Here is a 72,089-nt window from a genome sequence, read left to right as displayed (position 1 = left end):
AGAATTAGATCCTGCATGGAATTTGTATACAAATTTGAGACAAATTCTTGCTATTATCATTTCAACATCAATACAAAAAGACTCTCATTTACTTTTGAAAGGACTTATTCAACAGCATCACTCTATAGCAAGAAATATATTGAATAGATCTTTAAAAGCAACTGATCACCATTTAACACACTATCCATCAGTGATGGATTTATGTGGTCCTATAATAAATTTTTGGAGTATGCGATATGAGGCTAAGCATCGAGAACCAAAAAACACTGCTATTTCATCAAGTTCAAGCAAAAATTTATGTTATACAATTGCTGTTGGTAATCAATTAAAATTAGCATGCATGCTTTATTTTAACACACTTTTCTCAGAAGAGATAAAAGTTGGTCCATCAAAATTTATTGAGTTAAATAAAACATCAAACTCATTTGACAGCTCTCTAAACAATTATAAATTACGTCCTAACACGAACATGAAAATATGCTATTGGGTTGAAAAAAAAAAAATGAACTACAAAACAGGTATGGTTGTTTGTATCAATGAAGTAGACAGTTTTCTTCAGTTTGGAGTTATTGAATTTTTTTGTATTGACAAAGACTGTATATTCATTGTGTACAAAGCACTAACAACTGCATTCTCTTCTCATTATGGTGCTTATAAAACATTTAATACGTCTGAAATTTGTAGTATTATTAAGTTAGATGATTTGCGTCATTTTAATCCTATCAGTATCACCAAAAAAAATAATGAGGAATATATAGTATTAAGGTCAAATATATAATTTAATAAAATTATGGAAAAAATATCCCGCCAATATCCCGCCAAATATCCCGTAATTGACCCATTGGCGGGTTACATATCCCGCCAATATCTCACCAATATCCCGCCACAATATATGGTCACCGCCAATGCTTTCTTGGTGGGTTACATATCCCGCCACAATATATTGTAACCGCCAATGCTTTCTTTATATGTTTACAATTGCTTTATCGTCATTAACATTATCGGGCACAGCATGACCTGGTTCAACTTCTGCACAACAGGAAACTGAAACGAATTAAATTTTACTCATCTGCACAATTATAGATGGAAAAACGAAAACCGATTTTTATTTTTATGTGTAATTTTAAGTGATACTTCATTTCCGCTTTTTCTATAAGATGATACATTGTTTGATTTGTTAACCTCTGAAATGCAATGAAAATAAATGATAAGAAGCTATAAATGAAATATTATCGAGTTTATGAAAGATTCATACCTACAGGTAATTGTTCAAAAAGATATATTACCTTTTATGATCAGTTCCTTCTGTGAGAGGTGTAACCGATTTTCTGACCTGCACGGCGAGAACTATCGGCCAAGGTTAACAACGAGGATTTCTCACCATCCTCCTCAAAATCACCGGGGGGAGCCATGTTGGTTATCTCGGAAGCCAACAGCCGTAGGAGTAACGAGAACAAAATACGAGAACCTAACTCAGTCTTAGAAATGGTAGAGGGGCGCGGTCCACCTGATCGGACTATGAAATACGTAACCAAACCTAAGGGAACTATCGTGAACCAAGTATAGTGTGTCACATACGCCTATATTACATTGCGACTATACTATAGCAAAATACTGACGTCACAAGTATCATAAGTGTGAGAGCAAATATTCTACATGTGAGATATGTATTTTGTATAGGGAACCATACAGCGATCCATCCGTGACCAGGTCTTACACATATGTTGCCATTGCAATAATAATATATCTCAATATTATTATTATTGTTATTATTTACAGCGATCCATTCGTGAACTCACACATACACATTTATGTGTAATGATGGTCTAACCATCACATACATATTATGTAGCGAGAATATAATAATAATTATTATTATAATAAGAGAACCATATAGCGTGATCATTAGTATTAGTCCGTCATTGGAAATTCGGACAGAGTTTCACCAGGACTTAACGTCTGATACCTAGGGAACCTTTACGAGAGATCCAAACGATGTCGAGAGAACCAGTAGTGAACCAAGAGAGCCAGTCAAGAGAAGAGAAGTGATCAGTTCGAGAGCCAGACAAGTTGTGTCGTCTAACGACGACGTTCAGTGCTCAGCTGCTGTGAGCTTTAACCCCACTCAGGTAGCACTCTCCTACCTATCGCCCCCGGACATGCGCAGCACGCTTTCCTGGCCCGCAGTTCGATAGGTTTACGATCAGGCTTCGTACGCAGCCTTCGGTGAGTTCGTCTCTTCGACGGAGGAGTGGAAGCCATCGCCAAGAGGTTTACGTACCAAGTCACGTTATAAACATCGAATAGGCGCCCCACTCGACGTCTTGTATAACTGAGTTGGCCCTCCACAGAGCCCCTAGCAGAACTCCTATTAGTTATTAACAATGCAGGCGATAACAAATAAATAATAAGAACTCATTACTTTATAACAAGCTCTTTTAATAATTATTTATTTCGAGAACCCACGAAATAATAAATTTCGTTACACCCCTTCCCGTGAGGGAAGTTTCGACCCGAAACTGACAGAACCCATTCCCTTCTACTGACCTATGGACATTTCTAGCTTGTCCAATCCGTTTGACGTCGTATGTCATCATCTGTACCGTTTCAAGTCTTTCCTTGAAGCCTTGCCGTTATCCTTTCCAGAGAGATCCTTCAACCGATACACTGTTGGTGATAATTTTTCTACAATAATATAGGGACCCATAAATGGTTTGTCCAGTGATATTGTTCGGTTTGCTGATACCTTGGGCAGTTCACGATCTCTAACGATCTAAATAGTAAACAAAAATAAATAGTAACTAAAAAATAGTAAAATGGATAATTTATTAAAAATAATTATACTATTTTCTCCACCATCGATCCCATGCCAGAGTAATTTCTCCGCCATCAATCTCATGACGTGATGTCGACATGCTCCTATGGAGGAGGATCGTTGATGAAGCTGGCATGACTCCTTGGTGGAGTTAGCCGACTTAGACGATGACGTTGACTGGGTCCTAGGCTGGAACTAGTTGATGTCACTGATGAGTCCAACCAAGCTCCCGATGCGTGGTGCATGCTCTCGGGGGTGATTTACGATGTCGCTATGCTGTATAGGTAGGACGTTGTATATCACTCGCTCTCTCGCTCTAGTGTGGTTACTTACTGTCAGGGTAACCTATAATCGAGTAGCCAAATGCATAGAGTGGTCCGGCGTAAGACCAGCGTGGCTGCGGATGGACTTTATGTTCGACTACTTGGTGCACTAGAGTGAGTAGGCAATAGGAGGATATTCGGTGAAGCCTGTGAGGTACGAATATCCTCGTTCTCGTATTGACTTAGGTTGTGCGAGTGAGTTAAACCAAAGTTAATGTTCACGGTAATAACCGCCGCCGCGGGGTGAGGTCATTACGCTCCCGGCCAATACTAAAAATCATATACATTTTAGTAATGGTGCCAGAGTGACGTTTTGGAACTAATATGGTGGACCGCGCCCCTCTACCATTTCTTACTGAACTAGTCGCTACCGAAATGGCCGTCGGCGGCCATTGCTCCCGAAACTACCCCACGGTCCGTTAGTTGCCGTTATACACCAGCTGGCTCCCTCCTGGCGGTAAGAGAGGAGGATGGTGAGAAATCCTCGTTGATCCCATAGTAACTGAGGCTTCTACTTTATCGGTGGAAAAATCAGTTACAATATATATAATATTGCATTATCGAATTTTGTTTTAAATATTCTCAAATAGATACCTACGGAATATTATAAAGTATCTATTTTGTTAATTAATTTAAGGTGTTAAGTTCAATTTCGGTTACAATAATGAAATGTCAACAAGTGTTGCCCATTCTCTTGAGGTTAGCCTTCAAAAGTGACAGTGAAAATCAACATTTGTTGTAAGTATTGATAAATAATAAAATATGATAAAATGTATGTAATTACATATAAATATAATATAATAATTTATGTTAATATGTAATAATTAAATTTATAAGTATAAGCACATGTACGCATACTTTTATACATACATGCACATATGTTTGTATACCTCTCCATATATAATATATATAAAATAATAATATAAATATAATAATTAATTGAAAAACCACATGCATAAGTACATGAATGTATGTGTGTATGTTTCCATTCATGTATAAATACCTATACATATTTATATTATTATGGGTACATATATATATTATTTATTTATTTATTTATTTATTTATTTATTTATTTATTTATTTTCAGCAATCTGGAAAAGTACCAGTTTGAATCGCGAGATTAAATATGCAGTGTTATGGGTAAATCCCGAAGACAAGCAGAAGAAGAAGAAGAAGAAGAACAAGAAAAAGAAGAAGGCTGTAAAGAAATAAATAAATAGTCTTTTTTATTTTTTTAATCACCTGACTTTTGCGTTTTTATTCCCCTTCATCTTTTCAGGCTAGTTTTAAGTTGCTCCCGAAGTGGTTCTGTCCACTTGTTCTCGTTTGCAATCGGAAATTCTCGTTTTTTTTCGTTGCCCGGAATAACTTTGGTTATTCGTTCTCGTGATAACTCATTGGTCGTTTGTGCTCCAAGGGTTGTTGGTTCCCGGTTGTTGGACTCGGTAGTTCTCGGACACGGTCGTAACTGTTTGGTACAGTATGCGATAGTCTAAAGAACTACGTTCTCGGTAGTCCTCGGATAGTCTTAGTCGTTAAAAAACTAAGACAATCTAAAGGGCTACGATCACGGTAGTTTCAAGAGATAGTCTTGGCTGCTTAACGCAGGCTGAAGACAGTCAAAAGAAACTACGCTCTCGGTAGTTCTCGGACACGGTCGTAACCGTTTGGTACGGATTCGACAGTCTTAAAATCTACGATCTCGGTAGTCTCTGAAGACGATCTCGGCTGTCCTCATACAGGCTGAGATATTTCAGAAATCTACGCTCTCGGCTATTTCCGCTAGTGTTCGGTAGATCCCCAACTACGGACATTAACAGATGGCGCTGGCATCATTCCCCTTCCAGGGAAAGATGCGCTCACGGGCTTTGCGCAGGAGTAAAGAGGAGGGATGCAAGACTCCAACCACTCAAAACTGGGTATATAAGGCCGATCTCGAGTAAAGAGAAATCACTTCTGGCTTCAACGAGCTGGAGGAAGGTTCTCTGAACGCTCTCGATATGGCTGATGACCAAAAACCAGGTGCTTCTGGCGAAAAACCAGGGGAGGCTCCCGAGGTAGAAGTAGTGAATCCACCATTAATAGGAGGCAGCTCCGAAAATGTTGGGAACACTCTACTGTTGAAGACAGTGCAGGCTCTCCTAGATGGAATGCGCAGTATAGAAACTCGTCTTGAAGCTTTGGAGCCTCGTGGTAGAGGCAGACCGAAGAAAGACGGGAGTCGTGCGCCTTCTCCTGGAAGGCTAACACCAGAGCTTCGAGTGGAAGAACCCCTACAACCGAATGGTCGTGTGGTTGACCACGTGTACATTCCGGAGTTGGAGATTCCGAGACTCGACTTGGAGCGTCAAGGGAGAAACCATACTCATGGGGAACCTCGAACGATGTCACCAACGAAAGTCTTCGAGTTACTAAGTCGCTGGAACGTACAGTTCTCGGGTCAACGAGGCGAAGACGTGGAATATTTCCTGTCTCGTATCGAAGACGCTCTCGAAAGTTTCCCTATACGGGAAGAAGACCTTTTAGGAGTATTGCGTGGGTGTCTACGCGATACAGCCCTATTGTGGTTTAGAGAGAAACGATTCGGTAGCTGGCGTGCTGCTCGCACGGCTTTTAGGACTCGTTTCTCTGATCTCGATTTTCAAGCCACCCTCGAGATGGAGATATTATCCCGAACCCAGGGGAGGTATGAAAATGTCTGCGAATACATTTCTTAAATGAAAGCGCTATTCGCAAAGACGCTCCCGCCATGGCCTGAGACTCGTAGAGTACAAGTACTCTATCGAAATCTGTTGCCCAAATTCCGATTGGGTTTATAGTTCGATGAATGTTTATCTCTAGACGTACTAGAGCATAGACTGCGAAGACAGGAGAAGAACATGGGATGCTCCCGTAGTTGGCAACCTCCGCGTAAACCGGAGGAATCCATGTGTCCAAGCTTGGCTTATCGAGAACCTCCTCGACTGGCCAAAGATGTACGACACAATGCCCACGCTCTCAAGAAAGATGGAATCCTCTATGACGAGGAAGCTATCAATCCTGATCTCGAAATGTTGGATGCTTTGGGTCGTCCAAGGTTCCAGGGACCAAGGCATTGCTATAATTGCAAAAGCACTGAACACCAGTTCAGAGTTTGCCCAGAACCACCAACATTGTTCTGTTACCGGTGTAGAAAACCGGGGCTCACGTTTAAAGAATGCTCCCGTTGCAACCCGGGAAACGCCAAAGCGGTCGTGTAAAGCACCCTGTCGTATCGATCGTTAGTATTACCCCAAGACCGTTAGTATTACATTGGAATTGGCTACCCCGGAACTATCTGGGATAGGTTGCAAAACACTCTCGGTCCTGGTTGAAAGATTACTTTCTACCTAACGATTAAAATCGGAGGACGTTCGATCAAAGCGTTAATGGATTCTGGCGTGACTCGTACCTTTGCAGGTTGCAGAGGCATCGAGTTGCTCAGGAAATCAGACATTGAGCCGATCGATTGTCCAGGTAGAAAGGTTCTGGTTGCCAACAGACAGATAGAAATCATTCGACAAATATCGATGACACCTATCTCGTTGGGCGGCAAGACCATTCTCGTGGAAACTCTATGGATGCCATCTTTATAGGAAGATTTTATCATAGGGATCGATTTTCTACGAGAAGCAGGAATCGTGGTCGATTTCTTTGGGCAAGTCTGGTATTTTCGAGACCAGCCTACGGAAATGTTCTCGTCTGCTCCCGTTGAAACCTTCCATCACTTAACAGTGTGTAATGGTCTCAAGCTCCCGAAAGAAGATGAGCAGTGTCGTCTACAGGAACTGTTAGACAAGTACATTACTCCGCCTCCTTCTTTGCTCCCGTTGTCAAAGCTCCCGGCTCATGTTATTAATGTGGGCGCTCACGATCCTATCAAACAGAGGATCCGTCCTATGTCTCACCACAAGAAAATGGCGATATGGGCGGAGACTGATAGTATGCTCTCGAATAGAATCATAGAACCATCCACTAGCGACTGGGCCAGCCCAGTTGTCATGGTAAAGAAAAAGGATGGTACGCTAAGATTCTGCGTTGACTTTAGACAAGTCAATGCGATCACGAAAAAGGATGCCTATCCCTTACCGAATATGGCGGTCTTGCTGGATGAGTTGCGCCATGCGAACTATATCTCTACGCTTGACCTTAGTAAAGCATATTGGCAGGTAGGGCTAGCTCCTGAAAGTCGTGAAATCACGGCTTTTATTGTTCCCGGCAGAGGGCTCTTTCACTTTCGAAGGATGCCATTCGGCCTGTCGAACGCTCCCGCGGCGATGCAGCGATCTCTCGACAGATTGCTGGGTCCGGAATTCTATCCTCATGTCTTTGTCTATCTAGACGATATCATCATCGTAACGAAGACATTTGAGGAACACATAGAATGGCTCACGAAAGTTCTCGTCAAATTGCGTGACGCGAATCTCACGATCAATAAAGAGAAAAGTGAGTTTTGCCGATCGCAGGTAAAGTATCTGGGGTTCCAGATCAATAGCGAAGGACTCCAGGTAGACCCCGAGAGAACCTCGGCTGTGCGCAACTTTCCTGCGCCGCAGTCAACTAAGGAGGTACGGAGGTTTCTGGGTATGGCGTCTTGGTATCGTCGGTTTATTCCATACTTTGCTTCGATAGCCTCGCCAATATCCAAGCTAGTGAGAAAGCAATGCAAGTGGCATTGGAATTCCGAACAGCAAGAGGCGTTCGAGATCCTGAAGTCAAAACTGACTGCAGCCCCAACACTAGCTTGTCCAGACTTTACGATCCCGTTCACACTGCAAACTGATGCGAGCAGTGTAGGTCTTGGCGCTGTACTTGGCCAGGTACAAGATGGCCAAGAAAGAGTTATCGCCTACGCAAGTAGAGGGTTAACTGCTCCCGAAACAAAGTATACCGTCACGGAGCAAGAATGCTTGGCAGTCGTGTGGGCTATCAAGAAATTTCGTGCATACGTGGAGGGATACAAGTTCACGGTCATTACCGATCACAGCAGTTTACGCTGACTTCATAATTTGAAGGACCCTGGTGGTCGACTTGGTAGATGGGCTCTCGGACTGATGGAATATGATTTTGAGATAGTACACAGGAAAGGTGCACTACATCATGTTCCAGATGCGCTCTCGCGTGCTCCCGAAGGCGGCGCTGTTCTCGCGACGATAACCACGATCACGTCTACGAAAGATCGCTGGTATATCAGACAGAGAAAGGCAATACGTCTTGCTCCCGGTAAATACCCCAATTGTACTATTGATCATGGGCAGCTGTATTTTCATCGTAGAGGACATTTAGCCTCTGCAGAGAATATAGATTTTGATGCATGGAAATTAGTCCTACCAAGGGAATTACGATCTCGTGCTTTGAGAGAATGCCACGATGACCCTCAGGCGGGACATCAAGGCGTACTCCGAACTTATGAACGATTGGCAGTAAGATACTTTTGGCCAATGATGTATAAAACCGTGGTAAAATACGTCAGCCAATGTATCACCTGTCAGCGTTGTAAAGTGGAACAAAGGGCTCCCGCGGGTTACATGAATCCCAGAAAATTCATGGGGCCTTGGTCTCGTATAACGGCGGACATTATGGGTCCGTATACGAAGAGCCAAGCCGGTCACGGATATATCTTGGTAATACAAGATACGCTCACAAAATGGGTAGAAATAGCTCCCTTGAAAAATGCGACAGGTAAGGCTATCTGTCAAGTTTTACAAGAAAGAGTTATACACCGTTGGGGTGTTCCCCATGAATTGCTCACGGACAATGGGACCGAGTTCAGAAACAAGGACCTGTTGTCGCTCTCGAAAGAAACGCAGATGAAGTTATCGACGACTCCGCCGTATCATCCTCAGGCTAACCCCACCGAACGTGTTAATCGGAGTATCAAGATGATGGTGCGTGCGTTTCTTGATCTCGACCATAGAGAGTGGGATAAGTATATGAGCGAAATACAATTCGCTTATAATACTTCGTACCACAGTTCTCTTATGGCGACCCCGGCAGCAAAATCTTGGGCGAGAATTAGAATTGAAAGGTTCTCTCCAACGAGATTTGACGAAGGATCTCGAAACTGTTGAAATCGGGTCTGAGGAGTGGATTGAACACATGAAGTGTCATGACGCACTAAGACTAGCTTTCCGGTTTGCTCTCGATGAGGCTAGTGATCGACAAGCTGAACAGTACAACCGAAAACATCGAAATGTCGAATTCGAAGTTGGTCAGTTAGTACTGGTGCGAAATCGAGAACTATCCAAAGCCCAAGCGTATCGAACGGCCGCCTTGAACAAGCCATTCATGGGGCCGTGGGTTATAACGCAGAAGTTATCGAGGACAGTCTTTCGATTGTCCGATCTCGGCGGTAAGGATAGAGGTAAACTATCAATAGTTGACCTCAAACTTTATCGTGACCCAGGAGGAGACGAGGAGATGAGGAGAGAGGAGCGACCTGAGAATTGACGATTGTTAAGTTTCGGGTCGAAACTTCCGCGGGAAAGGTGGTGTAACGAGATTTGGCAGATCTCGCGCTCCCGAAAATAATTAGAGGTCTGGTCTGAGGGGTTTTATCGACTAAGACGCTAATTAATACCACCGGTTTGTGAGTGGCCTCGGTAGTGACATCCATTTTCGCCTGAATGTCAGTGTTGACTTGGTGGACATCCACCACGAGTGGATAATCCGGATTCCCACCCTGGCTACGACAGATTCGTATCCCCTACTTCGACACTCCCACCGGAGAGTCGCATCGAGGTGTGCGCACAGATGGTCGTATGGAGTGGGTCAAACGGGAGTGGGGATAGAGAGTCCATAAAACTGGTGATCGCTGGCATCTCACGGCCAGTCGTCGGCCGGCTCTCGGAGCTGGCTGATGGCACCGGGACTGGTGACAGTCCGTGGTTGGCTTCCGATGAAGCTAGCCGACTCCTTGGCTGGTGACTTGGTGATGTCGACATGCTCCTATGGAGGAGCTAGTTAATATCATTGGTGAAGCTGGCATGACTCCTTGGTGGAGTTAGCCGACTTAGACGATGACGTCGACTGGGTTCTAGGCTGGAACTAGTTGATGTCACTGATGAGTCCAACCAAGCTCCCGATGCGTGGTGCATGCTCTCGGGGGTGATTTACGATGTCGCTACGCTGTATAGGTAGGACGTTGTATATCACTCGCTCTCTCGCTCTAGTGTGGTTACTTACTGTCAGGGTAACCTATAATCGAGTAGCCAAATGCATAGAGTGGTCCGGCGTAAGACCAGCGTGGCTGCGGATGGACTTTATGTTCGACTACTTGGTGCACTAGAGTGAGTAGGCAATAAGAGGATATTCGGTGAAGCCTGTGAGGTACGAGTATCCTCGTTCTCGTATTGACTTAGGTTGTGCGAGTGAGTTGAACCAAAGTTAATGTTCACGGTAATAACCGCCGCCGCGGGGTGAGGTCATTACGCTCTCGGCCAATACTAAAAATCATATACATTTTAGTAATGGTGCCAGAGTGACGTTTTGGAACTAATATGGTGGACCGCGCCCCTCTACCATTTCTTACTGAACTAGTCGCTACCGAAATGGCCGTCGGCGGCCATTGCTCCCGAAACTACCCCACGGTCCGTTGGTTGCCGTTATACACCAGCTGGCTCCCTCCTGGCGGTAAGAGAGGAGGATGGTGAGAAATCCTCGTTGATCCCATAGTAACTGAGGCTTCTACTTTATCGGTGGAAAAATCAGTTACAATATATATAATATTGCATTATCGAATTTTGTTTTAAATATTCTTAAATAGATACCTACGGAATATTATAAAGTATCTATTTTGTTAATTAATTTAAGGTTCAATTTCGGTTACAATAATGAAATGTCAACAAGTGTTGCCCATTCTCTTGAGGTTAGCCTTCAAAAGTGACAGTGAAAATCAACATTTGTTGTAAGTATTGATAAATAATAAAATATGATAAAATGTATGTAATTACATATAAATATAATATAATAATTTATGTTAATATGTAATAATTAAATTTATAAGTATAAGCACATGTACGCATACATTTATACATACATGCACATATGTTTGTATACCTCTCCATATATAATATATATAAAATAATAATATAAATATAATAATTAATTGAAAAACAACATGCATAAGTACATGAATGTATGTGCGTATGTTTCCATTCATGTATAAATACCTATACATATTTATATTATTATGGGTACATATATATATTATTTATTTATTTATTTATTTATTTATTTATTTATTTCCAGCAATCTGGAAAAGTACCAGTTTGAATCGCGACATTAAATATGCAGTGTTATGGGTAAATCAGTGCATCAGGACAAAGTTTGATTATTGAGGCAGATAGGTTGTCAAGACCTACTGTGTTTCTGTCAGGTAACGCTAGTAGAGCCTTGGCTATCTCCTCAGTGGTAATTACAACCAATATATCATTTGTGTGATTAAGTTTATTATTATTTATTAAATTGTCAATCTCTGATTTAATATTCTTGGAATGCGTATTAAACACACTAGAAAAATGTTTGGCAAATAAATCAGAGATTGATTTATCCTCCAAAACAGGAATACCATCATTCAATAAACAATTAATTTTAGTACTAGAATTTTTTAATTTATTAATATGGCCCCAAAATATGCCCGGTGAATTTTTCAGACTATTTTCAACATTGGTATTATGATTTTTAAAGTCAGTTTTTATAGTTTGTTTAATTTGTTGTGATATATGTTTAATTCTTTGTAAATTGATTGGTGACTTATGTTTTTTATTAATTAAAATAAGTTTATTTTTTAATATAATTTTATGAATTAAGCTTTTTGAAAACCATCTTGGAAATTTATTATTTGTTGCAGATGTATACGTAGTTTTATGAAAGTTAGCATCAAGTATTTCGAATATTTTTTGGTATAGCAAGTCCGTAATACTATTAACATTAGTTAAGCCAGTGAAACGATTGTTTATATTAAATAAATTATCCCAGTTAGTTGATCTTAGTTGTAATTTATAGTTTGCTATATTAATATTCTTGGATGTATATTTTTTAGGTCTACTGGATTACTTTGTATGCCTGAATTATGAGACTGTGTGTTAACGTGTAAAAGTAGTGGTGGGTGATACTTGTCTATTGATACCAACGAATCAGTATCAGTAACATAACACGTAAAATTATTCACAAAGATAAGGTCAAGAATATTACCACAATAATTTTTTATCGAATTAATTTGCCTGAGTCCAAGTGATGCAATGAGACTAGCCATGACACTGCATATTTTGAAATTTTTTTTGTTATTATCAGACATTAGTGTAGGCAAGTTGAAGTCACCTGCAATGATGATATTACCTTTAACCTTGAGTAAATAGTTTTGAACTAACTTTATAAATTTAATAAACAACATATTATTATTATTGATAATGTCTGGTGGAACATATAAAATATACAATTTGTAGTTAACATTACAATATTCAAAAAATATGCCAATAAAATCAAGCTCTTTAATGCCACTTATATCATTTGGTAATTTAATTAAATGTTGCTTTGTAAATATAGTATTTTTTAAGGCAGCTAGAACACCACCACCTCTTGATTTATTATCCATTATTCTATCTTTCCTGTAGACTGTATATATTGAATTGTCAAAGTAATGACTTGACGAGATGGTATTATCTAGCCATGTTTCAGTGACAATTATTATGTCATATTGTGTTCTGACTAAATGGTCATATGTCACTGTGGCCATCTACTGACAATCAATGGAAGATTGATTGTCAACCATTTTTTTACTAATATTATTTCTCTCTTATATTTTTCTCTCTCTCTAGCTCTTATTATTATTATTAGTAGTCTACAACAGCTCATCGACTCTCATCGACTCAACATATATTTTCAAGTGTAATTAATCCAACTCAATTTAGGTATTAAATAAATTAGTTATTAAATAATAAATGATTAGTGTTATTATTTATTTATATGACTATTTAATCTAATGTGCTCAATAACTCCAAAGTAAGCTCTCTACTCTCAACCTCCAACTCAAACCAATTACCACCTAACCTGATTAATACCTTCACACTATCCTGATTCAACATCCCCTACAATAAAATTATAGTCCACCTGCTCCAGCTCAAAACATTAGTCCTTCGAGCCGGATAGTGTGTTCGATTAATTTAGTGGTGGTGAAATAAAACAAAAAAAAGAATCGGTGCATTGCTGAGCGCTCATGAACATTGTGCTGCATTGATTCACACTAAAGAACAATAATTTATTTAGTGTAAAAAAAAAAAAAAACAACATTAACTACTCAATTAAATAGTGAAGTGTGTGCATAATATTGTGGAATAATTAGTTCGAATAAGAAGTGTTATTTCAAGATATACGATTCACGTGGCAAACGGGGTTCACACAACTCGTTCAACGGCAAACGGGGTTCACACAACTCAGTCAAGGGAACCATAGAAAATTCTTGTTGACACATACACATTCACAACAAACATTTTTTCTTGTATATCGTCTGGTGACATATATATATATGTATATATACAGCCATTTATATATTTTTTTGTTTTTTGCAACTCATGGACTACAACATCCTCATTTATATGACAGTTAATTGAAAATTTATTATTTTTTCTGTTTACTTATTATTTTCAATATATTCACAGATTGCGAGCTCAATATCAGTGTCAGTGATAAACATATATACATATTTAAACACTCACACAAACAACAACTCCAACTCAATCTATTGTGTGTTGACTGAGACAATACAATGGATTATCGTGTAGCTGATAATGTGCCATCATTGTTGACTATCCAAATGATGCTCTATGCTGAACTAGAGAATGCTCTGGTGGAGTTTAACACAGCTCATGGAGAAGCGAAACCTCCACATGGACTCATCAAAGCTCATATTTCTATGCTCAAAGAAGAGTGGGCAGAATTCAACTTCAATGAAAAATATATACAATTTCATTTATGTCAAAAAGATAAGTCAGTAATTAAAATCATTGAAGAACATGATTATATTAAACTTGATATACATTATAATGCACGATCATCCTACATGCATGATCTTGGCATCATGATGGGAGAATTGGTTCAATATGAAACACCTGAAATACCTCAATCAACTCCAACAACAAATTTAGAAAAATTAAATATCACTCCATTTTCAGGTGATTTTAATCAATGGATCACGTTTAGAGACACATTCGACTCAAGAATAATTCAAGCAAACATCTCTGATACTGACAAACATGCTTATTTAGTCCAATATACTACTGGACCAGCTCAAGAACACATTAAATCCATCAAGGTATCAAAAGATGGATTTGCAAAAGCATGGAAAGCATTAGATGACCATTATAATAATAAGAGGTTCATCATACAATCTCATATAGCTGAATTTTATAATTTACCAACAATACAAAAGAACTCAGCCAATGACTTAGAAAAATTAGTCACAACAACATCTCAAGCTTTGAGTTCCCTACAAGTAATGGATTGTCCACTTGGTGATGGATTGGATAATCACTTATTGGTGTTCATCCTTGAATCAAAATTGGATAAGTCTACATTACATTATTGGGAACAACATCAAGGCGAAACCACCAACCCATCCACATGGGATCAGCTCAAAAAGTTCGCTACAACTCGAGTTAGAACTTTACGTGGCAACTCAGCACATTCACAAAACGTGAAACCAACTCCAACGTCATCAACATCACCAAGTAAAATTCATCACACATCAGTGTTTACACCATCAGTGTCTAACTCGTCAAACTCTGGTGCAAAGCAACGACCTTCAATGGCTATGTCGCAAAAGACACCCAAATCTAGTGCATACCCATGTGCTTTGTGTGAACAACTCCATTTCATCTCAGATTGTCCAGAATATTTAAATTTATCTGACTGTGAGAAATTAAAATATGTTGATCAAAGAAAACCAAGACCTTTGTGTCGTAATTGTCTTGGCAAACACAACTCAGATGAATGTCGTAATTCACGACGTTGCATTAAATGTCATCAAGCTCATCATACCTCATTGCATAATGCAATAATTGGTACAAGTAATTCAACTCAGCAACAACAACAATGACATCAACTCATGCCTATGATGAAGGCTCAAACTTTACGTTCTTCATCAATGGCCAAAAATCAAGCAATATCGATCAATCACATTATGAAGACATCAACTCCACCAATAAGACCAAGTGTTTTATTAGCAACAGCTTTGGTGAATGTCAAAGATAACCTTGATAATTTGATCCAAGTGCGAGCCTTATTGGATCAAGGTTCTGAGATCTCCATATGCTCAGAAGACTTGGTAACTCAATTAAATTTAAAACGTTACAACTCAAATACACCAATCATTGGGATTGGCGCAGGTCAATCACAACAATCACGTGGATGTGTATTTTTAACAATAAAATCACGCTACAATAATTACACATGCTCAGTATATGCCTACATACTACCAAAGTTGACTGGTTTATTACCATCAATTAACATACAAATTCAAGATGAAAATAAACTCCAAGGCATCAATCTGGCAGATCCAGCGTATTATCAGCAAGCAAAAGTAGACGTACTATTGGGTGCTGATGTATATGGTTCTCTGTTACAAGATGGTGTTGTACAACAAATTGGTAATAATAACCATTTGACAGCTCAACAAACACAACTTGGTTGGATCCTTTCAGGACGAACTGATCCAAGCTGCTCACCAACTTATCAACCAACTCGCCATTGTTTCACGATGTCAAGTGACAATGAATTATTTCAACTCGTAAAATCATTCTGGATGCAAGAAGAAGCATTCCACGACTCATCAGCTGATCTAACTACGTCAAATATTCATTCACGAAGACGACCAAGAAAAACAAAGAATTCTGTGGCGTCCAACTCCAACTGAACAAATCAAAAGTTACACATTAAAGACTGTAACATATGGCTTGAAATCAGCTCCATTTTTAGCATTGGCAACTCTTCGACAGCTCGAAAAGGATGAAGGTATAAATTATCCTTTAACCAGCTCAGTGATATCACAAGAATCATACGTTGATGATATTTTTTCTGGTGCCAATACACCATTAGAGTGTATGGAAAAAATTGAACAGTTACGTGCACTGTTCAAGGCCGGAGGATTTCCATTAAAAAAGTGGTTATCAAATAATGATACTATTCTCAATGTAGTACCACCTGAGGATAGAGAGCAATCGTCAACATTGAATATACAAGATGTTGAAGTATTCAAACAACTCGGTGTACAATGGCATCGTAAAGATGATACATTTACATTCAGCTCACCATCAGTCTCGAATAATACACGTCTCAATGCAACAAAGCGAGAAGTGTTGTCAAAAGTTGCACAACTGTTTGATCCATTAGGTTGGATCACGCCAGTCATTGTTACTGGAAAAATATTCCTTCAAAAATTATGGAATAAACGTGTTGACTGGGATGAGCAGCTTGACAATGAATTACAACTCGAATGGCAGACATACTGCAAACACTTACAAGACGTTAATTGTCTAAAAATACCAAGATGGTTACACACAGCTCCAGATAACTTATCAGTAGAAATTCATGGTTTCTCTGATGCCTCCAATGTCGCTCTTGGTGCAGCTGTTTATTTAAGAGTTAAACAACATAACAACATAATAATGTCAACACTCGTGTTAGCCAAATCCAAGGTAGCACCATTACAACACCAAAACAACTCAAAGAACAAAAAGATTCGAATTACAACTCCACGTCTTGAATTATCTGCAGCTGTCTTATTGGTACAGAGTATAAAACAAATCCAGCTCAGTCTTCAACTCAATAATATACCAGTACACCTGTGGACAGATTCAACAATTGTTTATTATTGGATACAAAATGATCCTGATAAATTTAAACAATTTGTCAGCAATCGACTCAAATTAATCAAGAACTCATTCAACTCTGAAACAACTCCTGTTAAATGGCATCATGTACCTGGTCATGATAACCCAGCAGATCTGGCATCAAGAGGTTTGCAGCCAAAACAATTATCAACCAATTTATTATGGTGGCATGGTCCACAGTGGCTTTGTCAAGAACAAGACATGTGGCCTACACTACAAGCAACTCACTGTGATAAAACAATCGACATCGAAATTAAACCTGTGCTAACAGCATCAGTCACGACTCAGCAAGATACAGACAACATCCTTGAACAACTCCTTGTAAAACACTCATCATTAAGTAAAATGGTGAGAGTATGTGCTTGGTGTCTTAAGTTTTTACATAAGACAAAAATGACTTCATCAACTCCAAAAGAATTGGTAATTACAACAGAAGAATATGATACGACGTTATTATATTTTATCAAACATACACAACATCAATATTTCTCACATGAAATATCAGCATTAAAAAATCATGAACAATTACCAAAGTCAAGCTCATTGATACGATTGACACCATATTTAGATAAAGAAGGTGTATTAAGAGTTGGCAGCAGGTTAAATAATGCAAATTTAACACAGTCAGCTACTCATCCAATTATATTGCCAATTAAGTCAAAACTGACAACATTAATATTGGAATCAACTTATAAATCCACGTTACATGGATCACCACAACTCATGTTAGCAACAGCTCGACAAAAGTATTGGATTATTGGTGGAAGAATTCCATTCCAATCAGTTTATTGGAAGTGTGTTATTTGTACACGTCAACGTGCATTGGTCAGTCAACAACTCATGGGACAACTCCCTCCAGCTCGATGTAATCCGAATCCAGCACTCATTAATACTGGTGTGGATTTTGCTGGGCCATTTATATTAAAAAAATGGCTTGGCAGATGTAAACAAACATATAAAGCATATATTGCTGTGTTTGTGTGCTTTGCAACATCAGCCACTCACTTGGAAGTAGTCAATGGATTGTCTACTGAAGAGTTCATAGCAGCATATAGACGTTTTACATCACTTCGAGGAGTATGTAAAAACTTGTATAGTGATTGTGGTACCAACTTTGTTGGTGCAATAAAAGAGCTTCAATCCTTTAAAAGTCAAGCAAACTACATGTGTGACTTTGCTCATCAGCTCAGCCTTGAAGGCACAAATTGGCACTTAAATCCTCCTGGAGCACCACATCAAGGTGGAAAATGGGAAGCTGGTGTTAAATTAATGAAACATCATTTATCAAGAATTATGGGAGCAACTCTATATACGTATCATCAACTTGATACACTAGTTAAACAAATATCAGCTCAACTCAATTCAAGACCTCTTTGTCCAATGACAAATGATCCAAATGATCTAGAAGCATTAACGCCTGGACATTTCTTGATAGGTAGAGCAATGACTGCTATACCTGAGGGTCAATTAATTGATATTAATGATGGTAAATTATCAAGATGGCAATTGATAAAAAAACATAGTCAACAACTATGAAACCAATGGTCAAATGACTATATTAAACAATTTCATGTACGCACCAAATGGTGCACATCAGACATTTCAATCCAACTCAACTCAATGGTAATAATGATGGATGAAAGAGTTCCACCAACTAAATGGCCGCTCGCTCGGGTCATACAACTTCATCCAGGTGATGATGGTCTAGTCAGAGTTGTGACCATCAAGACCTGTACCTCAACATTCAAAAGACCAATCAGCAAATTATGTCTGTTGCCTGTCAGTCCAGATGAGTGATTTGTTGACAAGCTTTGTCAAGGCTGGAGAATGTTCTGACTAAATGGTCATATGTCACTGTGGCCATCTACTGACAATCAATGGAAGATTGATTGTCAACCATTTTTTTACTAATATTATTTCTCTCTTATATTTTTCTCTCTCTCTAGCTCTTATTATTATTATTAGCGTAATCTTCAACAGCTCATCGACTCGCATCGACTCAACATATATTTTCAAGTGTAATTAATCCAACTCAATTTAGGTATTAAATAAATTAGTTATTAAATAATAAATGATTAGTGTTATTATTTATTTATATGACTATTTAATCTAATGTGCTCAATAACTCCAAAGTAAGCTCTCTACTCTCAACCTCCAACTCAAACCAATTACCACCTAACCTGATTAATACCTTCACACTATCCTGATTCAACTCTGCGATCCTATAAACTTTAATAAAATTATAGTCCACCTGCTCCAGCTCAAAACATATTGTGAGTATAGTGAATGTAGATAAATATCTTTAGCTTTTTTATTTTTTATGCTTCTAGCATTTTGATAATAGATCAAGAGTTGATGTTGTCGATCAGCAAGGTTAAGTTTATTATTTAAATTATAATTTATATTTTGTGTATAGTTTAGTGAAGTGATAGTGGAAGTACTAGGAACCTGATGATGAGTATTACACAGATTTAATGTTGAGTTATTATTGCAGATTATTATTATATTATTATATTACTATATTATTTTATGAATACATAATAATATAATAATTAAATTCATAAGTACATATATAAAAATATTACGATAAAAAAATGTTATATTAATCTCTTTTTAGAATTGTTCAATATGAACGCAGAACGTTGTGAAGAGACGAAAAAATTGTCATTATCATCACAAATCCCTGATGAATCTAAAATGGATAATGATCCCAACAAATTGAATGTTGATCAAAATAATGAAAACGAAAATAGTAATATTAATACTTATTCTTGACTTAATTGTAATTCAAAAATATTACAATACTAAAACTAATGTTTATTATAATAGGTATGCTTGAAAAAAAAAGAACCAATCTAAGTCCATCAGTCGTCAAGACTCAAGTTTGCCATCCTGATTCAACTGATTAAATACTACAGGAAAAAAAACTACCATTTTATCAAGTACTAAACGTTCACAGCGATATCCTTCTAGACAACAATAATTCATAACAAAAAAAAAAATTTATATCAAATAGTTAATAAAATGAATACCGACCGTAATATAAATGATCAAAAACAACACAAAAATCAATAAAAGAAACTTATAGAGTCATAACCTCAATCACTCCAAAAAAAGTTTCACTTCCCTCGCGCGTACTCGCAACACGCATAATTTTTTTTTGTGTTATGATAGACATATACATACAATAGACAAAGACATACATATGTCATAACTCATAATCATATACATATGATCGATGTGAAATCCAACGTAACTAGAGATGTGAGTAGATACGGTACAATTATTATTTTTGGAAACAATTATTATTATTATTTATTTTTTTTTGTTGATGAAAAAAAACCCAAAGAAATAGGACAAATGATACAATATAGGTAATAACTTAATTAAATAATTTATAAATATAATTGTTTATAAATTACACTAGTAATTTTTATTATAAAATTTATTCGTATATTTGATTAATTTTAGGACTCTGAATTATTTAATTTCCACAAATTAAATCTAAATTAAAAATATACTGTGGCATGAGCAAACGAGGTTAGTTTATATTTTTTTGTCTGTTTATTGTCTGTAAATAATTATGTTATTAATTTTAATAATTAATTATTTAGACTTGATAATTAAATAATTGATTCGCTTCATTTATTTTGATACTAAAAATGTTTGAAGTTCGGTACAAAAAAGATGGCAGACAGTAAAATTGACACTAGCGCCACTCAATGTTGAACTTTTGATACCGTATTTTTTACATCTATAGGGGTGTATTTGGTATTAATACGGTATCGTATCAAAAATTCAGTTTGATACCGTATTTTAACATACAGAACACCCATTTGGTATTAAATACGGTGATACCGTATCAATACCGTATTAAATACCGTATTAATACCGAAAAAAAAAATACCGGTATTTTTACATCTCTAAACGTAACACCAAAAAAAATGAGCTCTCTAGTCATGAATTACATTCAGCATAGAGGTTTGACAAGAAGTTTTTCAAGCGCCACCATCGGATAAAAAAAGCCCTAAAGTGTGAAATTCATTTTGCCCTGTGAATTGGACTGCAGTATGCTGATGTGTAGTGGTGTGAGTGAGTTTAATAAATCATTCACTTCATTTTGTAAAAAAAAGAGGGCACTTTCAACTATCATCATACACTTTATGTAGTATCATGCGTACAATTGTATGATACCCCGAAAATCGTCGAATTACCCATCACTGCAGTCCAATTCACAGCACCCGTATTCACAGCACCCGTATTCACAGCACCCGTATTCAGAGGATGTTCTCATTAGGGCGTTTTTTTCCGATGGTGGCGTTTGTGGAGCTTTTGCCCCGAGCTTTGCTGGACAAATTTTAGACAATTTAGGGCTTTTTTTTGCCACTGATGGCGCTTATAAAATTTTTTTTATATAGTTTTTACATATAAAAGCTCCACAAGCGCCACTGGTGGATAAAAAAAGCCCTAAATTGTAATGCCCTGTGAATATGGGTGTTGGGCATTACAATTTAGGGCTTTTTTCCTCCACTGGCAGCGCTTGTGGAGCTTTCGTATGTGAAATCTATATAAAAAAAGTTTTACAAGCGCCATCACCGGCAAAAAAAGCCCTAAATTGTAAAAAATTTCCCTGTGAATTGGACTGATGGTGACGACCCATCGAACACAACTCAAGCGGTGTCTCCACGCTATAGAAATGCTTGCAAGATCTATCATCACTAGATAATTACTAGAATTTTGGTGGAAATCAGCCTTAAAAAGCTATGCAAGACGATGACAGCCAATGAACATGTTCCATTTTTTCGTGCATGATCTTACTGCAAGAAGTTGCATGCGATTTCGATAGCGTGAAGACACCGCTTTATATATGTTATATATGGTGTATCCAGCCAAAAAGAAGAGCGACAGTTTTCATGTAAACCATGTACAGTAATGGGCTTAACGTGTTACTCGAGTAAACTTGAGACCTCTGGCGGATGGCGTATTGAAACATAATATTTTCTATGAGTGCGAAAAGGATAGAAAAAAGAAAAAAATATTGTTTCTCACTTCCACTCATGTATTTAGACAAAGACGTAACGATGTAATCTTCGCTTGCTAGTGTGTAGCCACGCACACACATACTACTAAAGAACTTGGTTTTTTCATCAGTAGCGCCACAAAAAATTTTAGGACACGGGAATAAAACATAGCGTTATTGATATACGGGCCCTTCGTGGCATAAATATTGGTTCGGTGATGCGACTGGGAATCAACCTTAACGAAAAAATTTGTCTTTTTTTCCTCTACAGACTGATAGTTTTTGAGAATTCTCCAACTTTTAGTTTTGTATGAAAGTTTAAGTTGAACCCAAAGAAAAGTAAAATCTCCTTATCTCACCGTGTTTAACCTCGAAAAAAATAGCGACTTCAATAGTTTATTATAAACAAACAAAGTTACCTAGGACAAAAAAAAAGTTATGAATTGGGAAACGCACTGTGGGCGTCGCCAATCGCTGTAAGCAGTTGGCAAAAAAAGAAACTAAATACACACACCCAAGTATATCCCATTAACATTGAATTTTATTGTTTATTAAAAAAATGTTATTAACTATTGAGTATATACTTTCATGGGCACAAAAAACGAATTCCTCACGAAATTCCCTTGAAGAAAATCGTATTATATATGCGGAACATATTACGAGTATTGGTGTAAAAATTGATTCAAGTGATGAGTATCATGTGTTTGCCACTTGATATATTATCAAAATGTGATTTTACTTTGACAGGTTGTTGTTTGTCTAACCTCGAAAATGCATAGAAACTCAGATCAAGAGGCACGGTAGTGCCTCGAGTCAAGTATGAGAAAGAAATATATATGTGTTGATGAGAATATGTGTGAGATGAGATTAACTACTACTACCGTGCCTTATTATACATCAAATATTTTGTCCCCTTCCGTCTCAAATCTTTTAGAAATTTAATTAAAATATGATAGAGTTAAATGAGGATGTTGAGGTTTGGTAATGATCCCATAAATCGATGTCAAGCTTTTTTTTAAAAAAAAAATCAGATTTTTTCATTGCAGTAATATATATTTAATGCATAATTGATATTTACGGTCTTTGCGTTTTTATCAAATCGACCAGATTTCTTCCGTTCAGTTGGTAAAACTTTACAATTACTTCTCTTCTCTTTTTTTATATTTTGGCTGCACTGCAGTATGTTATTATTTGTTTGTATATGCATGACATAACCTCTAAACTAATTTGACAGCATAAATAAATTGTTTACTCTACAAAAAGATGTGATATCTTAACAAAAAAAAAAAAACAAGTTTTTTTTACAAAAAAAGTGTCAAGTATTCGAAATTGTCACGAATTGTGTGTATATTAATTAAGATGTGATACCAGAAAGACAAGAAAGAAATATATTTTTAACGTTGTAATTAAGTCTGAACTATTGAAAAAAAAAAATTTTAAACTTGACCCCACCTGGTTTTTCCCAAATGAAATTTCAGTATTTAATAGACATATATTTCATATCAGGTGGGGTAAAGTTTAAAATTTTCACCAGCTCAGGCAGTACAACGTTATATATTTCTTCTCTTTCTATCTCACATCTTAATTACACTAACATTCCAACATGACTGCAAAAAACTTTGTTTTGTTGAGATCTCTATTTCTCCTGGAATTACTGTTGCACCCAGAAACGTATTGATTAGACTATAGCTTGATTAATTAATTAAAAATAAAAACAAGCATACTTTAGTTTCGTTTTTCACATGTTTAAATGTGAAAACTAACATACTCACATTACCATTAATTTGATTTTTTTTTTTTTTTTCTTTTTATAAAATCAATACATCTACTTGAAAGAATATCATTTAAACGTCAAAAAAAAGAGCAAAAAAAATATTACACTCAAGTAAACGAGACAATAATAAAATTTTCGTTTTATTTATTTATATTACAATTGTAATTGAAAATAATAAATTTTAGCCACCACTTGAAGCATTGGCACCTGTTGAAGAAACAGTTTGGTTGTACGTGACAAAGCAGTTGAATCGTTGCGTAATCTTGCAAGTCAACACAGTCCAGCATATCGTGAAGATCATTTTGTTCCATTGGTACGACGTTTGACATCTGCACACAGAGAAGAATATGTTAGCAGTTAACATATCCTGTTTAATGTTAACATATGCCATGTTAAAATGGGTGGTGGCTGATAAGTTTACATCAAAGATATATATATTAACATTAAACATACGTATCTTAATAGTTAATATGCGTATGTTAACTATTAAGATATCTGTAATTGACACAATTTGAAGGTTAGGCTGATAGTTGAAGACATTTACGTATGTAAATATGAAAATTGAATGTAAAATTAAGAATGAATTTACAAAAAAACTAAATTTAAATAAATTTATGACAACACGAGTACATATTATATTATATTACAATTAGAATAGTATCACAATATAATGTCAAAAAAAAAGATGACAAGAAGTAGACTGGCGCATCAAAATATTTGGCCGCGTAAAGATACGTATGTTAACTATAAACATACGTATGTTAACAGTTAAGATATCTATGTTTATTGTTAATATATATATCTTAACATTAAACTTTTGTATGTTTAATGTAAACATATTGGTATGTTAACTGTTAACTTATCCTTCTCTGAGTGTAGATAGGATAGCCATTCAGGATACCAATAGCCATTTTCACATACGTTTATTCAGAGCACGTTGACACGAAAATTTTTGAGGTGGTAACTCAAATTTTAATCGTCTTTTAAGGAGGTTATGCATCTATCACTTTTTTTTTTTTTAAATATAATGAGAATGTTCTGAAATTTTGTACACAGATAGATCTTTTCATTCTGAATACAACGGTATAATTATTTTCTTATGTTGATTGGTTAAATTCTTTGTAATTAATTATTGAAAATATTATTTAACATTGCAATGCTTTTATGGAGATTTCGACCATCTTTTTCAGAGAGAAAAAATGATGAAAAAGTCTAGAAAAAAATCACACATATATTAGAAACCAAGTTTTATTAATTGCGCGCAAAATTTTCATATGTTGATCGGTCAATTAATGCGTAATTAATTAGAAAATTTACAAAAATTAGATGTGGCATCAACCACACACACATACCCGCAGTCTCATATATTGTATACGGGACGCAGGCACTTTTCACTTTATTTTTTTACAGTGTAGCCGGATTTCAGTTTTGTCTGTGACGTCAAAAGCGCCCCGCAACACCCGCAATGAATTCGTGCATAACCTCCTTAAATTGTTAATCATTGCTATAAATCCACGTTAATTCAAACAAAAATTAATTAGTAAGATGAGTATTAGAGATGCACACGAGACGAGACGAGACGAGATTTGATCGAGTCTCGTCTCGGTCTCGAAAAATGACCAAAAGAACAGTCTCGTCTCGGTCTCGTCTCGAGTAAAAAAATTAGAGTCTCGTCTAGTCTCGGCTGTATAAAAATAAAGTGAACAAAAGTAAATTTAATTTTTTTATTATCAATACAACATTTTAAATATAGGTATACATTTTTTTAACATATGCATATAAATTAATTTGTTTTTCTTTTATATTTTTTTATAACGTATACATTTTATATTTTTTTTTTTTACTTGAGTAAGAACGGGTATATGAAAATTTAAATTTATAGTTCATCAATCGACTTCTCTAAATCACAAGAGGCCCATGAATGTAAACAAAGTAATGCTTGAATGGATCTATCATTCAAACGACCTCGAAGATGAGTAACAATTAAGGCAGCAAGAGAAAACATTCTTTCAACAGGTACAGATGTAGCTGTAATAGAAAAAATGTCTCTAGCCATTTTTGATAAAGTGGGAAAAGTATTTTCTCTCATTTTTCACCATTCTAATATATCCTGATCTCCTTCAGCTCTTTTCAATGAAATATATTCATTGAGTTCATCTTTCCAATGCTTTTTATTGGTCACATTTCCAAAAATTGACTGTAAATTAATACAACTTTTTCCACTACTATCATTGTTATTTTCTTGGGTGTTAGAATCATTTTTTTCATTATTGTCTTCATCAATTACTTTTCCACTGTTAATATAATATTCTTTATACATTTCTTCAAATTTTTTTACAGATTCAAGTTTTAAATCTTTTCCCCAAGTGGTGAAAGAAAATGTTTCAACCTTGTGTCTTGGATCTAAAATTAAAGCAACACAATAAATCCAATTTGTTTTTTTATAATGCTTAATAATTTTATCTCTGGCAGTTCCATATGCTACAATTAAAATTTCATCAGCTTCTGTTTTTTTAGTCTTCTTATTCTTTAAAGCAACCATTTCTGTTTCAATTTTATCTAACAGCATATTAACAGCAATAACAACAAGTGGTAATGTAACATATTTTTCACCTCCAATTATTGTTGAAATACTTTCAAAGTCTTTCAAAAACTCATGAACTTTTATCAATAGTGACCATTCTTCATCGTTTAGTTTGAAAGTTGCCAAATCATGGCACCCAGTCCATAAACAGTCTAACGCTTGCTTCATTTTAATACTGGCTTGAATCATCTGATCAGTGCTATTCCATCTGGTACTCACATCTAGGGTTGGTTTGGCATATTTTATTTTCTTTGCATCACAAAAATTTTTTAATAAAATTTGAATTTGCTCTGATTTTCTAATTTTTTTAAATGTTTGTCTTAACTTTGTGATGGCAGTAACTGTAACTGGTTCACTTGATACATGATCTTCTTCTAATTCATCATCAGATAATTCTTCAACAGGTTCACAAAATTCTTGAAGATCATTCTCTGTTATATTATTTAATTCATCATTCTCAACACTAGCTTGAACCTTCATCATTTTTAACAAATCTTGAACAGCAAGATTTAAAACATGAGAGAAGCAACGAAAGTGTTGGTCATCATGATTAAATGAATAACCTGCATTTTTCATTAAAATTTCAAGTTCTACCATAAAAGTTGTATTAGCTGCAGCATTATCAACAGTTATACCTTGAACTTTCTTTGAAATTTGGTATACTTCAAGAGTTTTAAAAAACAAATTTGCAATTGCTTTGCCTGTATGTCCACCTTGAGCAGGGACAAAATCAAGAGCCATTGAATGTATTTTCCAGTCGTTACCAACAAAATGAACAGTGATCCCATAATATGATCGTCCACCAAAGCTTGTCCATCCATCCACAGTAAATGATACATTTGATAAATTACTGCCTAAAATTTTCTTCACATTGTTACTTTTTCTTTCGTATTCACTGATTACCATGTGTCTAGCAGCATTACGACGAGGCATCTTTATTGTTGAATTAGTGAGATCGTTGAAAAATTCTTGTGTTGATTCATCGTCAAAAAAATTTAATGGCAAACGTTTTTTTGCTATCAATTTGCAAATTTTTATCTTCCAATCTTCTGTTGATAGAGGTTTCTATGAACAAAAATAAAATTACAATAAATAATCATAATATATAACAATAATAGATAATAGTTAAACAATTAACGAGTATTTAAATTTAACATAATTACATACAAAGTATAAATACATTGAATATAACTTCTTTTTTTTTTAGTTTTATTGTAAAAAAAAAATAATGAAAAAAAGATATAGACAAAAAAAATTGTAGATAAATATATATATATGGGGCATTCCAAGTCAAATCACCGAGTCATCGGCCTGACCCCTACCGATTCACTTGGAAATTTTTTTCTAGGTGTATTTTGGACCAAAAAACGACCTTATTTTTTTTCAATTTTTTTCCACCATTTTTACACCATAAAATAATTTTTTTTTTCCTACTATCGAGTATTTCTCAAATTAGACCAGGTTTAAAATTCTAAAATTTTTCCCATATCATCTCGAGGTAAAAACAAGTCACCCATAAAAATTTGAGAATGGGCCGAGAATAATTACTAATTTTTTTATAACTGATTAAAAAAAAATTTTTTTACGAATTTTAAAAATAGAAAAATTTAATAATGGTTTCTTGTAGAGAAATCAAAAATAAAAATAAATGATATCTTGATGAATTTTGTTTTTCCCTATATTTAAGGATGGAAAGATAGGAAAACTGCGATGCTTAAAATTCAATTTTTGAAGCTTTTACCCTCGAAATATGGAAAGAACCAAAATTTGCCCAGATATCATTTATTTTTATTTTTTTTTTCTCTACAAGAAACCATTATTAGATTATTCTAAAATTAGATTATTTTAAAATTGGTAAAAAAATTTTTTTTTAATCAGTTATAAAAAAATTAGTAATTATTCTCGGCCCATTCCCAAATTTTCATGGGTGACTTGTTTTTACCTCGAGATAATATAGGAAAAATTTCAGAACTTTAAACCTGGTCTAATTTGAGAAATACTCGATAGTAGGAAAAAAAAAAAGATGTGTGTTATTGTACGCACAGGAAAGTGAAACTTCTTCAGTAATTCTAATAAATAGTAATTGAAAGATCTCTCGTTGCATTAATATATTTTTGACTAGTTGTCTTTTTCGCTCTCATTCCGAGTGAACTATTATGTTCATTCAGTCATTAACAAATATGATAGAAATTTTTAAATTTATTGATTAGTTATAATATTAAGGTTCTATGTAAATGAAATTCTAATTTAAAAACTTAACACAGAATATAATTTTATATAAATATTTATTTATTGAACCACTAGTCAGCTGAACACTTCTATTTCTATTTTATGTATACATTCATACTGTTTTATGTATATATTCATGAAATACTGAGTTTTTTCAGTTGCTCTTTTATCTTCAGGATTTTTGTCGGGATGATATCTTTTAATATTTTCCCGATATATCAACTTTAGATGACTTAAGCTTTCAATATTTTTGAATATTGAGTCAATTTCAGCCTCGTAATCTGACATGTTACAGCGTGAAAAAATATAAATAAAATCAATACAAATTATAATGGAAATAAATTTAATTTTAATTTAGTAGCTACCTCTTCAATATTTGAATAAAAAAAAAAGACCTGGTAACATTTGTTGGGTCATGTGGCCAGCGTTACCTGTTGAAAATTGAAAATTTTCAATACTCACTAGGAGCCATTGTTATTTTTATTGCTTAGACATATTTTAACCGTTAATTAACGAAAACATTATTCATATTTAAAAAAAAGGCAATAGAGTTTTTCAAAGCTTTTTTTCATAAACATTTTATTTCAACTCTATGATGACATTTTTTGGTCCGTTTTACGGAGGCTAGGAGCCATAGGCTCAGCCGCAGTCTTGAATTCATCGGCGAAAAAAAAAAAAAGCTCATAACTTACGAACTAAGTAACCGAGAGACTTCGTACTAGGCTCAAAAGAAGCGCATTAAAAAACTCTATCGCCCGCGCAATAGGTTTTTTTGTTCTATTGATAATAGTTTTTAGTCAAAAAATTAAAATGTAAATTTTGAAAAAATTTTTTTTTTTACTTAAAAATTTGTGGTGTCTAAACTATCCATCGGAGAGTATTCATCACCAGAGGTTTTTTGTTCGTAAATCTTTTCTGTTTTATATTTCATTATTTTTAAATTATTAATTACGTAACTTAAAATAGTACATACGTTTTTATGTGAAAATTTTACTAGTTATAAAAATTGCGCAATAAATAACTCGACGCAAAATCATAGTAGAGACTTCGTATTAGGCTCAATTTATGTGTCTCAGAAAACTCTATCGCCCGCTTTGCGAAATTCTTTTCCATTTGAAATAGTTTTTGAGAAAAAAAAAAAAAACTATAAAATTGAAAAAAAAAATTCTGATATTTAATTTTTTTTCTCGAAAACCGTTATTAAGAGAGAAAAAAACCTTTCATGCCGTCACTAGATTTTTTCGAGGCGCATAATTTGAGCCTAATACGAACTCCCTATCTTAATTATAACAAAAGTTATGGCTCGCCGAAAAAAAACTGAAAAACGGCGCAATGAATAACTCAACGCAAAATCAAAAGAGAGACTTCGTATAAGGCTTATTTTATGCGTCTGAAAAAACTCTATCGCCCGCATAATGGGTTTTTTCCCCTATCTATAATAGTTTTTGAGAAAAAAAAAAAAAACTTCAAAATTTGACAAAAAATTCGGATATTTAATTTTTTTGCTCGAAAACCGTTATCGAGAGAAAAAAAAACCCATAATGCCGTCACTAGATTTTTTTAAGGCACACCCTAGCGAAAATGGCGACACCGATCCGACACCAATCCGACAGTCGGTTTGTGCACTGATCTCATACAAAACCGACACACGACTATAAGAATTTCTGAGTCACAAAAATAAATAATAAGAAGCATTTAAAAAATAAAACTTATAAAGACACATTAAAATTTTTTTTAAATAATTTTTTATTGAAAAAACTCAATTCATGTTTATGTATTAAAAGTGAGGTTAGCTGTCAGAATCATCTATACACGACTGTGAGATTTTACAATTCTCACACAATTCCGACACAATTCCGACACACGACTGTGAGAATTGTAAATCCGACACAATTCCGACACAAATCCGACAGACGTATGACAGTATATTTTTATTTTGTATTTTTCAATATAAAAAACCATTTTATTGATAAAAATTTATGTTCAATAATAAAGTTATAATATTTTAATAACTTCAGTCATATTAGATAAAAAATTCGAGTGGGAAACACATGGGAACCTGATTAAATGTATTATTTTCGAAAAAAAAGGATTTGATAAAAACCTTCCTCAACCTCATAAAAAAACCAAAAAATAATAATTTTCTAATAAAATGATCAATTTTAAAAAAATCTAATATGTCTATAATTATTAATATATTATAAATTCATTATTGAACAAAAATTTTTATCAATAAAATGATTTTATCTATTGAAAAATAACAAAATAAAATTATACTGTCGTACGTCTGTTAATTCGGAAATTCTGATTCTGACAGTTGATTACCTTATTTCCAAACTCATAAACAAAACAAGAATTATTATTAATATCTTAAATTATAAGAATATTATTTAGAAATTTTTGGACATAATATTTTATTTTTTAAATGCTTCTTATTATTTATTTTTGTGACTCAGAAATTCTTATAGTCGTGTGTCGGTTTTGTGTCGGTTTTGTATGAGATCAGTGCACAAACCGACTGTCGGCATTTTCGCTAGGGCATAATTTGAGCCTAATACGAACTCCCTATCTTGATTATAACAAAAATTATGGCTTGCCGAAAAAAAAATCGAAAAAACGGACCAAAAAATGTCATCATCGAGTTGAAATAAAATTTTTATAAGGCTCCAAAAAAAGTTTTGAAAAACTCTATTGCCCGTTTTTTTTTATTCTTTTTCGGTTGTAAAAAATATCGAGGAAAAAAGAAAAACCTTGAAAAAGAAATCTTCTTTATCGACTGTGTATAGCTAGTTATAATTTAAATCTAGTAATAATTGGTCTTACATTAAATCGTACAAACGGACAGTTTATATCAGCAGTCCAATTCACAGGGCAAATTTTTTACAATTTAGGGCTATTTTTTGCCGCTGATGGCGCTTGTAAAATTTTTTTTATATAGATTTTACATACAAAAGCTTCACAAGCGCCGCCAGTGGAGGAAAAAAGCCCCAAATACCCTAATGAATGGATTGCAGGCAATAACATCCATGGTTATTTTTCTTTTCATTTTTTTTACCATTGGTAGTATTGCTTGTTCGTCGTTTCACGGTCAATTTTTTTTTTTTCTTTAATATTCTTTGATGAATTTTTATTATTATTTTTTTTCTAAATCGAACATGTATTTTTGGTTTATAGTTTAAAAATATCTACAAATGTTTAGTTTTTTATTAATTGTAACTCGTATAACTATGTATTTTTTTTTTTAGATTCAATTATTTAAATTATATTCAGAACTATATATTTGTTTTTTATTAATTATAGAATAATTCCTAAATAACCATATTTTTTTTTTTGTTTTATTTTAGAAATTTTATTGAGTTAGTGAAAAAAAAATTGCAATATTGACCTAGAATAAAAGATTAGGTGACTGTATTTTTTAAAATTTATTGATTCGTAAAAAGACTCTAAAAAATAATATTAATTATGCAATTTTTTAAATCATTAAGGTAATTAATTGTTTTTTTATTTTTAAGTTCATAACATGGTAATCTGTCTTACATATATCAACACTACGAAAATTTACATCATGCCACAAGACAATAACTACCAAGAAATTAGAATATTTGTAAAATACTATTGATCACGATATCAGCAATATGGTCTTTACATAATACTTGAAAGATGGAGTAATTCGAATAACACTCAGTTTTTAAAATGTTTTTATCCATCACCAAGTTTTTTCACGAGAAAGTTGAGAATATATCACAGTTAAATTTATGAAATGTAAAACTGAATTAAAAAAACTATCGATTGGAATCAACAAGCATTGAAGAAGTTATTAATGACAAGTCTTTCAATAAAATAAAAAATTTCCATAAAAATTATGATTTAAAAACATAAATACAAAAAGCTTTTCGGTCAACAAACATTCACAAAGTTATCTATAGAATCTCTGAACAAAACAGGAATGTGAAAAAAATTATAACACAGACAAACATATTATACAGAAAAATAGTATTCAGTCAACGAGCATCGAGAAAATTATTTATGAAATTACTAATCGAAGGTAGATTTTAAAAAATTGAAGGTAGATTTTAAAGAAATTATCGATTGGGATCAACAAGCATTGAGAAGTTATTCATGACAAGTCTTTTAATAAAATAAAAAATTTCCATGAAAATTATGATATAAAAACATAAATACAAAAAGCTTTTCGGTCAACAAACATTCACAAAATTATCTATGGAATCTCTGAACAAAACAGGAATGTGAAAAAAATTATAACACAGACAAACATATTATGCAAAAAAATATTGTTCAGTCAACAAGCATCGAGAAAATTATTTATGAAATTACTAATCGAAGGTAGATTTCAAAAAATTGAAACCACCCAAGTGGAAAAAATATATTTAATTTATATTTAATGGAAATATAAATTAAATTTTATGGATATACAGTTTTGGACATACTAAAAGTAAATTTAGAAAAGATTTAGAACAAATATAAATTAAATTCAGAAAATGTTCAAGTTTGGACATACTAAAATTAAGCTTTTTTTAAATTTTTTCTTGATTTTTTTTTATTTTTTGTAAATTTTTTTTAAATTTAATTTTCGTATGTTCAAAACTTTATATATTTTAAATTTAGTTTATATTTTTTCTAAATCTTTTCTAAATTTTTTCTAAATTTAATTTTAGTATGTCCAAAACTGTATATATTTTAAATTTAATTCATATTTTTTCTAAATTTTTTCTAAATATAAAATAAATATATTTCACATTTCCAATAGATATATTTTTGCTACTTGGGTATCTTTCTTTTAAATATACTTAATGTTATCGTTACTTAACAATTAAATTATATCTAAGCAATAAAAACAACAATGGCCCTAGTCGGAGTATTGAAAATTTTTAATTTTCAACGGGTAACGCGGGCCACACGCCCCAACAAACGTTACCAGATCTTTTTTGTAAATTTTTTTTAAATTTAATTTTCGTATGTTCAAAACTGTATATATTTTAAATTTAGTTTATATTTTTTCTAAATCTTTTCTAAATTTTTTTTAAATTTAATTTTAGTATGTCCAAATCTGGGTATATTTTAAATTTAATTCATATTTTTTCTAAATTTTTTCTAAATATAAAATAAATATATTTCACATTTCCAATAGATATATTTTTTCCACTTGGGTATCTTTCTTTTAAATATACTTAATGTTATCGTTACTTAACAATTAAATTATATCTAAGCAATAAAAACAACAATGGCCCTAGCCGGAGTATTGAAAATTTTAATTTTCAACGGGTAACACCGCCACACAAACAAACGTTACCAGAAATTTTTTTTTTTTTCCAAGTCCCCGCCAAACCCTACAACTTTTACTCGAATCATTTTTAATTCGAGCCATATTTTTCAAGAAAAATCCATTATCAATTAAAATGGGACAGTCTGTATCTTCATAAATATCAGGAGACCCGGTAGGGTCTCGCCTCAATTTTAGAAAGAAAAAAATATATAGAACGAACGCGAACTCTCTTACCGGGTATAAGTATTTTAAGTTTGCGCTCTGTGACCTTATAATTTCTAATTTATCAGTTTTTAGGCTAACTATTGGCCGAAAAAAAAAAATAAAAATTGTTTTACTATATATATCGATAGCCCTCGTTCTAATAAGCCTACTTCGATTTTTTTTTATTTTTTTTTCGGCGAGCCATAACTTTTGTTATAATCAAGATAGGGAATTCGTATTAGGCTCAAATTATGCGCCTAAAAAAAATCTAGTGACGGCATTACGGTTTTTTTTTTCTCTCAATAACAGTTTAAAACTTAAGACTTTAAGACAAGTCTCGGTCTCGCATGCGTCGTTTCGCGAGACGCGAGACCGAGACCGAGACCGAGACCAAGATCTCCTTCAGTCAATAAAACGATACCGATACCGAGACCGAGAGTATCGACTGAAAGTCTCGCCGGTATCACGAGACTTTGAAAATTTCGGATTGAATTTTTTTTTTTTTTTTTCTTTCTCGTAACGAATCGTATTGAAAAGAAGAACTGTTATGCACAATACTGCACAGTAAGACACCGCACAGTAAGACATTGACGCTACAGTCACAACGAGATATCTACAAGCCTTATGTACCTATGAAAATTGTAAAGTTACGCCAATTATATTTTCCTAAACTGATATTTTTTGTATCTGATATTTTAAAAGCAGCATTTTACTTCGTGGAAAGGGAAAAATACATATCAATGAAGAGAAAAAAAGAAAAAAATCTATTATTTGTTTATGAAATTTCTAAAGTCTTTTGTCCAACTACTTCATTGATTTTTAAAATTTAAAGTTTCAACTTCGAACATTCTTTCTTTTTATATTTTTTCGGAAATATTATTTTAGAAATTCTAAAAATTATTAAATTATGTTATAATTTTGTATGATTTAATTTATCAATTTTATTGATATAAAATATTAATTAAGATAATTCAATATTTATTTTAAAATATTGAATAATATAATATTAATTGTTTTTATTTCATATGAATTTTTAATAAAATATTTATATATTAAATAATATATAAATGAACCAATTGGTTTCTATTCTTTTATATTTTACTTAACGAAAAAATATTAGTATAAAAGCGAGACCCGGCGATATTTGCGAGACGAGACTGAGACGAGACGAGACCGAGACCGAGACCGAGACCGAGACCGAGACCGAGACCGAGACCGAGACCGAGACCGAGACCGAGACTCGCTGAATCTCGTCTCGTCTCGTACCGCATGAAGCCCTAACAGTTTTCAAGCAAAAAAATTAAATATCCGAATTTTTTGTCAAATTTTGAAGTTTTTTTTTTTTTTTCTCAAAAACTATTATAGATAGGGGAAAAAACCCATTAAGCGGGCGATAGAGTTTTTTGAGACGAATAATATGAGCCTTATACGAAGTCTCTCTTTTGATTTCGCGTTGAGTTATTCATTGCGCCGTTTTTAAGTTTTTTTTCGGCGAGCCATAACTTTTGTTATAATCAAGATAAGAAGTTCGTATTAGGCTCAAATTATGTGCCTCAAAAAAATCTAGTAACGGCATCAAGGGTTTTTTTTTCTCTCAATAACAGTTTTCGAGAAAAAAAAATTAAATATCAGAATTTTTTTTTTTAATTTTATAGTTTTCTTCTTTTTTTCTCAAAAACTATTATAAACGGAAAGAAATTTTGCAAAGCGGGCGGTAAAGTTTTTTGAGACACAAAAATTAAGCCTAATACGAAGTCTCTACTATGATTTTGCGTCGAGTTATATATTGCGCCGTTTTTATAACTTAATATTGTAGAATTTTCACATGAAAACGTATGTACTATTTTAAGTTACATAAATAATAATTTAAGAATGATGAAATATAAAACAGAAAAGATTCACGAATAAAAAACCTTTGGTGATAAATACTCTCTGATGGAAAGTTTAGACACCACAAATTTTTAAGTAAGAAAAAAAAATTTTTTCAAAATTTACATTTCAGTTTTTTGATCAAAAACTATTATCAATAGAGCAAAAAACCTATAACGCGGGCGATAGAGTTTTTTAATGCGCTTCTTTTGAGCCTGGTACGAAGTCTCTCGGTTAGTTAGTTCGTAAGTTATGAGCGTTTTTTTCTTTTCGCCGATGAATTCAAGACTGCGGCTGAGCCTATGGCTCCTAGCCTCCGTAAAAAAAAAAAAAAAACAAAACAAACTATTTGATGTTAAAAAAATTTAATGTCAAATAATGATCGATTTTTTTAACATCTTTTTTATGAGCGAATTAACCACAAACACATGATGGTGCTTCATCGCCGCCACCACCACCACCATGTATTTGTTCTATTATGATTGCTGCTGTTTATATATGATCAATATTGTTATTGTTATTTTGATTTCCACTCGGTACATCATTTATTAAATTATTATTTACTCCTGTTGTTGTTGTTTCATTGAATGATTCAATATTTATTCATCTGTTCCATTTTTTTGTCTTTAACAAATTCATTTAAGATCTTAAATTTATTTCGATCATGGCAAGCACAAGCACTTGAATAACCACTATCTTGTGTATTATTTGATTATTGAACAGATTTATTTCAAATACTCATTATTTGATTTAAAATATTATTACAACTACCAGTACAAGTCTCATGAAAATTACCAGACATTGGTATAGCACCTGGTCCTATTTTAAATTTTACTGATTTAGGATTACCAGTACATTTATCAGATGTTTTTGATAATATTTCAGTGTCATTAATTGTCTCTTGAAATCCTATACAATCTAAATTACCATCTTTGCTATCTTTACGTTCACGTGGTACCACATTTTATTCACATATTATTTATTGTTGTTTGGTATTGTGATTATGATGTTGCTGTCGTATTATGTCAACTGTCAAGCACTTGAATAACCACTATCTTGGGTTTTATTTGTTTATTTGACAAATTCATTTTTAATACTCATTATTTGATTAAAAATATTATTACAACCACCAGTACAAGTCTCATGAAAATTACCAGACATTGGTATAAGATCTAGTCGTATTTTAAATTTTACTGATTTAGGATTACCAGTACATTTATTACATGTTTCTAATAATATTTCAATGTCATTAATTGTCTCTTGAAATCCTATACAATCTAAAATACGATCTTCACTATCTTTACGTTCACGTAGTACCAAATTTTATCCACATATTATTTATTGTTGTTTGGTATTGTGATTATGATGTTGCTGTCGTATTATGTCAAGCACTTGAATAACCACTATCTTGTGTATTAATTGTTTATTTAACAGATTTATTTTAGATACTTATTATTTGTTTAAAAATATTATTATAACCACCATTACAAGTCTTATCAAAATTATCAGACATTGGTATAGCACCTCGTCGTATTTTAATTTTTACTGATTTAGGATTACCAGTACATTTGTCACTGCTAATATTTCAATGTCATTAATTGTTTCTTGAAATCCTATACAATCTAAAATACCATCTTAACTATCTTTACGTTCACGTGGTACCACATTTCATCTACATATTATTTATTGTTGTTTGGTATTTTGATTATGATGTTGCTGTCGTATTATGTCAAGCACTTGAATAACTATTATCTTGTGTATTATTTGTTTATTTAACAGATTAATTTTAAATACTCATTATTTGATCAAAAATAACATAATAAATTATATATTGTATATAATAAAAGTTTTAACCTTAATATTCACCTTTGTCTCTTGAATCTTTCATGAAACTAAAATTTTAAACAAATTTTTTTGTATCGTTGTCAAGGGAATAAATAAATAAAACAAGATGAAAAATAATTTAAAATTACTTACCTTCATACCGTTACTTTCGTTGCATCCATCTTTTGTTTTTTTTTTTTTACTGCCCATTCTAAAGAAGTTTCACTTCAAAAAATTATTTTATGGTGTAAAAATGGTGGAAAAAAATTAAAAAAAAATAAGGTCGTTTTTTGGTCCAAAATACACCTAGAAAAAAATTTTCAAGTGAATCGGTAGGGGTCAGGCCGATGACTCGGTGTTTTGACCTGGAATGCCCCATATATATATTATTGCCCGGGAAAAAATATTGTACGTGAAATTGTATATAATAACATATAATTGTATGCGATTATGATTGTATACAATAACATGTTAAAATTGAGTGCATGTTATTGTATGTTATAATTGACCCGATAGTTTCGCATGTTATTGCATACAATTGTATCCATACAATGATATACAATTGTATGCAATAACATACGAAACTATCGGGTCAATTATAACATACAATCCCGAGTAGAAACTTGTTCAGGATAGCCTGAACACTGATCCAGGCCTGATCAGGATATCGTAAGGCTATCCCTATTCAAGTAACTCTATCACATCCTGATCAAGCCTGGATCAGGCACCTACATCTTTTCCTTAATAGGGATGGCCTGATCCAGTCCGGATCAGGACTTGATCAAGATAAAAGTATTAAATTTATTTAATTTTTAAATAATTTCATCTTGATCAAGTCCTGATCCGGACTGGATCAGGCTACCCCTATTAAAGATAGAGTAGGAATGGCCTGATCAGGATAGCATCAGGCTATCTGTATTTTATCCTTAATAGAGTAGCCTGATCCATTCTGGATCAAATCTTGATCAAGAAAAAATTATTGCATTTATTTTTTTTTCAAATAATTTTTTCTTGATCCAGTCTTGATCCAGAATGGATCAGGCTACTCTATTAAATAAACTAGCTGGATCCAAAATGGATGAAGAAACAAGTATCAAATTTGCGTCTTTGAATTTTACAAATTGCCTGATCAGGATAGCATCAGGCTATCTGTATTTTATCCTTAATAGAGTAGCCTGATCCATTCTGGATCAAATCTTGATCAAGAAAAAATTATTGAATTTATTTTTTTTCAAATTTTTCTTGATCAAGATTTGATCTATCGGCTAGAATAAATAGACTAGCTGGATCCAAAATGGATGAAGAAAAAAGTATCAAATTTGCGTCTTTGAATTTTACAAATTGCCTGATCAGGATAGCATCAAGCTATCTGTATTTTATCCTTAATAGGGATAGCCTGATCCATTCTGGATCAAGACTGGATCAAGAAAAGAATATTGAATTTATTTTTTTTTCAAATAATTTTTTCTTGATCCAGCCTTGTTCCATGGATGCGAAACTAATAAATAAAATAACCTGATGCTATCCTGACCAGGAAATTTGTAGAACCTATGAGGACAAAAAGTTAGTACGAATTATCGAATGCCTCAATGGCCGAGCGTGTCAAGTACTAGCGTTGTAATCCCGTGTCGAAGGGTTCGAACCCCGGTCGTAGCAATAATTAGTTAGGTAAATTATCAATTAGGTCAGTTTGTAATAATAAAGTTTATCTGTATTCTGTTAAGCGTTAGATTTCAAATTAAAAAAAAAATAAATTTGAAATTATTAATTTTTTTTTTTTTTTTTGAATAAATCATGTATCCTGATCCAGTTTTGATCCGGAATCTGGATCCATTATGGATCATGTATCTTTACCACAGCCTGATCAGGTATCCTGATCCATTCTGGATCCGAACCTTACGAAAAAGCGTTACATCCTGATCAGGTTCGGATCCAGTATCTGGATCCATTATGGATCATGTATCTTTACTACAGCCTGATCAGGTATCCTGATCCATTCTGAATCCAAACCTTACGAAAAAGCGTTACATCCTGATCAGGTTCGGATCCAGTATCTGGATCCAGATTGGATTTGAAATCAGGCAAGCCTGATCAGGGCTTGATCCGAACCTGACCTGAATGTCTACTCGGGATAACATGCACTCAATTTTAACGTATTATTGTATACAATCATAATCGCATACAATTATATGTTATAACATACAATATTTTTTCCCGGAATATGATTATATACAAAAATTTTTTTAATTAAAAAAAAAATTATATTATTTATTGTTATTACATTTTTATAAATCTATTGTCTCGTATTTGCTACCTATCATGGAAAAAACCTGAATCTATTTTTGTTGCCTTTACCGGGACTCGAACCTTTAATGCTCTAATTACTAAACGCACATCTTTATTCTTTACCCACGCGGCTATCGAACGCATGTAAGTGTTTTTTGTAAACTTATAGAACAAGTTGGCCGAGATAAATTAAATTTGTGATAACAATAAATAATTTCTTTTTTAATTGAAAAAATTTTAAAATATCTTTTTGCGTCTTAAGTCATACTAACATTGCTTCTATTCTACAAAATAAAGTCTTGAAAAAATAAAATAAAGTTTTGATGTTTATTTATTATTTAAGACAAGTTGATATTATTGCATATAATCACATTTCGTATTATACATGTATTAAAACGGATGTATGATCTTGAATAAAAATGAAATAAAATTATATGAATATATATTATCATATATAAATATACGATATTATAAAATATCAAACAATAATATACATTAAGGACTTCACCTGAAAACCAGAATAATATAAAATTATATATTATTATATATAATAAAATGTTATAACATACACAATAACATTGACATGAGATTTTTCCTAAAATTAGAATCATATATAATTATATGTTATTGTATATTATTGTATAATTTAATATACAATAATATCAATATAAGATTTTGCATAAAATGAGTCATATAAAATTATATGATACTATTCAGAATTATATGTTATAACATACAATAACATTGACATAAGATATTGCATAAAACCAGAGTAATATATAATTATATAGCAGTATAAACAATTTTGTATTATAACATACAATTACATAGTTATAAGATTTTCCATAAAACCATTTATATAAAATTATATGTTGTTACTTCTAATTATATGATATATCATACAATAACATTGACATGAGATTTTACATTGAATTAGAATCATATGTAATTATATGTTATTGTATATTATTGTATAATTTAATATACAATAATATCGACATAAGATTTTGTATAAAAGCTGTCATATCAAATCATATGATACTACTTGGAATTATATGTTATAACATACAATAACATCGACATAAAATGTTGCATAAAACCAGAGTTATATGCAATTATATCGCATTATATACAATTGTAGATTATAACACACAATTACATAGTGATAAGATTTTGTATAAAACCAGTCATATAACATTATATGTTGCTACTTCTCATTATATGTTATAACATACAATAACATTGACATAAGATATTGCATAAAAACAAGAGTTATATATAATTATACGGAATTATATACAATTGTATATTATACCATACAACAACACGGACATGAGATTTTGCATAGAACCAGAGTCATATGTAATGATATGTTATCGTTTATAGTTGTATATAATAATATACAATAACATCGACATAACATTTTGCGTAATACTAGTCATATATAATTATATGATACTACTTAACATTATATGTTATATCATACAATAACATTGACATAAAATATTGCATAAAACCAGAGTCATATAAAATTACATGTTACACGGAGAGAAATCCGCACCGAATATTACTGTAGTGGTATCGTAAAAATCATAGCTGACGTCATTAAAGCGACTAATTCCCACTTATTATAATGATTATTATTATATTTCATCTAAATTTTTTACTGTAGTCTACCGGAATTTTTGGAAGTCTCGAGTTAATGGTATACTTTATGCCAGAAATTACTGTAGTGTACAGCAGGTTTTCCCGCCAGATGACACGAATATTTATTGGAAATCAAGTGTGTTCCTAACCTCTTCTAAAAAAGTTTGTTGTTTTTATTTTATTCATGAATTTAAATTAAAATACGGTGAAACACATGAAAATTATAAAATGGTTTATTTTTTTTAAATTAATAAACACATTACATTTTTATTCTGATGTTTAAATAATAAGGTTTTATTTAATTTTTTGTGACGTTTTTTTGTTTTGTTTTGATTAAAATTACTGTAGTGTAGTAGGAAATTCTAGTCGATTCTGGTGGCCTCCCCACGCAACTTCCCAATTTCCAGTAGACTACAGTAAAATTTGTTTGATACTCTACAGCATTATTTGCTGCGGATTTCTCTCCGTGTATCATATTCAATTGCACGGAGAAAAATTTACATTTTTTTTTAATATAATACCATAGCAATTTTTGCGTTGTGTTACAGTGAGCTGGAACCATAAGAGCATCATATTAAATTTTGAGACAGGCCATAGCAATTTTCATTGAAAAACGCCACTTATTGGCCGTACGACCTTTCGCGATGTACCATAGTAATTCTTGCGATGGGCAAACGCAAAATTTATTATGTTTATAAACGCTCGTAAAAAAATATTGTAAAAAAACATTTCAAGCCTAGGATTTGAACCCCATATCATCGTGTCGGGTTCCAAATCCTACGAGTTATCCGCTGCGCCACAACAACGTATCTGTAAGGGAAATATTATTTGTTTTACATTAACAATTTGAAAATAAGCAAAGTCACGCCTGCGCAGTCGACTAAAAAGTGGGGGCAGTTGACATTTCTGAGTCCTTCATCAATTTTGCTATGGCCCATTGTAATTTTAAATATGTTGCTTTGTATTTGTTAGTGACACCTACAGGAAATCCAAGAAAGTTATTAAAATTACTATGGTACATTGTAAATTTTCAGAGGATCATTTTAATCTTGTCCATAACAACAAAGTAAAATTTAGAAATAAACAAAGCAAAAAAAGAAAAAAATATTTTTTGCTATGATGCAATGTAATTTTTAGACTGGATTATTTTAAATTTTAAATTTGGTTTCTGTAAAAATTTCTTTATGCGTTGTAATTTTTTCATCGGGGAATAGCAAAAAAAAAACATGGCAAAATCGCTATGGTACATTTTAATTTTTCAAGACTGCAATTGTTTTTTTTCGTTGAAATGACAGTAAATTTTTTAATAATCATAATATGGTTCTATGGTAATGTGGCACCATAGTAATATTGAGTGAAAATTTTTCTCCGTGTGTATATTAAAACATGCAATAATATGGACATAAGGTCTTGCAAAAAACTAGAGTCATATGAAATTTTATGTTTCCATACATAATCGTATATTATCACATACAATATACCCAGGTAGAAAACTTCCGTCGGCCCGACTGTCAGCCGACTGAGTGTCCCGACTTATTAAGTCGGAGGAAAGTCGAGATTTCAGTCAGGCCGACGTCGGATATTCTGTTAAATTCCCTTAAAGTAAAAAATTTAGAATATCGATTGCATTTTCCAAAAGAAACTAAATTGTTGATAGATAGACTATTTATGTTTGTAATTTGTTTTTAATCATTCTAATCATAAATATTTTTCAATAGATTAAGAATAATTTTTTGTTTTACTCGAATTAACATTAAAATGACAGCTTGAGGTTATAGTCGAGATTTTAGACGACATTTATGAGAAAACGGTTCTCATCCAATTACTGTATATCGAAAATACTAAGCCTGCTGTTTTACCGGCAGGCTAGCGACGAGTAATTTTAAATATGCAACTTTAACAATCATGTTCATGTTTGAATCGGTTTGGATTAAATACAACTAGTTTAATAAATGAAAAAATCGTCTTGAATATTGTATTAGAATATAATTACCGATTGTTTTAACATCTATATATTGTATTGTTGACTCAGGTATATTACTATGATGATTATTATCATTATCATGTAGGAAATAAGGTAGCTAACCATACTGCTTTTCCTTGGACATTTTTTATTTATTTTATGGATAAAATACATGTAAATTTATTCTTTAAAAATACAAATGTCCAAGAAAAATCAGTAGCTAAGGAAAAGATGTAGCTAAGGAATTGAGGTTGCCAAAGAATTATGTTTTAAGGAAATAATTCCGTAGTCACATTAATTTGTTGTTATCTTTTTTTCCTTAGCTACTGCTTTTCCTTGGACATTTTTTATTTATTTTATGAATAAAATACATGTAAATTTTTTTTTTTTAAAATACAAATGTCCAAGAAAAAGCATTAGCTAAGGAAAAGATGTAGCTAAGGAATTGAGGTTGCCAAAAAATTATGTTTTAAGGAAATAATTCCTTACTCACATTAATTCCTTAGCTACATCTTTTCCTTAGCTACTGCTTTTCCTTGAACATTTTTTATTTATTTTATGAATAAAATACATGTAAATTTTTTTTTTTTTAAATACAAATGTCCAAGAAAAAGCAGTAGCTAAGGAATTGAGGTTGCCAAAGAATTATGTTTTAAGGAAATAATTCCTTAGTCACATTAATTCCTTAGCTACATCTTTTCCTCAGCTACTGCTTTTCCTTGGACATTTTTTATTTATTTTATGAATAAAATACATGTAAATTTTTTTTTTTTTAAATACAAATGTCCAAGAAAAAGCATTAGCTAAGGAAAAGATGTAGCTAAGGAATTGAGGTTGCCAAAAAATTATGTTTTAAGGAAATAATTCCTTAGTCACATTAATTCCTTAGCTACATCTTTTCCTTAGCTACTGCTTTTTCTTGGACATTTTTTATTTATTGCATGAATAAAATACATGTAAATTTATTTTTTAAAAATACAAATGTCCAAGAAAAATTAGTAGCTAAGGAAAAGATGTAGCTAGAGAATTGAGGTTGCCAAAAAATTATGTTTTAAGGAAATAATTCCTTAGTCACATTAATTCCTTAGCTAATGCTTTTCCTTGGACATTTTTTATTTATTTTATGAATAAAATACATGTAAATTTATTTTTTAAAAATACAAATGTCCAAGAAAAATTAGTAGCTAAGGAAAAGATGTAGCTAAGGGATTGAGGTTGCCAAAGAATTATGTTTTAAGGAATTAATTCCTTAGTCACATTAATTCCTTAGCTACATCTTTTCCTTAGCTACTGCTTTTTCTTGGACATTTTTTATTTATTGCATGAATAAAATACATGTAAATTTTTTTTTTTTTAAATACAAATGTCCAAGAAAAAGCAGTAGCTAAGGAATTGAGGTTGCCAAAGAATTATGTTTTAAGGAAATAATTCCTTAGTCACATTAATTCCTTAGCTACATCTTTTCCTTAGCTACTGCTTTTCCTTGGACTTTTTTTATTTATTTTATGAATAAAATACATGTAAATTTTTTTTTTTTAAAATACAAATGTCCAAGAAAAAGCATTAGCTAAGGAAAAGATGTAGCTAGAGAATTGAGGTTGCCAAAAAATTATGTTTTAAGGAAATAATTCCTTAGTCACATTAATTCCTTAGCTACTGCTTTTCCTTGGACATTTTTTATTTATTTTATGAATAAAATACATGTAAATTTATTTTTTTAAAATACAAATGTCCAAGAAAAATCAGTAGCTAAGGAAAAGATGTAGCTAAGGGATTGAGGTTGCCAAAGAATTATGTTTTAAGGAATTAATTCCTTAGCTACATCTTTTCCTTAGCTACTGCTTTTCCTTGGACATTTTTATTTTTGTTAAATAAATTTACATGTACTTTATTTATTAAATTAATAAAAATGTTCAAAGAAAAGCAGTATGGTTAGCTACCTTATTTCCTACATGATAATGATAATAATCATAATAGTAATATACCTGAGTCAACAATACAATATACAGATGTTAAAACAATCGGTAATTATATTCTAATACAATATTCAAGACGATTTTTTCATTTATTAAACTAGTTGTATTCAATCCAAACCGATTCAAACATGAACATGATTGTTAATGTTGCATTTTTAAAATTACTCGTCGCTAGCCTGCCGGTAAAACAGCAGGCTTAGTATTTTCGATGTACAGTAATTGGATGAGAACCGTTTTCTCATAAATGTCGTCTAAAATCTCGACTATAACCTCAAGCTGTCATTTTAATGTTAATTCGAGTAAAACAAAAAATTATGCTTAATCTATTGAAAAATATTTATGATTAGAATGATTAAAAACAAATTACAAACATAAATAGTCTATCTATCAACAATTTAGTTTCTTTTGGAAAATGCAATCGATATTCTAAATTTTTTACTTTAAGGGAATTTAACCGAATATCCGACGTCGGCCCGACTGAAATCCCGACTTTCTCCGACTTTATTAAGTCGGGCGCGACACATATTTTTCTACCTGGGTATTGCATATAATAATACGCACGTATGATTCTGTATGAAAATAAAGCCATATACAATTATATGTTATTTATTATTAAATACTACAATCATATGTGAACGTATGTTATCGAATCTTATTTTACATATGGAATTGTATAAAATAACATACAATTATATACGATAGTATACAATAATATGCAATTATATGTTGTTATATACAATTCCACGTACAATATTTTTCCGGGTGAAAATAAAAAAATATGTTTAAATAATATAAATCTAGTTCACTGGTTATTTATTATCATAAGAATCAATATAGGTATATATATATTTCTTTTGTCTACAAAAAAAAAAAAAAAAAGCAATCTTTTGATTAACACATAGATTAAATTATTTAAAAATATTTTTTATACTTTAAAAAAAAAACACTTACTTTTATTGTCATGTCAACAATTGTCCTTTGGCGAGAATCTAAAGTAGGTTCAGATTCTTTTGGATACATTGATTGATAAGCCATGGGATGATACGACTTCAAATGTTTTTTTAAGCCTGATGCATTACCACCAGTACGTTTGATGATTGTGTTAATTTTTTTCTTTTTACATTCTAAGCATAATGCTACTGGATCATTATCATGTGTTTCAAAACAAAACCATGATTCATATTTACTTTTAACTTGTTTTATTTTTCTGATTGGACCAGGTGCTTCTGAGCTGTCTATTAAAACATCTTGAGTTAAACTTATATCGTTACAAGTTGTTGATGTTTTACTTTTTTTTGTTGGAGGATCATCAGAATTTTCTTTTCTCCCAGTCATTATAATTAGTTTTGAATACACAGTGCACTTGATTTTAAAATTAAGTTGTTTGTTATATATGTCAACGCACTTTTTTTCACAATAAAATTTGTTATTGTTTGATGTCTATGAAGGTATTTCGGAGGTTAGAGATCTCTATAATAGTAGTGGCTGATGAAAGAGATAGGAATCTATTTGTTTATGTTTGTTTATGGGTATTACATAGATGCAATCTATACGAACTTGATACTAAAGAGGGCACCACAAAAAAAAAAAAAAAAAATTAAGAAAACCAAATTTGATATTATCGACGACACGGCGAGACTCTCGCGAGAAGTCTCGGGCTAATGCTAGTATCGTCTCGGTCTCGTCTCGCCTGAAAAAGTGTCAGTCTTGTCTCGGTCTCGTCTCGAGTTCGCGAGACGAGACGAGAAAGTGCCGAAACTGGTCTCGTCTCGCGTGCATCTCTAAAAAAATACATAGAAAGAACAGAAAACAATTATGCACTCAGAGAAGGATAAGTTAACAGTTAACATACCAATATGTTTACATTAAACATACAAAAGTTTAATGTTAAGATATATATATATTAACAATAAACATAGATATCTTAACTGTTAACATACGTATGTTTATAGTTAACATACGTATCTTTACGCGGCCAAATATTTTGATGCGCCAGTCTACTTCTTGTCATCTTTTTTTTTGACATTATATTGTGATACTATTCTAATTGTAATATAATATAATATGTACTCGTGTTGTCATAAATTTATTTAAATTTAGTTTTTTTGTAAATTCATTCTTAATTTTACATTCAATTTTCATATTTACATACGTAAATGTCTTCAACTATCAGCCTAACCTTCAAATTGTGTCAATTACAGATATCTTAATAGTTAACATACGCATATTAACTATTAACGTATATGTTTGATGTAAACTTATCAGCCACCACCCATTTTAACATGGCATATGTTAACATTAAACAGGATATGTTAACTGTTAACATATCCTTCTCTGTGTGCAGATGTCAAACGTCGTACCAATGGAACAAAATGATCTTCACGATATGCTGGACTGTGTTGACTTGCAAGATTACGCAACGATTCAACGCTTTGTCACGTACAACCAAACTGTTTCTTCAACAGGTGCCAATGCTTCAAGTGGTGGCTAAAATTTATTATTTTCAATTACAATTGTAATATAAATAAATAAAACGAAAATTTTATTATTGTCTCGTTTACTTGAGTGTAATATTTTTTTTGCTCTTTTTTTTGACGTTTAAATGATATTCTTTCAAGTAGATGTATTGATTTTATAAAAAGAAAAAAAAAAAAAAAATCAAATTAATGGTAATGTGAGTATGTTAGTTTTCACATTTAAACATGTGAAAAACGAAACTAAAGTATGCTTGTTTTTATTTTTAACTAGCGGAAAGACCCGGCTTCGCCCGGGAGCGGTATTCTATAGATAATTTAATTTTTTTTATTTAAAAACAATCGAAAAAAAAAACGGGTTAATGTTACTTCGTTGTTTGTGTCTTTGTTTATTCTTGTTATGGCAACAGATATAAACAAATATTATATGTCTCTTCTCTGCAAGATATAAACAAATATAAATTTTACAAATAAAATAAATACAATACATACAAATATATTATATTTATTGATATATTATTTACAGGTAAGTTCTATTACATTTACGGTTTATTTTATCTAAGTTTTTTTTATCATTCTGGTATATCATCAAAAAAAATTAGCATTTCTATTTCTTGGTGGATCCACCAAATATCTTTTAACATCCTGGTATAATACAATAAAGAATTTGAATGTGAGAATTTTTTTAGATACCTGGGGGTGGTCCTTGGGGGTGGAAATTCCGGAAAACTATGAATTTTTCCTGTTTTTATTTTTTTTCTTGAAAACTTACTATTGCTACCTCGTTTTTAAATCGTCAATCAATAGTCACAATTAAAATACATAAATGAGAATTTTTTCGAGTAGCTGCGGTTGGTCCTTGGAGGTGAAAATCCGGAAAATTATTTCTAAGAAAAATCGAAATATTTTTTTTCTCAAAAACTTACAGTTGCTACCTCATTATTAAATCAGCAATCAATAGATATTATTAAAATACACTACTGTGAATTTCTCCGAGTTACTGAGGGTGGTCCTTGGGGGTGGAAAATCCGGAAAATTATGAAATTTTAGTGTTTTTATTTTTTTTCTCGAAAACTTACAGTTGCTACCTCATTATTAAATCAGCAATCAATAGATATTATTAAAATACACTACTGTGAATTTTTCCGAGTTACTCAGGGTGGTCCTTGGGGGTGGAAAATTCGGAAAACTATTGCATTATTTTTTTTCTAGAAAACTTATAGTTGCTACCTCGTTTTTAAATCGGTAATCGATAGATACCATCGAAATACATTACAGAGAATTTTTTCGATTACCCGAGGGTGGTCCTTGGAGGTGAAAATTCGGAAAATTATTTCTAAGAAAAATCGAAATATTTTTTTTCTCAAAAACTTACAGTTGCTACCTCATTATTAAACCAGCAATCGATAGCTTCAATTAAAATACACCACTGTGAATTTTTCCGAGTTACTCAGGCTGGTCCTTGGGGGTGGAAAATTCGGAAAACTATGAAATTTTAGTGTTTTTATTTTTTTTCTCAAAAACTTACAGTTGCTACCTTATTAATAAATCAGCAATCGATAGATATTATTAAATTACACTACTGTGAATTTCTCCGAGTTACTGAGGGTGGTCCTTGGGGGTGGAAAATCCGGAAAACTATGAAATTTTAGTGTTTTTATTTTTTTTCTCGAAAACTTACAGTTGCTACCTTATTAATAAATCAGCAATTGATAGATATTATTAAATTACACTACTGTGAATTTTTCCGAGTTACTCAGGGTGATCCTTGGGGGTGGAAAATTCGGAAAACTATTGCATTATTTTTTTTCTAGAAAACTTACAGTTGCTACCTCGTTTTTAAATCGGTAATCGATAGATACAATTAAAATACACTACTATGAATTTTTTCGAGTTACTCAGGGTGGTCCTTGGGGGTGGAAAGTTCGGAAAACTATTGCATTATTTTTTTTCTAGAAAACTTATAGTTGCTACCTCGTTTTCAAATCGGTAATCGATAGATACCATCGAAATACATTACAGAGAATTTTTTCGAGTACCCGAGGGTGGTCCTTGGTTGTGAAAATTTGGAAAATTATTTCTAAGAAAAATCGAAATATTTTTTTTCTCAAAAACTTACAGTTGCTACCTTATTATTAAATCAGCAATCGATAGCTACAAATAAAATACACCACTGTGAATTTTTCCGAGTTACTCAGCAGGTCCTTGGGGGTGGAAAATTCGGAAAACTATGAAATTTCAGTGTTTTTATTTTTTTTCTCGAAAACTTACAGTTGCTACCTTATTAATAAATCAGCAATTGATAGATATTATTAAATTACACTACTGTGAATTTTTCCGAGTTACTCAGGGTGATCCTTGGGGGTGGAAAATTCGGAAAACTATTGCATTGTTTTTTTTCTAGAAAACTTACAATTGCTACCTCGTTTTTAAATCGGTAATCGATAGATACAATTAAAATACACTACTATGAATTTTTCCGAGTTACTCAGGGTGGTCCTTGGGGGTGGAAAATTCGGAAAACTATTGCATTATTTTTTTTCTAGAAAACTTATAGTTGTTACCTCGTTTTTAAATCGGTAATCGATAGATACCATCGAAATACATTACAGAGAATTTTTTCGAGTACCCGAGGGTGGTCCTTGGCGGTGAAAATTTGGAAAATTATTTCTAAGAAAAATCGAAATATTTTTTTTCTCAAAAACTTACAGTTGCTACCTTATTATTAAATCAGCAATCGATAGCTACAAATAAAATACACCACTGTGAATTTTTCCGAGTTACTCAGCAGGTCCTTGGGGGTGGAAAATTCGGAAAACTATGAAATTTCAGTGTTTTTATTTTTTTTCTCGAAAACTTACAGTTGCTACCTTATTAATAAATCAGCAATTGATAGATATTATTAAATTACACTACTGTGAATTTTTCCGAGTTACTCAGGGTGATCCTTTGGGGTGGAAAATTCTGAAAACTATTGCATTGTTTTTTTTCTAGAAAACTTACAATTGCTACCTCGTTTTTAAATCGGTAATCGATAGATACAATTAAAATACACTACTATGAATTTTTCCGAGTTACTCAGGGTGGTCCTTGGCGGTGGAAAATTCGGAAAACTATTGCATTATTTTTTTTCTAGAAAACTTATAGTTGTTACCTCGTTTTTAAATCGGTAATCGATAGATACCATCGAAATACATTACAGAGAATTTTTTCGAGTACCCGAGTGTGGTCCTTGGCGGTGAAAATTTGGAAAATTATTTCTAAGAAAAATCGAAATATTTTTTTTCTCAAAAACTTACAGTTGCTACCTCATTATTAAATCAACAATCGATAGCTACAAATAAAATACACCACTGTGAATTTTTCCGAGTTACTCAGGCTGGTCCTTGGGGGTGGAAAATTCGGAAAACTATGAAATTTCAGTGTTTTTATTTTTTTTCTCGAAAACTTACAGTTGCTACCTTATTAATAAATCAGCAATTGATAGATATTATTAAATTACACTACTGTGAATTTTTCCGAGTTACTTAGGGTGATCCTTGGGGGTGGAAAATGCGGAAAACTATTGCATTGTTTTTTTTCTAAAAAACTTACAATTGCTACCTCGTTTTTAAATCGGTAATCGATAGATACAATTAAAATACACTACTATGAATTTTTTCGAGTTACTCAGGGTGGTCCTTGGGGGTGGAAAATTCGGAAAACTATTGCATTATTTTTTTTCTAGAAAACTTATAGTTGCTACCTCGTTTTTAAATCGGTAATCGATAGATACCATCGAAATACATTACAGAGAATTTTTTCGATTACCCGAGGGTGGTCCTTGGAGGTGAAAATTCGGAAAATTATTTCTAAGAAAAATCGAAATATTTTTTTTCTCAAAAACTTACAGTTGCTACCTCATTATTAAACCAGCAATCGATAGCTTCAATTAAAATACACCACTGTGAATTTTTCCGAGTTACTCAGGCTGGTCCTTGGGGGTGGAAAATTCGGAAAACTATGAAATTTTAGTGTTTTTATTTTTTTTCTCGAAAACTTACAGTTGCTACCTTATTAATAAATCAGCAATTGATAGTTATTATCAAATTACACTACTGTGAATTTTTCCGAGTTACTCAGGGTGATCCTTGGGGGTGGAAAATTCGGAAAACTATTGCATTGTTTTTTTTCTAGAAAACTTACAATTGCTACCTCATTATTAAATCAACAATCGATAGCTACAAATAAAATACACCACTGTGAATTTTTCCGAGTTACTCAGGCTGGTCCTTGGGGGTGGAAAATTCGGAAAACTATGAAATTTCAGTGTTTTTATTTTTTTTCTCGAAAACTTACAGTTGCTACCTTATTAATAAATCAGCAATTGATAGATATTATTAAATTACACTACTGTGAATTTTTCCGAGTTACTCAGGGTGATCCTTGGGGGTCGAAAATTCGGAAAACTATTGCATTGTTTCTTTTCTAGAAAACTTACAATTGCTACCTCGTTTTTAAATCGGTAATCGACAGATACAATTAAAATACACTACTATGAATTTTTTCGAGTCACTCAGGGCGGTCACTCAGCAAGTACCTTCTAACATTCTGGTATAACTTGAACCAAATTTAAATATATTTTTATCACTTGGTGGATTCACTAAGTCCATTCCAATGCATCTTGTCCTTAGCTACATTTTTCCTCATTTGCATTTTTCTTTAGCTATATTAATTAATTTGTCAGTATTTAGCTGCTTATCAGATAATTTATCCGCCTATATGTTTTATTGCTAATTTATCATTTAATTCATTCAATTTAAATAATTCGTAACCCTTTTTTTTTCAAGTTTACGGAAATATGGACTTATATATAATTATGGATTTTTTGGTTCCTGCCATATGCTTTTTGATGATGTTCGGATTTTTATATTATACGTATCAGTCTTTGATAATTAAAAAAGATAATGAAGATCGCCATCGTAGGTTATTTTTTTTTTTTTTTTTTGCACCATTTTTATTACTTTTTTTGTCTTAGCATATTGGTATTTACAATCATGCAACAGGATAATTTATAATAATATCCATTCATCCTCTTGGAGAAGATTTTTCATGGCGAGATCAAGTTTTCGGTGTTCCAGTAATAAGTTGTGTCCAAAATGTTCTAGTATTCGGGCTGCTAGATGTAAAGCTTATCATCTTATAACATTAGACCACAAATATCCATTCACAGACAATGGTAATTTATATTATCAGTATGTGATATCCTATTTGGCCACTTTGAGTTATTTTCCTCAATGGAAATGGTTATGTGATTCAACAGCGTATTATTCTGTTTTCGACATGGAATATGAAATGCGCTGTTATTATGAATCCATATACATTTCCAAGCAAGATAGTGGCCATGAAAAATGGAAGGATATTTTGAAAGAATGTAGTCTAACGTTATTTGATGAATATGTCTATTCGGGTTTTCGACGTTTTAAAATTAAACCTATTCAAAATTCTTTTTTAAATATAGCTTTTCATGTCCTATTAAATTCATCTAAAAATCATGTTATCCCTTCTTTTTATAATTTAGTAATCGAGTCACCTAAATTTAACAACAAAAAAGTTAACATTTTGGACACACTTGGTATTGATTACGAATATCGAAAACTTGCTTCGTTTTATATTTCAATTTCGGATTGGTCTCCAAGAGTGAGTATTTAATTTTTCTTGAGACATATATTACTTAAAACTAATATATGATAAATATTTTATGTTAGGAACAATGGTAAATTTCAAGATGGAAAATCCAATCATTCAAGCATTACATGAATAAATAAATTGCATCATATATTTGTAATTTATTCATTATTTTTTAATAACAATGATGATTATGATTTATCATTATTATTTATGTTATTATTATTGTTATTATTATTATGTTTTCAATTATGTTATCAATTATCAATCCAAATAAATTATAATACATAAAATTCTATAACGATTTCTTCTTTTTATTCTGTTACTATACTTTAATGTTTATTCATCATTTGTTTTTCCATTTTAAATTAATTATTACTATTATTTCTGATAAAATATGTACATAAATATTTTTATTTTAGAAAGATGAATAATTATCAACATTCTCCAAAAGTATGGGAGCCGTCATCAGAACAATTTTTGAACTCTTTTTTGTCAAGAGTATTAAATGATGTTATTGATGGTGAACAAAAAGTCAGTGTTATTAAAGCACCGAAAGAATGGATCGATATTCATTTTCCCAAAAATAAATTGAAAAAGGTTATTGATGAAATTATTATTGATCGAGTCATAAAACAAAAAATTTCAATGATAAATGATACTGATGGTAGTTTTAAATATGAAACTAATTCATATAAAAAAAATGAAAAATTTACTTATAATCAATATCACAAAGAATGTGATAAATTTATTAGAAAAAGTAATTCATCATCGGAAGTATCACATGATTCAGATGAATATTTGGCAATGTTAAATACCAATCCCTGTTTTTTATATGCTCCTGATATCAAATTTTCTATATTCGAAAGAATGTATAATAATGATCCTACACAATCATCATGGAACTTATCAAATTTTAAAAGTCATCTTTCGCGTATAAAAAATGAAGATAATGAAACAGTAGAGGGAATTCATACTCCATTTGTTTATTGTGGTAGTAAATGGTCTTCCTTCCCTGTTCACCTTGAAGATTATAATTTAATTTCAATAAATTATCATTTTTATGGGTTACCTAAAATTTGGCTGATAGTAAATAAGAAAGATTCTACACGTTTTCATCAATTAATCAATACAATATTAAATAAAACATTTCCAGGACGTTCTTGTCAAAATTTAATAGGTCATAAATTATTCGTGGTTACAGAACAATTTTTGGGAAAATATAAAATCAATTACACAAAAATTATTCAAGAACCAGGTATGTTTGTTATTACTCATCCATATTCCTTTCATGGTGGATATAATCTTGGCCCAAATATTAATGAAGCTGTTAACTATGCAACTACTCAAACGATAAAATACTTTGCAAATGCTATTGTATGTTCTTGTGATGGCATAGTAAAATTAAATGGATCAAAAATTATAAAAGAATTTTATCCATCATTTAAAGATGAATTTAAAGGCATTCCTGATGATCCAAAAATCATAATTAAAAAAAAACAATCACGTAACAGCAATTTACAAAAAGGCAGAAATTTATTATATATAAAAAAAAAAAATAGTAAATTTAGTGACATAATTATAGATTATTGGATAGCATTCATACTCGAAGAAGGAAATTTATCGTATTGTAAAGTATCTATTTCCAACGTTTTGAATAAATTTAAAAAATATTGTAAAGTGAAAAATTATCAAGGTCATGAATTGGAAAAAATTACATTTGATACTTTTAGAGGAAGAATAAGGAAACAAATAAATTATCATATTAAAAATAATGAAAATATTTTCGATATTTCACAACAACACTTTGAAGAAATTTTTAACGCATTAAAATAATATTTTAGTCAAAATAAAATTAATCATTAATATCATTTTTTTTGTGTGAGAAAAATATATTTTATTATTAACCAATGTATTTAATTTTTTTTATTTGTATTCGTCCATTTTGAACAACATGGTTTTTCGTCGTCTTGTTGTTTTGTTTGTGATTGTGATGCTAACCATTTTTTAAATCTAGATAATCAATAATATTTTAACAATTTATTGAAAATTCATATATTTTTTTACGATTATATTACTAACTTTTGTTTGTCGTTTTGACAATCGTATGTAATCATCGATGAGTTTATTAATGATATATATTTATCTTTCAAGTATTCTTTTATTTTGGCTCTTTCAATTTTTATTATTTGTCCAACTTTTCCTATGAAATTTTCTGCTTCATCTTTCCATAACGTTAGAGTTATCTGTAGAATAGAGATATATTTTTCATGATATAATTTTATTTTATGATAGATAAGATTTATTTATACCTTTTCTTTTGAATCATCAATTAATTTAATTTCTCTTTTATTATATGTCATGTTATTATTTTGAGAAAAAACTGAATTTATTTCACTCACATTATTTATTTCAGCAATTACATCTGTAATATATTTATTGTGTTTGAATTTGTTTGTTTTTTTAATATCTAATACTTACTTATTATTGTTTCATTATCTAAATTTTTTATGTCCTTTATAGTTTTAAAATTTTCTATTTTATCATCATAATCATCTTCATCAATCGTTTCATCCGCAAAACTATTAAAAGAATATATTTACTAAAAGAATATATTTAAAGTAAATAATATCTACATAAAAAATATATTTACGATTTCACTTCTGGTATATCAGGATTTATTTTTATGATTGATGTCGGTATTAGTGACAAATTTTTCAAATATTGATATTCGTTAATTTTGACTCTTTGTATCACTATAATATCATTAATTTTTCCTTTAAAATCTTCGATATTCTCATTCCACAAATTTAAAACGATCTATTGTTGTTTAAAAAATATTTTTAAATTAATTAATAATATATAATATATTCAAACATCATTGATTTACCTTATTGTCTTTATTATCTTGTAATATTATTTCTTTTTTTTCATATTGTTTTTTGTAAATACTTTCAATTTTTTCGGTTTCCCTAATTTCAAATATTTTTGCAATAATATCTATTTTGTTGAAATGTTGAAATTTTATTATTATGTAGTCAATGTTTTTTGATGATAAAAAATTGAAAAAAAGTATTTACCAATTATAGTATTTATTTGAGTATTATAAATTGTTCGAAATTTTGTAAAATTATAAGATTTTGTATCTGAACGACAAAATTCAAATTCTTTTTCATCCATTTTTTTTCCTATCTGTCCATACCATTTTTGAAGTCTTTGTATATAGTCAAATATAGTTATATTATATAATTATTAGTGGTATTCATATAATTATATAATTACAAATACTTACTTAATAGCTTCTGATATATCAGGATTTATCATTGTAATTGATGTTTTCATGAAAATCAAATTAAGATCACTATTAAAATTATTAATTTTGACATTTTTTATAGCAATTATATCATTTATTTCTCCTTCAAATTCGTCGATTTGATTCGACCAAAGCATCAAAGTTATCTGTTAACATTAATATATATTTGTAATAATTATATTGTTTTTTAGAAATTTATAATTACTTTTGCTTTTGAATCATCAATTAGGATTATTTCTTGTCTTTTCAACTGTTTACCATTTTTGTTTGATTTTTTTAAAGGTTTGACATTTTTTATGATCGCAAGAATATCTGTATTTTTAAATATATTATTATAATATTCAAACATCAAAAATTTTATTCTAATTACCTATAGAACTTTTTTTTTCTGCTTTTAATAATTCTTTTATCTTGACAAAATCAAATTGAAATTTTGGTATTTTTGTTGTATCGTTTATTTCTTCAATTTCACTATTTTCTGTTATTAATATTTCAAAGTTATGATTCAGTCTATTATAGTTTTTATTTGCTTTTTTAAGAATACTATTAGTTATTGAATATACTTTCTGTATCTATAAATATATATGTAATTCATAATTAAAATGTTGAATGAAATCATTGATTTTTTAAAATAACTTACTCGAAAAAGATTGTAAAATTTATCAATACTGCCACTAAACATTGTACATTTTATTTCTCCAGTATCATCAATTACATCTACATTACAGACTTTATTATAATTTCCATTTTTTTCAAATGAAGTGACTGGACTTATGTATATAATTCGTGCTTCAATCTTCCAACTGAATAAAATTTTGAGCTATTAAATTTATATATGAAATAAATAATAATGGAAAATAGAATTTTTATTATTACTTTTTACTGTCTTCATTGAGATCTTTGATTTTTATATTAACCATTTTCTAAGAATTTATAATAATATATTATATTTATATCTTAAAATATATTATGAAAGTTTTTTCTTATTTTTAACCTCTTTTTTTATTGGTTATTATTATTTATTATCAATGTTTAATGAACAACTGTCATTTTATTTATTTTTAATTTTATTTATTATTTCGTTGCTATGGATGCTGTTTATTAAAATTAAATTTTGTTTTAACTCATTTCACATCAGTAATAAAATTTAAAAATATATATTGTATTTCATTTTTTTTTTTTTTACTTTTGAATCTATTTTATTACAATAATTTGAAAATATTTTATTCAAAAAATTCGAAAAAATCTTATTAAGTGGATACATGAATTATTATATGAATATGTATATCATATTGATAAATAGACCAAAATATTTTTTTCATTTTATACACTAATCGAATATTTCATGTGATTTAAATTGATGTTTTAAACGAAATTTCAAAAAAATTCGTTCCATAGAAACATGAATTATCGTTGTCCAAATAAATATGTATAATTTATATCATATTGACCAATAGACCAGAATATTGAATCGATTTTACATCAATTCTACATTTTATTATTCACAATAAATATAAAATATCATGACTATATCATATTTTTAGATGAACAAAAAAATTATAATTTTATAAACCGTGAAATATTCTACACGTTTTCCAATGAACTAAAGTATTTTTATTTTTTCATTATCATAAATCCTGAAATCAAGGAAAAAACATTTATTATGTTCATATTTCGAAAGACACTTGAATAGAAGTAACTCGAAAAATAGTTAGATCTGTTTTGATTACAAAAATAACAATTGAGATGAAATATGCTCTAACGTTCAGGTGTTCCGTTATTTTTTTTTTTTTAAATTTAAAAATTAATTTCAATTTCAACGTTCAATTATTATTTTTTTTCTTTTTTAAATAAATGACTGTTTTTTCTTGGTTTTTTTTCAATGTTGTTTATTTTCTGTTGCCAAGCAATATTTTTAATTAAGAAAAATTAAGTCACATAATAAAGGTAGACAATTACTAAATCAATTGAAGATTAAATAAATAGTAAATTTCTTTATTTAGAAGGTCTCCTATAACACAGCCAATTGACTTTTTAATGTAGAATTGAATTTAATTTGGGGAATCAATTCAGCCGATATTTCCTACAGCATTTGAAAACGTAAATATTATCTATTTTAAATTAAATTTAAGTTATTGTATATGAACTTTTGCATTTTATTGATTCTTTTCATCGATTTTTTTTTTTAGAATCAGAAACTTTTTTACTCATCATGGATCGCCAAATTTTCAAAGTTTGTTTTTTGTAGTCTGCTTATTATTGCTTTTACCATTCATTAATAATTTCTTTTCTTTAAATTAGACGTGTTGCGATATGACTTTCAATAATAGATATATTTTATTCAAATTTGATGATATGTCTTCGAAAGTCATTGATAAATATTCGAAAAAAAAAATTTCATATAAATTGCTTCTCGACATATTGAAGAAAAATTTTTTTTCAATTGCTAATAATCACAGTATCCAATTCGATCAAATAGAGATTTTAGAATATGAACAGGAATTTTCATTCGACAAAGCAGGTACGTTTTTATTCTTTTATGAAAGAGATTATTTCTAGGTTCGATATTATTTCATTTCTCGTAGAGGTAATCAAATTACTGGAGATGATTAATGAAAGTGTACGTGATGATTTTGTTTGTATGGTATGTGAAAAAGGAAAATTGACGATGTCATTACCCGAAAATGTCATTATATGTTCTTTTTGTCATTTGATGATTCCTAAGATTGATATAAACCGACTTCGAAATGGAATTCTTAGTTTAGAAAGAGAACATTCAAGTAATTGTGATTTTGAACCTGGATTCAGTTATTTATTAAATGATGGCATTCTCAAATCTTTGGATTATTGTTGTGAACCTTGTCTTACTTGTATAACTCTTATCGAACCGAATAGTATAAATATAATAAATAGATTATAAATCGAATATAATAAATAGTATGTTATATCAGTACCTGTTACCTTTTTTTTATTCTCTACTTATATCCTTATATCAAAAATATCTCTTAATAAATAAATAGCTGTTTTTTTTTGTTTTTTTACTTATTCTTATATTTTGTTTGGTAATTATTTCAATTATATATATCTTAATAAATCAGAGAATTTTATTCCTTTGTCATACATATAATAAAAAATGATGGTTTAACATTTTTCTTGTTGATAATTTTATTATTATTCCTTATAATAATGCCTGCTGATATACTATATTCATAGTTTTTCTATTATTACAATAAATATATAAATTTTTTGGATTTCCACATCTTGAACATGCTACATATAACTGACCATGTGAGAAACAAGGTGTATCGAGTAAAACTCCTGAACATTTTAACGATTGTCCTTGTGATTTATTGATAGTGAACGCGAAAGCGAGTCTTATTGGAAATTGTAATCTTTCGAATTCGAATGGCATATCAGATGGTTTAATAGGTATTCTTGGAATAAAAACATCTTCACCTTTTCCACATCCAGTCAATATTCTAGCTTCAATTGTATTATTGTTCAATGACTTTATACATAACCGAGTTCCATTACATAATTTAGGTGGATTAATATTTCTTAAAATCATTATCGGTGCTCCAATTTTCAATATTAATATATGGGACGGTAATCCAGACAGTTCCAATGAATTTAAAAACTCCATCGGATAATATATTGCCTGTTCAGGAGAACATACTGTATCAATTGATTTATATGCTTTACAAGTTCCTGGCAGAAAATTTAAAATGTCTCTATTTATTTGATTAACTTTATCATTTTTTGGTGCGATAATAGCTCTTTCACATAACCATTCAGTATTAGAATAATTTATATGTATATTAGGAAAGACTTTTTCTATTAATGAATCTATTGATTCTACAATATTACAAAAATTTGATGGGAATGTGATTGTATCATCAGAATTTTTCTCCCATTTCCCATCTCCAAGTAGTAATAATTGTTTTGAAAATTCTGCTAAAGTAGAATCACCCGTTAGAAATACTCGCATATTTTTCGTTAATGTTATTAATTGTACATGTTTCCATAAATATGATTTTTTTAAACATGCATCTATTTGATCAGCTGATGTTCCTCGTGGAATAATTGGTAGAGTTTGTCGAAAATCACCAGCCAAAATAACAACAATTTTTCCCATTATGAATTTGTTGTTATTTAAATCTTGCAAAGTTCTATCTAAGGCTTCTAATCCTTTTTTATTGGCCATTGTAGATTCATCCCAAATAATTATTTTAGTTTGCTTCAACAGTTTACATGTTGCGGGGTTACTTATAATATTACAAATTGGCTCATCAGATAAATTAAAATTAATTGGCAATTTGAGTGCTGAATGTGCAGTACGTCCACCGTGTAATAAAGTTGCTGCTACACCAGATGAGGCCACTGCTAATGCTATCTTTCCACTAATGCGAATTTTTGCTAATATTAAATTTAATAAAAATGTTTTACCTGTTCCTCCTGGGGCATCTAAAAAAATAAGTCCTCCTTTATCATTCTCAATAATTTTAATAATCTTTTTATATGCTTTTTTTTGGTCGTCGATTAATAATAATTCATTGTCATTAATATATTCACCCAAGTTATTAATATCATATGAAGTTTCACGTATGATTTCGGAATCTTGAATATTATTATTTCGAACAGGGGATATTATGCCCCAATGCTCTAAATTTTTACCAGATATTGATAAACACATATCTTCTAAAATTATAAGAGCTTCATTAAATATTTCATCTGTGTAGTCTAAATCATAATCACAACATAATTTTTTATTTCGATATAAAATATCTTCACTCATACATTTTTTATATTTTTCCCATAAACCTTGAGGATTTGATGGATTGCATGATGTTAAGATAATCGAAAACAATGATCTTATTTTACTTGATTTTTTTGTTTCATTAGCTTCATTCAGAGCATCATCCCAATGTTTATCATCTTTAAGTAAACCAAGTTCTTGACATGCTTCTCTATAAGTACTAAAAATAATACCATTGACTGATCGCAAATCTTCAAATGACATTGGGCCAACAACATTATGCAATAAAATTCTTAAATAAAAACATTCTGGATTGTTTGGATGGATGGTATACATTCGACCGAGAGTATCAGATTGGTGAATGTCTGAATGTTCTCCTACAAATCCGATTTTTCGACGATTGAATTTTTTTTTTGAATTATCCCATGTAAAATACTTCGGAATTTCATAATATAATAATGTTCTTGCAAAATCATCTATTTGACATAATTTAAAAAAAGCAGTTAATGTTGTTTCTGGTGCTGTCTGAGCTTTTGTTTCTATATTTTCATTTGAAAAATAAACGCGTTGTCCATTTTCGAGGTGAACATTCAAATGTTGGATATTTGGATATCGATCATGAATTTTAAATCCAAAAATTCGCCATATTGCTTCATTACTACTTATATACCGTCCAGATTGATATTCTTCAATTTCATCGTTTTTATTTTCTATGGTAAAAATTGCTTGATCACTACCTTTATGTATATATTTTAATATATATTTAACCGCAACGACCGAGCTGCATAATTCGACATTAACATGTGCTTTCATTATTTTAGAAATAAGTGGACAGTAAGGGACAATCCAACGATTATCAATATTTATCTTTTCATATTTATTATGAATTTTAGCATTGATAATAGTCTGAAAACCACCATTTACTACACTTCTTCTTCTATACAAAGGATATCCATTTCTATCCGATCTTGTAGCATCAATTAAAGCACGTGGATAATTATATGAACATTTACCGTTTTTCATACATGGTGAAAAAGGATTCAATGGTCCACATGGTCCATGTATCATATTTTTTTTAATTATTTCGTGTAAGAGTGGATCTTGTTCTGGATCTGGTAACTCAGCAGAAATAATATCATCAATTTGGTTTGCATGAATTTTATTTTTCAACCATACTAAAATATGAGCGTGGGGTAAACCTCTTTTTTGCCATTCTATTGAGTAAACCCAAGATATAACATCACCGAAAATTTTATGTTTTGTTATCAGATTAATTAATTTTCTCAATTTACATTTAAATACTCTAGCTATCAAGTCATGACGATCGCACGGTTGCTGATGAGGTAACAATAAATTTTTAATTTCATCCCATCGATTATTACATGTAAATGTAATAAATAAACATGGTTTTCCATTATGTTTTACATAACAAAGAGCGTCTTGTATATATTCATGCATATGCCTTGGACTACCGATGAAACTTGCTGGTAAAATAAATGTTTGCCCTATATTATTTACATTTTCATCATTTTCGAATGCATCTTTTAAATGAATGTATTGTTCTACTTTAAGAGTTTTTTGATTACATCGAATATAACGTAAACGTTCACTTTCAATTTTCGCATACATATCAACGACAAACTGATTTAACAATTGCTTATAACATAATAAATAATTTTTTGGATTATTACGTATCATAAGTTTTTGTGCATAAAAATCCATTGCTGAAACTTTTTTATTTGTAGTTAATCCAGTATTAGGGTTTATTTGCTTCAACTCAAAATGATATCCATCTTCTCCTTGCCAAAAGATTAGTGGATATTGTAGAGCATCATATGACTTATGAGTTTCTTGAACGACTACGAATTCGTTACTACGTTTTTGTAATATAATATCACGTTTTATAAATTCATTTCCATTGATTATTGCAGCTACTTCTTGAACAACAGGTAAATTAAAACGTCGTTCATGTTCATTTGAAGGGATTTTATCAGCTCGGAGAACTATTTTACATTCATCTGTTGGCATATTTTCTAATGAGATTTTGAATAATTTTATCAATAAATTATGTTTATGCAAATAGTTTTGTAAAGAATTGATAATTTCTTGTTGTACATTTGGGACGATTGAGCACCTACGTTCTGACTCTATCTGATCATCACCAATAAAATATATTTGTAAAAAAGCAGATTCATCGCCATCATAAGGAACAAGGGACCCTATTCTATGATAAATTTGTCCTTGAATTTTGAAGGTAGTTTGATAACCTGACTCTTTTTTCCTATTTGCACCAAATGAAGTCATGTTAAAACATGAATTATATTTTCTTATATTATCTAAAAAATGCTTCGACTGATCTGTTAAACCAGATAAATAAGTGAATAAAGGCTCTCCAGGCTCACTTAAAAAAGGCAATTTTATTTTTCCGTTTGCACAACACATACTATCAGATTCATCTTTAAATCTCAAAGCATGGCAATGTTTACATTCAACATCCATATTACCAATAGAAATACGACAATCATCATCATATATATCGCTATAAGTATAGTTAAATGCTTTCATGTCAAGAATTATTTTAGATTTTTTTTGTTGTGTATTATGAGGTTCTTTAAATTTTTTCAATCTTTTTGCCAACAAAGATTTTCGTCCAATATTTTTTTTCCTTTTAGGCATAATAAGAATATTATCCGTATGATACTGATAGTTTTGTTCGAATTAAGATTAGTTTGTTGCTATTGAACTTTCGTAAACTTGTATGAGTTTTAATATAGGTTAATCTTATTGACAGCTTATACTTTTTAAAATCGATCGTTTTTTATTTTATATTGTATACATATCTGAAGTAGGCTGTATACTTGAAAAAACATTTATCTGAAATTCCCAAATGAAATATCATATCTTCCAATAAACCATAAAAAAAAATATCATATCTGTTAATAGACCAGAAAAAAAAACAATCAATTTAAAAAAACCCTGAGGATGATGAGAAAATCAGTTTTCACATCTTGGTGATCACAAATCTTATTCATGGTTATTTTTTTTTGTCATCTACATGATCATACAACCAAACAGCATATATATATGTTAAATTTTGAATCAATCAGAAATAAAAAAAATGCAAATAATAATTATTTTTTCTATACCATAAAGCAATAATCAAAAATTCATGAATAAAATATCATATCTTCCAATAGACCAGAAAAAATATACCATCTTTAAGTAAACCAGAAAAAAAAATAGATGATATATTATCAAATTGAGAAAATCCTGAAGATGATGGAAAAATAAGTTTTTGACTCCTGGTGATCGCAAAAAGTCGCCAGGGTAATTTTTTTTGTCATCTAAACAATCAGATAGCCAAACTAAATAACTATAAACCATAAAAAAAAATATCATATCTGTTAATAGACCAGAAAAAAAAACAATCAATTTAAAAAAACCCTGAGGATGATGAGAAAATCAGTTTTCACATCTTGGTGATCACAAATCTTATTCATGGTTATTTTTTTTTGTCATCTACATGATCATACAACCAAACAGCATATATATATGTTAAATTTTGAATCAATCAGAAATAAAAAAAATGCAAATAATAATTATTTTTTCTATACCATAAAGCAATAATCAAAAATTCATGAATAAAATATCATATCTTCCAATAGACCAGAAAAAATATATCATCTTTAAGTAAACCAGAAAAAAAAAAAGATGATATATTATCAAATTGAGAAAATCCTGAAGATGATGGAAAAATAAGTTTTTGACTCCTGGTGATCGCAAAAAGTCGCCAGGGTAATTTTTTTTGTCATCTAAACAATCAGATAGCCAAACTGAATAACTATGTTAAATTTCAAGTAAATCGGACGAGTAGTTTGCATAAAACTGCGTTTCCAAGAAATTGGTCCTTTTTTTATTGTATAGATTAATTAATCAAGCTATAGTCTAATCAATAATGTTAAATTGTTGAATGTCAATTTAAATAATTATCTTTTTTTTTCAAATACTTACCAATAAACAATAAACATGATCAAGTCGACCTACAAGTGGTGTGAATGTACCAAGTTGTTCAGCGAGTGCCAATTAAACTTCATCTCCATTATAAATGGTCTCTGTCAAAAAGGCATCGACTCACTACAAGTACGTTCAGCACCAAGTGCCAAGGCAATCGTTAAAAGTTTTTTGATTAAATTCAATCGCAGCTATAAAATAAAAAACCTCACTGTTACAAATACTTGCTGACTAAGATCGAGTTGTTTTTGTTATTTTTCAAATATAAAAAACTTTGGTAATATTTGAAAAATAATAATTATTGTACTTACTAGTAAATTTTTATTCTATAATTCATCTATCGAAACTGCAATTGGATAAAGACTGTCGTCCGTTGATGAGTCGGCTGCTGCCATTTTGCTCAACTACAAATTTATCCAAGCGGAATTTATTTATTCTTATTGTTTTAGTATATAAGTCCTGAGCACAATATTGCTTTTTTTTATTATTTCATTTGTTTATTCATACGATTATTTACTGCCTTATACACTAGGGCACAACCCAACAACTTTTTTCTTTTAACAAGATAATGTAAATGTACTACGGATTACTAGGAGCTTTTTTTCACGGCGGACGACCGCCAGCGAAATACCACCTCTACTGCTCAATACTGCTAAGAGTGGGTATAAGCAGAGTGAAGAAATAGATGATTTGTACCTCGAGAGTGACGGAACCCTCTTTTACCCACTCCATACGGTGAGCTCGGAAATGACGAAAACCTCTTATACCCGCTCCATACGGCGAGCACAAAATGTCGAACTAATGGGACCTCAGTGGCTTCACTCTGCTTATACCCACTCTATTACTGCTCACCGTCACCAACCGTCACTATATAGTCACTACTTACTACTCCTATACATGGAGGTGTTAAACTCCATGCTCCTATAGTACACTCACACATATATATGAGAGTAGTGACGGTGAGCAGTGGAGGTGGTATTTCTCGGCAGCCGTCCGCCGCGGAAGGAAACCTTGAACAACTATGTCCATAACAAGCGGTGATCAAAAATGCGTTCGATTATAAATGTATGAGTGAACTTGAGAACCTTTTTTTTTAATTAAGCATGTGTATGTGCGAGGTTGTATGTGGTTCTCCATGAACCAAAAGAACACAAAAGAATACATAGATTGTCATATCATGAAAATATTCAACCGATGAAAAAAATACTTCTAGTTTGTCTGCTCAAAAATAGTCAAACAGATAATCTATTAATAACAACTATTATATTTTCTCCGTCATCGATCCCATGCCGGAAAAGTTTCTCCGCCATCAATCTCATGCCGGAGTAATTTCTCCAAAAATGGGCCAACAATGGAATAATGCCGGAGAAAGCCGGAGTAATGGCGGAGAAATATTTCTACCAGGGATAGATCGTCCGCCATTAATAGATGTAATCCAACCACAAACAAACCCTATAAAACTTCAGAATAACCTGATTCCAACCCACGAGACTGATTCAGTGATATCGTTGTAGCAACCGCGAAGTAACCGAAATCCAACCGAAGTTATTGAACGGTTAAATAACGGTTACAGCAAACTGGTCTTTGGTTCATATAACCTTAGAATAACCATTATACAACGCGGTTAGAGACGGTTGTTTTTGCGCCCATTACAACCGTCAGGTAACAGTTATCCAACCACGAACAAACCTTAGAAAAACTTTACCCCAAAATAACCCGATTCCAACTGACGAAACGGGTTGGGTCGTACCGTTAGGGTTTCTCCGACTTCTCTCCGCCATCTTTCCACCTTTATACGAAAATGACCCATGGTTGGAGAAAAAGTAAAAAAATTTCTCCAACTTCAATTCCAGCCATGATTTAGCCATGAATTGGCCGATGAACAGTAGCCATTAAATGGCCAGCCATGAATTGGCCGATGAACGGCAGCCATTAAATGGCCAGCCATGAATTTGCCATGAATTGGCCGATGAACGGTAGCCATTAAATGGCCAGCCATGAATTTGCCATGAATTGGCCGATGAACGATAGCCATTAATGGCCAGCCATGATCTTGCCATGAATTGGCCGATGAATGGTACCGATTAAATAGCCAGCCATGAATTTGCCAAGGATCGGCCAATGAACGGCAGCCATTGAATGGCCAGCCAATTAATGGCCAGACGTTGGCCAAGACAAGACTGCCAATCTTGGCAACACAATAATGGACCGATCGTTTGCCAAGTATATCCCATTAATAGCCCTTGCTTGGCTATCAATCATGGGCTGCCGTTTATCGGCCAGTGTATGGCCATGTTTCCATGCTTGGCGATTCCTACACGGGTTACGTAACATCTCTAATTAATATTGATTCGCGTACAACGGGATTCCTTTATACTTACAATATAAAATAGTAGTGTCTGTCCATGACAACACTTTTTAGAGTCAACTCAATATACAATACAAAAAATTATAATTTTAGTGAAATAGTAAAGTGAATATATTAATAGTATTTAAGCCACAGTGTTTGGATTTATTTAAAGTGTTATTCCTATTATTTCAAGTTACAACCTATCCTCCACATCCTTTGATAGCCCTGTATCAAACTCAAGGCCTTACAACCCTTGTGAAATTATCGTGGTATATTTGGATACGTGGTGCGATACAAGGTGTATATATGTAAAAGTGTATATCTATGTAACTACTGTGGGTGTATAGACGACAGTCTGATCCCTTTTCTTTTTTTCTTAATAAAAAAAAAAAAAAAAACTTAAAAAAATTATAAAATGATTTGCAAGAACTGACATCCCTTGAACAATTTGAGTTATAAGATGACCTTTAATTTTATTGAAAAATAAGGAAAAATAAGATGTTATCGGATATTTTGATCAATTAATCCATATTAATAATTAAACTGCACCTGAAGTCCAAGGAGGTATTCAAACATAGATGTACAGGCTAGAGTGAGTATAAGAATATTTCGTTCTGTCTTTTTTTTGGTGCAGGGCTGATGTCAGTGCTGCAGTTGGTAGTTTTCGAACTGACTTACTCCGAAATTTTAGGCTTCAGCGACAGCCTATGCTTCAACACAGTAAAAAGGCAAAGTTTACACTTCTTATTCAACTCCATGGTTTATACACATCATGCAATCGAATTTGAAAATTTAATATTTGTAGTCTTTTATAACTTATAATTTGTAAAACATGAAACGTGTGTAAAAAAATGACCCATTTCATAAATTTACGTGACCCATACATTTTTTGATCATACTGTTGCAATCGGTAGCTTATAATGAAGCTACAGTAAAAAATTCAAGTTAATTTATTAATTTTTAAAGAAGTTATCTTGAGTTATATTATTGAAAAAAAGTATTTTTTTCGAAAAAAAAAATTTCGTTTATATTTTTTATCTCGTTAACTAATTATTATAAAAAAAAATTTATTTGAAGAAAATTATGTATTTTTTAATTCTATCGACGACTGTATTTTTATTTTTTTTTATTTTTCAATTTTAATTTTTCCTATTTTTCACCCACAGCAACATAGCGTTTTCTTGATTTCGAGCGCTCGGCGAGTTATTGCATCCGGACCCTCAATTATGAATATGAAAAATAAATCAAAGCATTAATTTGAATTAATTTGTTCCTTAATTGTTTTCCTTCTTCTTTTTAATTATCATAATGAAAATTTATTTCGTAATTTTGAAAAAAAAAAAATTTAATATGGTTTTAGAATTTTTGTTATGTGGAATAATAAAAATTATTAAACTAAATACAAAAATTGTTGTATGTTCAACAGTTTTTGTTTGGGGCATAACAAATTTTGTTGTATGTCTATTAATTTTTGTTTGGAGCATGACAAATTTTGTTCAACAGCACTGTAATTATTACTCTGCCAGATGAACAAAAACTGTACTACCGGCAGAACTAATATTATAGAGTTTCAACTTCGCCTCTACTTTGTTGTGCGGCACGACAATTTTTGTCCTGTTTTCTCAACAATATTTGTCGTTTTTTTTTCTCCGTGTATCTTCAAAGACATGCGCAGATCCTCCAATGTCTCGGTATACCTTTGAAGATACCCAGCGGTATGCATAAAGTTCATGGTTACGATCGCTAGGTATCTTCGAATATCTTCGAAGATCTGGAAAATTCTGTAGATGTCTGCACACCCGGGAAAAACGGTTTGTATACAACCATATACAATCATATACAACCATATATGATTGTATACAAACTCATACAGTTGTATATCGCCATTTTCTGTATACAAATTTATAAAGTTGTATACAGTTGTATACAACCATATATGGAATTTATAGATCAAATTCAAGAATGGTTGTATACAAACATAAATAGTTGTATACAAGTTTATATGCCGTGACTTTCAAAAATTTATAAATATCATAAAAAAAAAAAAATTTATTATTATTTAAACAATTTAATTTTTATGTCTATATATTTGATGATTTATTTGACCGAAAAAATTACACCATAAATACTTGACTTTACCGGGACTTGAACACAGTATTTTCTAGTTGAAACTCCAGAGCCTTACTTACCTAACCACGACAGCTACAATCGAAAATTATGAAAATTTGTTCTACTTAAATATTCATTATAATCATAGCAATCCAAGGATCAACTAACCCGTGTAGGAATCGCCAAGACTCACAACACGGCCATGCATTGGCCCATCAATGGCACCCAATGATTGGTAGCCAGGCATGGGCCATTCATGGTTCATCATCGGCAAACAACTGGCCCATTCTTGTACTGCCAATTCATGGTTCCGATTCATGGCCGAGCCTTGGCTGACTCTTAGATGGCCAATGATTGCCAACCATGCATCGGCCGAGCCTTGGCTGATTCTTAGATGGCCGATAATTGGCAACAATACATGGGCCAAGCCTGGCTGATACATTAACGGCCATTCGTTGGTTGCCGATCATCGGCCAAGCCTTGATGGACGTTCAATGGCCGTTGCTTGGTTGCCAATCATTGGCCGATCTCTGGCTGATACATCAATGGCCATTGCTTGGTTGCCGATCATCGGCCAAGTCTTGGTAGACTTTTAATGGCCATTGCTTGTTTGCCAATCATTGGCCAATCTCTGGCTGATACATTAATGGCCATTGCTTGGTTGCCGATCATCGGCCTAGTCTTGGTAGACTTTTAATGGCCGTTGCTTGTTTGCCGATCATCGGCCTAGTCTTGGTAGACTTTTAATGGCCATTGCTTGTTTGCCAATCATTGGCCGATCTCTGGCTGATACATTAATGGCCATTGCTTGGTTGCCGATCATCGGCCTAGTCTTGGTAGACTTTTAATGGCCGTTGCTTGTTTGCCAATCATTGGCCAACCTCTGGCTGATACATTAATGGCCATTGCTTGGTAGCCGATCATCGGCCAAGTCTTGGTAGACTTTTAATGGCCATTGCTTGGTTGCCATTCATTGGCCAAGTCTCGGTAGACTTTTAATGGCCGTTGCTTGTTTGCCATTCATCGGCCAATCTTTGGCTCATACATTAATGGCCGTTGCTTGTCTGCCATTCATCGGCCAATCTTTTTAATCCTTAAATGGCCAACGCATGGTTGCCATCACTGGCCAAGCTTCGGCTGACTCTTGGGCGGCCAAGAGTTGGTCTTTTGTTGATTTGATTCAAATCAAAAATTTATTTATGACTTTCGTTATAGCCGCCGTGGCCGAGTGGTAATGCTTCAGGATATCGCACAGGAAGACCCGAGTTCAAGTCCAGGTAGAATCAAATCTGAATAGTGTTTAATGATAATTTCTTCAATGATTATTAATAGCTTGTATAATAAAAGCCCGATTGTTAAATAATAAATAATAAATAATAAAAATATAAAAAATATATAAAAAATATTTTTTTTTTTCAATGGAATTAATAAATGGGCCATACTTGGTTTACTCTTGGGGAACATCATTGGGCCATTCATGGCAGCCGATATTAAATTACCGTAACGCTCCAGGCTTGGCGCATTAATGGCCCATTAATGGCAAGCCAATAATGGCTGATGGTTGGTCTACTCTTGGCTTACCCTTGGTATATCAATGGGCCATTAACGGGCCATTAATGGGCCATTTATCAGGCCAATCTTGGCGAACATTATTGGGCCATTAATGGCAGCTGATATTAAATTACCGTAACGCTCCAGGCTTGG

The 72,089-nt window shown here is 31.6% G+C and overlaps 1 protein-coding gene and 1 long non-coding RNA gene across 2 annotated transcripts; one reads left to right on the top strand and one right to left on the bottom strand.

Moving 5' to 3' along the window:
- Positions 1–15,337: 15,337 nt before the first annotated feature.
- On the top strand, positions 15,338–19,954 carry LOC122850345. The gene is made up of 4 exons (XM_044149502.1): positions 15,338–15,943; positions 16,095–18,531; positions 19,663–19,797; positions 19,875–19,954. Exons 1-4 carry the CDS (start codon positions 15,338–15,340, stop codon positions 19,952–19,954), a joined length of 3,258 nt encoding a protein of 1,085 aa, XP_044005437.1.
- A 28,199-nt stretch (positions 19,955–48,153) lies between these two features.
- LOC122849058 lies at positions 48,154–66,309 on the bottom strand. Its single transcript, XR_006373497.1, has 3 exons — positions 66,238–66,309; positions 65,927–66,117; positions 48,154–48,192 (listed from the first exon to the last, which is right to left on the bottom strand). It is a non-coding gene; the product is annotated as an uncharacterized LOC122849058 (long non-coding RNA).
- Between the last annotated feature and the right edge of the window lie 5,780 nt (positions 66,310–72,089).

The sequence above is a fragment of the Aphidius gifuensis genome, linkage group LG2, assembly GCF_014905175.1.
Source record: "Aphidius gifuensis isolate YNYX2018 linkage group LG2, ASM1490517v1, whole genome shotgun sequence".
NCBI lineage: Eukaryota > Metazoa > Arthropoda > Insecta > Hymenoptera > Braconidae > Aphidius > Aphidius gifuensis.
This window is presented reverse-complemented; position numbering and strand designations above follow the sequence as displayed.

What these genes read in the sequence shown, in the direction of transcription:
- LOC122850345 (XM_044149502.1), top strand. Translation starts at nt 15,338, where the DNA reads ATGAAGACATCAACTCCACCAATAAGACCAAGTGTTTTATTAGCAACA. An exon ending in ACAATGAATTATTTCAACTC is followed by an intron (nt 15,944 to 16,094) that starts GTAAAATCATTC and finishes TACACATTAAAG; the next exon opens with ACTGTAACATATGGCTTGAA. An exon ending in ATTAATTGATATTAATGATG is followed by an intron (nt 18,532 to 19,662) that starts GTAAATTATCAA and finishes ATCTCTTTTTAG; the next exon opens with AATTGTTCAATATGAACGCA.